The following is a 72089-nucleotide window of genomic DNA, read 5'->3' on the forward strand; positions in this document are numbered from 1 at the left end:
GTTCGCTCAAGAATGAAAGAGATCACTCAAGAACGGAACGGGCGTGACAGAGATGCCATGGACGTTCGCTTCCAAAGGCAGGATGGAACGAGCATATTCGCTCTCGCAAGGAGAAAGGAACGGGCATTCGCTTCTTAAATACGGTGGCAAAGGGAATGGCACAGGCATGGCAAGTTCAAAACGGCCATGGCACAGCAAGATTTATAAATTTGTAAGATTTGTCTGGGAATTTCTTGAAATTTAAGGCTATAGCTCTAAAAGCCACCCAGTATATTCTCTAACAATTCAGTTATACCCACTTGATTAAATGCAATTAAATGCACTTTATGCTCAATTTAATTGCAAATATTCCAATTTTAATGCAACTACCACATTTAGGTAGAAAGTCTTACTAGATTTAGTCAGCTAACGAAGGGAACAGGTCGGGCAGATGTGCCACAACCGTGGCTATAAAGCAAACGGTTGTTCGCTTCTCAGAGCAACTAGAAGAGGATAATTTTTACCTGGTTTTTCCTCCAATTCCTGCTGATTCATGTGTTTTTCCACTGATTTTTTGTGTTTTTTTTCAATAGCAAGCTAGAGCTAGTCTCTAGCTATCTATTGGTGCCTACAATGCATAATTAAAACTTACTAATTAAGATTAAGTTGTAGATTAAACTAACATGCAAACTTGAAGAAAAAAGAACAAAAAATCAAGATTTTGCATGAATATCAAGGGCAATGTGAGAGCACTTACTTGCTTCTCCTATGCTCGATGAAGATTTCAACGCTCCAACCTTCAATGCTTCGAGTAATCACCATCAAAACAGAAACAAACACAAAATCATGCAACCAACTAGTGGATTTGCACTCCAATTTGGCTAATCAAAAGACACTAGCAAATGAATAGAGTGGAGGACCCTAAGCCAAATGCATTCCCCGCCAGTGGCTCCAAAGATGTTCAGGATAACATGCTACCTTGCACACAAGACATAAAAAGAAGAGAAGAAGGATACATGCAAGGGTCGAGTCTGGAGAGTTGCACTTAGCCAACCCTAAGAGGGTTAACTCCTCGATGTGAAGCCGCTAGGGGCTCACTCCACCTCTTCTTGTGTCACCCAAGATGTGTCACCCAAGAAGAGATTCAATGGCTAGGTATTGAGCAAGAAGGAGGGAGCTATGGAGAGCTCAACTTTCACCTCATGCAAAAGCATGCAAAGGGAATTGGTAGATAGCAAAGAGAGAGTAGAGAAGAGGAGAAATGATAGCATTACCATCCCTACTTACATACATCAATGATCAAGCATGCAAGCAAGCCAAACACAAGCTAACATACACCATAAGCTCAAAGAGAGAGAGAGAGAGAGAGAGAGAGAGAGAGAGAGAAGAGGAAAGCTAAAATGAGACTAATGGGATTGTCCCTTTTCATATTTCATAAAATGACTTATATACAAGAGTTCATAGTTACAATGGCTGACCGCCCATTTAAAATTGGGGGCCCAAAACTAGTCTTCTTAGTCTTTCTAGCTCCATGTACAACTATTCCTCATCATGACCGGCATCACATAAGCCGTAAGCTCAATCATCCCATGTCTCTTATACAATAAGCGCATTGCCTGGTTACAAAAGATAGATTACAAAGAGTGTAGCCACACTAAAGGTAATGTTAACTAGAGTGGTTAACAATGTGGCTACCCTCTTTCAGGCCTTATGATTTTGGTTCAAATGCATGGACACATCAAAACAGATAAAGAGTTCGTGTCATGATTAACGATGGGGCTACATATAACTTTTTGAATTATCACTTGGTTACAAATTAAAAATTGCCACAAAGCCCCAGTGATTATAAATACATGGTATCTCTTGCTAATGGGCATGATAAGCATGTATGGGACACGGTGGTTAAGCAAGTACCACTTAGTATTCAGGGACATAAAATGCACTTAGATTTTCAGGTAATGCATATTATGAGAGCTGATGTTATTTTGGGTCGTGAATGGTTGTTTCATTTAGGACCCCCACCAATGATTGCCTTGATGATAATATGATGTTACGATATGATGGTGGTGTGCATTTATGGTGGCATTGGGGTCCAATTTTTATGGGGCGAAATTAGAGGTTGAGGCCTTGGAGATTCTCAACAAGGATGTTGGTTTTGACATTGAAGGGTTAGTCAACATAGAGGCTCGCATGTTGGATGGCAAGGCTTTGAATTGAGGTCCTCACAAGATGTAGAAAGTTTGTTTCTCATTGGTAAGGTTTAGCATTGATAAGTTTGGGAGGAAGAGGCTTCATTGCTTGATGAGACTACCAAGATGGGTAACAATGGGTATGGGCCTTGAGAGGATAGTTAACAGAGAGGTTATTGGGGAGTAGGAGGTAGAGATACGTATCTCCATGGATTCATGTTCACCGATTTGAGAACACTTGAGCCTTGCAAGATAGGGAAAAGGAGAGGAAGAATGCAAGGGTCTTACATGTTTTGCACCTCTAGCCACTCTTGGTAGAGTAACCCTCTCTTGTGGAGAGCTAGGGTCCTCAACCTTACCTACTTTGTTGATCACCAAAAGGAGCTTTACAATTGGGTGGATGGAGATATATATATATATATATATATATGGAAAGCTCAACCTCTACTTCGATGCCACAGTGAGCGAGAATGAGGAAGAAGAGAACATGCATCACCAGTTGCCCACACAATCCCTAAGTATGCATGCCACAACAAAGAAGAAGAAAAAACGTACAAGCAACTTCAATCACAAGAGCAAGAAACTCAAACTAAATTGTGGGAATGGGATTATATCTTTTCTCTCATTAGTCAAATTGTCTAATATACAAGACTCATATGTACAATGTCTGATCTCCCAAGTAATATCTGGGGGCCCATAAGCTAGTCTAGCCTAATTCCCTAGTGTAAGTATACACATTATCAACATTACATAAGTCGTAAAGAAGCTCAATGTAACTTATTCATTGATTAGATACTATATTTAAAAATATATACATAATTTTATACAGTGTATTAAATAATATAATAAAAGAGTTTCACTTTACATGTAGTGTACAGTTATTATTTTCTATGAATAATATTTTGGTAAAAATAAGTTAAATATAATTAATTATAAAAATATCATTTAAATATCATGTATACATATTATGTTTAAATTATTATTATGTAGATATTGTATATAAATGTTAATAAATAATATAATATAAATAGTTTGATATATTATATAATATAATGTATGATATTATAATTTACATAAAGCATTTTGGTGTTGACTTAATCAATATGTAAATTACTAAAGTTAACATATACCTTATTGTGTGTAGATATTATACGAAATATAATATGCATGTATTACTTGTGTATAAATTTTGATGTATACATGAATTGTGTAAAACTTTCTTAATTATATATGTAAATTTTTATTCATAAATATTACACTATGAGTATGAGTTGATATACACACATAATATTAAATCTACATAAATAATTTTGTTATGTATAAATTATTGTGTATTTATTACTATATCCAATCAAACATAAATTTGTATAGTAAGATTGTGTATACTTATTGTCCATAAATATATACCTGCACAATTATACCCTTCTCAATTAAACACAAAAATATAACATTAACTAAAAGTATATCTCTTACCAAATAGTGGTTCTATTATATTTTTAAAATAATATTTTAATAAATATAAAATTTTTAATTATTAAAAAATACTTCAAAGAATTATATATACATATTATGTTGAACTTATCATTGTGTAGATACTTTTTTTTGAAATAAGCTAGAAGTATATTAAGGGAAGAGGGGAGGTTTACAAAACAAGCTTTTTACAAAGAAGCTTAACTTATGCATAAGAGTGTCCAAGCTAGCATTTACAATGATCCTTGCAATTTAACAAGTTCTAGGATGTAATGAATCAGATTATTGTCCCTAATGCTCAAGGCCATGGCCTCTTTTTTTTTAAAGCTCTATCTCCTTTACTGCTTCAAGTGCATTGTTGGTCATTGTTTGGTAAGGTCCAAATCATATTTTCCACTTGAATGACTTCTAGTTTGGCAATCTCCTTCATTAGTTTGATCTTGGACTCCTTCAAAGCACTCCTTATTTGCACAATCACACATTGTTTTAGGCAAAAAATTGCATCACGTTGTACACTTTATAAGACCCACAAGTTCGTGTTGACGCAAACTGTCCATAGGTATACAACCCTAACAATATTCCATAATTTAGAAGACATGGAAATGGTTACTCCTAAACAGCTCTTTCTAGTTAGGTTCCCGAAGGGTGGGAAGGGGCAACTAGAGTAGCCAAGAGTTTGAGAGCCTCTAAGTTGCAAGGGTAGGAAATAAACTGGTGTGGGATGGTTTTAGGTGCTCTCTAGCATCTGGGGGCATATCCCATCTCGAGTTCCAATCCTATGAGCTTTCTCATTAGTCCATAGTGTTTGGTGAAGGATCAACCACAATAAACATGACATCTTAGGAGGGATAACGTTGCTCCATATTTTGCGGAATGTGAATTCCCACTATCTTCTGTCCCAACTTAATTGCCACTTGGTGCTCAATTTTATGTGGAGTGGGGGATCAAGCTTTTTGAAGTGGGGGATAGGCAATAATGAATCCTTCCCCCCCACACTATTGCCCTTATCTTGAAGGTAACTTTGTATTGAATGAAGGCTACAAAATTTCTATCTCATAGAGCTATTCTGGTTTGTACTAGGTTTAGATCTGTATCATCCAGTCTGTACATTTCCTTCAAGGACTCTTGGGCTAGCCAGCTTTTATCCTGGAAGCTCCAAAGGTCCCCCCTAGTTTTCAATTCCCTCTTTTGAAAGTTTGTGGGTAGAGGGAAACATTTCTAGAGGAATACTATTTTGCAAGATCATAGATACCCATATTGAGTCGAAGTGGAATAGTTCCATCTTGAACCTTATGTTAGGGTGGATTCTAAGAAGGCTTTCATATTTTTGCACGTTTTCTAGATGACTTCAATGAGAGGGCTCCCCTTAGGTTTCATTTGTAATCTACTGAAGCATAGGATTACGGTCGGCAGTTTGTTCCATCTAGGATAATTATAGATATCCATATTGAGTCCAAGTGGAATAGTTTCATCTTGAACATTATGTTAGGGTGAATTCTAAGAAGGCTTTCATATTTTTCCAAGCTTTCCATATGACTTTAATGAGAGGGCTCCCCTTAGGTTTCATTTGTAATCTAGTGAAGAATAGGGTCATGGGTCGGCAGTCTGTTCCATCTAGGGTAATCATTAATCGAGAAAAGGGGGATATTCCTATGGAGGAGTTGGGCCCAATCTTCCTCCTTTTAGAAGAAACTTCTGACACCTTTTGAATTCCCATCATGCTAAGTTGAACATTATGTTAGGGTGAATTCTAAGAAGGCTTTCATATTTTTCCAAGCTTTCCATATGACTTTAATGAGAGGGCTCCCCTTAGGTTTCATTTGTAATCTAGTGAAGAATAGGGTCATGGGTCGGCAGTCTGTTCCATCTAGGGTAATCATTAATCGAGAAAAGGGGGATATTCCTATGGAGGAGTTGGGCCCAATCTTCCTCCTTTTAGAAGAAACTTCTGACACCTTTTGAATTCCCATCATGCTATACTAATCTCTTTTCTTTTTATTGCTTCTAACCCCGTGTTCATTAACACCGTTAATTAACCCTTTCCATGCTAATAGAAGCACCATAGTGCCAAGAATATTCCCAGCTTTGAATAAAATTTTCCCACCCAATAATTTTTTCACATATTAAGCCTTAAAAAGTTTTTTTTTTTTTTTTTTTTTTTTTTTTGGGGGCGGGGGGGGGGGGAGTGTAAAGGTGACTCGCTTGTACTTAAGGGCGTTTCGGGCGGTTGCGTTGGTCCTTGGGACGAGCCCCTCTTTCATTTGCAATGGCCGCTCTGCCCCCTCCTCCAGGTATGCTTCAACTCTGCGTTTTCGTGATTTCGTTCTACAAGGGTCTCGATAGCTTGATAGTCTGCGTCAAATTATTATTCACATCGTAACCCAGTTTTTCCTACCTTCCGATCTGCCCTTTGTTTGACTAAATATCGCCCTTTAAACAAAAAAAGGAAGAAATTTGACTGATGCCCCCTTATTAGCTGATCTGAGACAGTCTTTCAAACATCAATGCTGAAAAAATTCACTGCTTCTTTTTAGATTTCCTGTAGCCCATGGGTCTCAAAAGCTCCAATTGAGCTCATAAGAGAGTACCTAGGACTCTTAACTTGGAGCACTGGGGCACGTGATGCACACGTTTGCTCTCCCATTGGGATCTGGCTTCCTTGCACCTTTATATCGGAAAATTGAAGTGATGACACTTGTCACACAACTGACAGATTTGAGGAATCTGTAAGTACATTTCTCTCCTTGTCGTCCAGGACTATCACTTCTTCCATTGGCGGCTCTCGCTCTGCTCTCTCAATTAGAACATCAGACATGGTACTCTGCTCTGGAATCGAACTCCAAGAGATCAGTACCTATCCATTTGTGTGCATCCTGGGCACCTCCGGGCGTGTATTGGGCTGTCAAAGCTGCTCCAATCGGGTCACGGATCTTGTCTAAAGAAGCCGGGTGCAAGGGAGATCCATGTCCATGTGCATGCTTCTCACAGGGCTTGCGACACCTCTTCTTTAAAAGCTCATTTACTTGTGTCCCCTTAACTTGGGCTACCGAGGGCAGCCCATTGGCCATAACTTTGGCCCATAAAGCCCATAAGCATGTGTGACCAGCCCTTAGGGGCAAGGACAGGCTGTCGGCCAGCTCTACCAGGCCTGGGCAGCCAGTTGGCTAGCCCATAAAGGGCCAACACAGTAGGCGGCCAGCACCCAGGCAGCCTGGACAGCAAGGCAGGCCAGCAGCAAGAGCAAGGCGGCTAACACACGGGCAGCCAACGTGTAAAAAGGTGCCTATTAAAGGGGCTACACAAAAACAGGTCGTGGAGATGATTTAAACAGCAGGGCGACTCCTGTTTTAGAACCACCAACCAGCAGTATGGAACTATATAAGCATGGGCTTGTCAATGGGTCAATTCATCTCATTATTCACAAAGTGCTGAAGCCAAAGGGAGCATAACGCAAAGGTGAACCTGAGGCTGAAGGTTTACAGCCAATGGAAGATCTCGAGAAGTTAGTGTTTTTCTCATCATTCAATAAAGCAAATACACTATCCTTGGTGGGGCCCTTGCAGAGGGTATTTGGGACCCAATCGGGTGTACTGTGTCTTTATTGCGATTACCGTGTCTTTATTGCGATTCTCTCTCGGCCCCCCTCTCCCCCCCCTTCTCTCTTGCACTCTTACTTTCACTACATTGCACAATCGTTAGGAACCAAGGTGCTGAATATTCGTTATCTAAAGTATAACCCTATCTGTAAGCTTCAGCCTGTTACAGTGGTATCAGGAAGACAAGATCTGAAAATACTAGAGCAAGTGCACAACATAAAAACGCAGAGAAAAAAGAGAGAGAGAGAGAGAGAGAGAGAGAGAGAGAGAGAGAGAGAGAGAAGCGTATAACTCTGTAGAAAAGACAGTCGACAGGAGCAAAAACTGTCCACGACTTGCTCTACTGCTCTAGAGCAGTTGGCCAACATAGAAGCAGTCGGCCAGGTCAGAGCAGTCAGTTGTAAGAAAATCAAGCAATCGGCCAGCACACAGAGGTAGCCGACATGCACAGGACAACCTCCCACACCTGGAAAAATAGGGAAAAATATGGAGAGGGAAAAAATGAGAAAACACCTAAATCGGGCGGGCACACCCACAACAGAGGCCCTGGTGTAAATATACAGATAAGAGATGACTGCTAACACCCCCTCTCAGCTCCTGGATGTGGAACCAACCCCAGTGAGCTGGAGTGCCGCCGGAGCATAGCCTGAGGTAGAGACTTCGTGAAGAGGTCCGTCGCATTGTCCTCCGTCGAACAATAAAGAAGCAAGATGTCACCAGCCAAAATCTTCTCACAAACAAAGTGATATTGTATCTCTATGTGCTTGGTTCGGGCATGGAAGACCGGGTTCCGAGCAATAGCTATACAGCTTTGGTTATCGCACTGGATGACTGGGGGCTCCTTCTGTGGAAACCCAATCTCGCCAAGCAACCTCCGCAACCACACCACCTCGCAAGTAGCCCGGTACTCTACCTCCGTCGATGACAAGGCAATAGTTGGTTGCCTCTTACTGCTCCATGAAACCGCCCCTGAGCCGAGGGAAAACTGTAGCCTGATGTGGATCTCCTCCCCAATCCGAGTCACTCCAACCGTGGAGTCAGACTCCATCCATCTCCCTCTTGTGTAAAAGAGTCCAAGATCCTTCATACCCTGTAGATACCACAAGATCTGCAATCCTACATCCCAATGAGACTTAAGCAAACATGAGCTCAACAGCCTCATTAGGAAGCTCCCGTCCAATCTAGTATTCATCAACCAAGACAATGAACCATTCTGCTTTCGAGTCAAGGAGGCATCATATTACTCACAAGGATCAACAACTGTTACGGTGGGATGCCAAGCCCTGGAAACCTGCTGAAGACCACTCAAGGCCTTCGAAAACCTGTAAACCACTCCCTCTGAATCCGGAACCACAGCCTGGAGAATGTGCAACATCCATCTCCTCCTGCAAGTAATCAACTGCCACCTGCCTGGCCTTCCAATAGGTCCCCGTGGAAAGAGCTTCCTTAACTACATGAATTTCTTTGTCCTGAATGCTACAAGACATCAAGAACTACCAACATCTGTACTGGAAAGTTCCTGCCAACTGCTGCCTTCATTTGGCAAGCCATCCACCATCTAGTCTGTGAAAGCCAGCACATGCAGTGTATCCACACTTAAGTGGCCATTACCAGACTGCCACTCATCACAAAACTGAGGACCTGGGGGAGAGAGTGCTGAAAGTTTGTAAACTCCATTCTCCACTCTGCCTTCCCATTGCCCAAACTACCTGGCCTGTTGCTTTGTCCTGAAGAGTAACAAAATGCTCATCAAACTCCACCCGTATGCCAGTCTTGCAAATCTAATATGCACTGACAACAGATGAAAACCAAGTGATGGAACATACAACACTTGGGAGGAATGCTTCCCCCATCTGCCACCATCGGGAACTATCTCCAACCTGCTGAAACTGATCCTGTCAAGTGGGAATAGACTCCGTTGGACACCCACACGCGTAATAGCACAACTTAATATCACAATTTGAAATGGACAACTTAATAACAACTGAAATTTGAAATGAAAATGAAATGAAATAGATGGACACCAGCAATGGGTCCAGAACGGGCCGACCCCCCCCCCCCCCCCTCCCCCCCCTCAATATATGATATATTATTGGGAGTATTTAACAAATACAATGCTCCATGGGTTCAAAGAACCAGATGATGTCCATGTACAAATGAATACAGTACCAAACAAGAGGCTCGAAAGCGACCACTTGAGTGGTCCAGTCTCTACGGTCCTGTGCCTTCACTGGACTCTGCGGAGAGCGCCCCACTGGTGTTCCAAAACCACGCATAAACAGGCGCTCCCGTACTAACGCCTGGCTCTCCCGATCTCGGCACCTTTGGACCGTGGTTCTCCAAAAGCTTGGACTACCCGGCATCGAACGGGTGTTAGCCGTAGAGAGAATCCTTTACCAGATTTACAACAAAGTTCTTTACTTAAATTTGAATTCACTTACTTGTAGCTCGCAGATGGAAGACCAATACCCAACCAAGTATGCAGAAAGACTCTTTTTCATTGCTTTATTAATTTGGATGTGAGATACAAGTGGGATGGAATCTCCTTCTTTGCCAACATCAATGAAATGCATGCGGCCTTTATGCATAAAAGAAATCATATTGGTCTTGTACTCTTTGCAGGGCTCAAGCCTATGATGCCATGGCTTGCCCAGCAATACATCACATCCATGTAGTGGTGCAACTAAGAAATGTTCATTATCAAGGTAGCCGTGGATATGTATGCGCAACTTCCCTATCAATGGGGTAACCTGCACCTCTTTACTGACAAAAGCAGCTTCGGCTTCAATCTGAGATCCCATGTTCTCAACCTCAATACCCAAGGCAGCTTCCGTTTGTATAGAGATGAAGTTATCGGTTGCACAGTCATCAAACATGAATAAGCCGGGCTGATCCTTGATTTGACCCCAAGCCTTGCATACCATCCGCTCTTTTGCATCATGATTTGTGTTTCCCTGCACATCAGGAACTGCATGTACATTAGCCTTGGTCTGCTTGTCCTCGTGCTTTGGTTTGCAGTTAGGGTATTGTCGAAACATGTGCTCTTTGCTACCACAAGAAAAACATTTTCCCTCCTTGGCATATTACTCTCATTGCTCCGGGGTCAAGCCGAATTTGTTCTTCTTTGGGCCTTGATCTTTAGATGAGGTATTTTCAGCTCTACCTCCCTTGTGGGTCTCTCGGAAGTTCTTTTTAGGTGGCTGTCCACCTTTTTGCAGATTTGGGATAGCCTTGTCTTTCCCCTTTGAACCGCCTTGATCCTGCTTAATTTTCAGCACCAATTGCTCCGTAGCAAGAGCAGAGGCTGTGAGCTGTTGCAAAGTATGTTTCGGGTTCAATTCAATGCCCGAACGATAAGCTGGTTGCAATCCAGAGCGAAACTTCCTCTTTCTTTCATCCTCAGTGATTTGCATAAAAGGAGTTACCTCAAGCAACACTTTCCAGAACTTGTTGACATACTGTTGCACGCTTTCGTTATCTCTTTGCTCAAGTCTATCCCACTTTTGGGTGAGAGTTTGCTCCGCATTTGGTGGCAAAAACTGAGCATAGAATCTGTCCTTAAAACTCCTTCCAGGTGCAAATGGGGTCCTTGGTGATCTTTTCAGTGATCCACCAATGAGCAGCGGTCCCTTTCAAAAACATACTAGCATGGCGTACTTTAGACTTTTCAGTGAAGTCCTCATCGCTGAAAGCAATGTCAAACTGTGCTACAAATGCGAACACTTTGGAAGCATCATGCTCTCCATGAAAAACATCAAACTTAACAGACTTGTCACGTGCTTTAAATTCCTTGAGCTTTCTGGCATGAGGCTCATGGTCCTCTCTTTTTCTTTTCCCTTTATCCAACGGGGCAGCCCTATCTGCCTGGGCTCCATGGGCCATCATGGAAGTTGCATGAAGCACGGTGGCATGGGCTCCACGAACTTGAGAATCAGATGCATGTGACTTTCCTGCATAAGGCAATGCCTCTCCATGAGACAACTCAGTGGGCAAAGCTCTTCTAGTTGCAGACCTGTCACCCCTACCATGGGATACATGTCTTGAATGCATGTGACCTTCATGTCCTCCATGAACACTAGCATACATATACCTGTCAGGCTTTGTGTCTTGTGGAGAAGATGCATGACGAGAGGTGACTGTCACCTCTTCCTTTTGCATAAATGACCTCAACCTTTGAGATGCGGGATCTCCATGCTTCAAGCGAGGTGGATTTCTGAATTTCAGCTCTCCGTCTTCCCCCTCTTTGATGTCACCTTTGCGGAGGAGGTAAGAAAGTGCCAACTCCCTTGGCTTCTTGCCTACTTCCCGTGCCATGGACTCAAAAGTCTCATCTACCATTGCATTGGCTTTCCTTGCCGCAATGGCACTTTGCACATGGGGATCTTCATGCAAAAATTTTAGCTCTTGCTCTTGTGCCTGCAAAAGCTTTCTCATATGCTCCATTTCAGCCCTCATTGCATCAGGTTCTTCTTCTAGCATGACAGTCTTTCCTCGAGACAGTTGTCCCTTGGATTCACTATCATTTACCCTTTCAAGGGGCTTGTGCCTCCCTCGTAGAGCATCAGAACCACGCGAGGCACTTGATGGGCCCCTCGAATTAGGCACTTCCAAAGGGTTGCCTTGGCTGTCCATTGTGTTAAGTGTGCTAGAAGCGGGGTGTCCAATACACAGGTTCGTTTCCCCACTAAGAAGAGGGAAACAACCGTGCTCTGATACCAATGAAACCGATCCCGTCAAGTGGGAATAGACTCCGTTGGACACCCACACGCGTAATAGCACAACTTAATATCACAATTTGAAATGGACAACTTAATAACAATTGAAATTTGAAATGAAAATGAAATGAAATAGATGGACACCAGCACTGGGGCCGGAACGGGCCGCCCCCCCCCCCCCCCCCCCCCCCAATATATGATATATTATTGGGAGTATTTAACAAATACAATGCTCCATGGGTTCAAAGAACCAGATGATGTCCATGTACAAATGAATACAGTACCAAACAAGAGGCTCGAAGTAGATATTCGAAGGAGAGCGACCACTTGAGTGGTCCAGTCTCTACGGTCCGGTGCCTTCACTGGACTTCGCGGAGAGCGCCCCACTGGTGTTCCAGGACTATGCATAAACATGCGCTCCTGTACTAACGCCTGGCTCTCCCGATCTTGGCACCTTTGGACCGTGGTTCTCCAAAAGCTTGGACTACCCGGCACCGAACGGGTGTTAGCCGTAGAGAGAATCCTTTATTAGATTTACAACAAAGTTCTTTACTTAAATCTGAATTCACTTACTTGTAGCTCGCAGATGGAAGACCAATACCCGGAAGTGTGTGTGCAGCTACCAGTGGTGGACACCAAGACACAGCAGCCTGTCGAGGAGGATGAGGGGTAGCTGCCTTTGGAGAAGGTGTAGCCACCTGAAGAAGGGAGATGTCACCTGACTGCAGCAAGTGCAGCCACCTTGTAGAAGGCACAACCGCCTGTATGGAGAAGGGATCGCCTGTATGGGAGGAGGAGCAGCCCGCTGGAAATGGACACACAGCCGCCGGCTGTGGAGGCAGCGCGGGCTGTATGGAGGTGACACACAGCCTGTATGGTTGCCAGGCTACAGTGGAGAAGGAAGGGCAGCCTGTAGTGCACGGCTTACTGGAGAGGACACACAGTGGACAGCCGCCTGCTGAAGCTGGAGCGCTGCCTGCAGGAGATGGACAGCTGCTTGTAGAATCGCCTGGCTGCAGTGGAGAAGGGGCCGTCAGCCTGTGGTGCAGCCGCCCGATGGATAGGTGACGCCTGGCTGCAGCGTGCACCACCTGTAGTGCAGAGAGAACAACCCCCCCCCCCCCCCCCCTCTCTGGAGGTGAGCACACAGCCGCCTGCAAGTGGCAGTGCAGGCTGCTAGTGACGGTACACACAGCCGCCTGTGGAGAAAACAGCGCAACCTGCTGGAGGAGGGCGTGCGCAGTTGGCTGGAGAACAGGCGCACGTTTCATGTCCCTTGGGGTGGTCGTGGTACCTCCTTTGTAGAGGATGGAGAGAAGTAAACAACCTCAGCTGGCCGGCTCCCCACGTTTGCATGGGGGCGGCCAGCTTCATGGCCCCACACCAGAGTCACATGGGGACGGGGACGGGGACGGGGAAGTGCCGTCCCGGGGACGGGGTCGGGAACGGCAAAAAAAAACCTCTTTTTTAAAAGCAATTTAGGAGTTGTATGCATGACATACATATAGAAACACACTTTGAACAAAATTTTACACCGAATAGACAAAAAAACAAGAGTCATTTTGAGCAAAATGCGCTAATAAAACATCGATGGCACACTGATTATGTGATTGATAGTCTGATAGATACAAAGAGATAAGTACATGCCTCATGGGCAGTGAGGGTTACAAAAAAGAGTGGGTACAAAATAGAGATACTAGATAGATCATAGATGATAGATCACAATAGATCATGGCCATTGGCAGTGGGCACAAAAAAGGTGAGAGATGGCTCAAGGCTCAAGAGTCAAGCCTCAAGCTCCTGAAGTGCTAGGCTCGCGGGAGGCTTGGAAGTCGAAGTCGTCGATGCCATTTGAAGCCTCCTCCTCCCCCTCAAGCTGTAGCTCCTCCTCTACCTCCTCAAGATGCTCCTGAGCTGCAGGATCCTGCTGTGCCATCTCCCATTCGGTGAAGGGATCCGCCTTCCCTGTTGCTGTCGCACATAGCATGCGCAAGTTAGCGCTCACAAAAACCAAATCACTTGCCCTTTGCACTTCAAGGCGGTTCCTCTTCTTAGAGGCAATGTGACTGTAAACGCTCCAAAGTTGCTCCAAGCAACTAGAGCTCACAGCCTGGCTAAGGATGCGAATAGCCAGGCGCTGCAACTCCGGCCCATCTGATCCGTAATCCTCCCACCAAAGAGGAGACCCAATCTTGAGGCGGTCAAGCTGTGCATCTAAACATCCAAAAGATCCCTGCCGCGTCCTGTACTGCTTTGATCTTCCGCCTGATGGTAGCGTCGGGCTCTAAGCGCTCCAAAATGATCCGCCATCCCTTGCTTACTTCCTTGTCGGCCTCTTGCTTTCTGCCCTGGAACTCTGGATCAACCACAAAGGCAGCCGCATGAAAGAGGGGAGTAGTAGGAGTTCCACCTGGACTCACATAATGAGTGGATCTCCTCAAACTCGGCCCTGTCTGGCACAAGCTGCTCGAGTGACTCGATCATGCGATCCATGGCCTCATAGACCTTGCCAATACATGGTTCACGGCCGTCAATGACTCGTAGAAGGTGAACAATAGGCTTGACCAAGGCGTCGAGTGTCTTCACCTTCTCCCACCAAGCGGCATCGTCGGCGCGATCTCGGCATGTTCTCCCTGTTTTGCCGATTTTGACTCCGGCATGGCAGAAAATTCATCACTAAGGAAAAGCCCTCTTAGGGCTCCGCCACATGTAGACAAGCGGCCTAGCATGAGGAAGTTGTATGCAAACCTTGTCTCAGAATACTTGAGGAGGGAAAGAGTGCTCCTTTTAGAGAACTCATGTCGCAGCCTTTGGTGGTTGAGGACAAAGGATACAAGCTGGTTAGCCTCCTCAATGGTGGGTGCAATCCATGGCAAGGCACCTATGTCTTTGAGGAGGTTGTTGAGACAATGGGCCATGCAAAAAGAAACTGTGATGGATGGATACATTGACTCAATAATGGTCCCGGCTGCCCTATTTGACGCCTCTCCATCGCCCACCATGCCGACCACAAGCTCCGGCCCAACGACCTCGATCGTGGACGCCCATTCCGCGGCAAGCACATCCACGGCCTTCCCAATGCCACTCGCATCATGTGACTCGATGAAGTACACTTTGCCCCTTGAGTAGGCCACCACTCCATGGATGGAGCGCTTGCGCGTGTCACTCCATCCGTCTACAATGAGAGAGACTCCGTTAGTCTCCCACGTTGCCTTTGTATCCGCCGCCGCGTGCTCAACGGCCAACTTCTCCCTATCAAGCAAAGTGGTGCGAATCTTTTCCGATGAAGGTGGCACATAAGAGGGGCCATATTCCCCGATCTTTGTGGCCATCTCACGGAAGGAAGGAGACCTATTTCAAGTAAGGAAAACCATGTAGCATGTTAGCTTTTTTTGTCATATAAAAGCTAACATGCTACATGGTTTTCCTTACTTGAAATAGGTCTTCCGTGAAATAGGTCTTCCGTGAGATGGCCACAAAGATCGGGGAATATGGCCCCTCTTATGTGCCACCTTCATCGGAAAAGATTCACACCACTTTGCTTGATAGGGAGAAGTTGGCCGTTGAGCACGCGGCGGCGGATACAAAGGCAACGTGGGAGACTAACGGAGTCTCTCTCATTGTAGACGGATGGAGTGACACGCGCAAGCGCTCCATCCATGGAGTGGTGGCCTACTCAAGGGGCAAAGTGTACTTCATCGAGTCACATGATGCGAGTGGCATTGGGAAGGCCGTGGATGTGCTTGCCGCGGAATGGGCGTCCACGATCGAGGTCATTGGGCTGGAGCTTGTGGTCGGCATGGTGGCGATGGAGAGGCGTCAAATAGGGCAGAAGCTACTGTATTGGAGTACAGCTCGACTATCCTTGGCTGGGAGGGTGGTGGTGGCAAATCAGGTGCTGTTAGCGACCATGTGGTACATTACGTCTTGTTGGATTTTCTCGAGTTCTTGCATCAGCCAGGTACAGAGGCTGATCAGGAACTTTCTGTGGTCTGGGCGGGACGGTCAGCCAGCTCGGGCAAAGGTTGCATGGGCAGTTATTACACTGCCGCTGGCTCAGGGCGGTTTGGGCATTATAGATCCAGTCGATCAGAGTAGAGCCTTATTGGGGAAGCTTATTGTTCGGGGGTTGCTTCCAAGCGCTGAGCCTTGGAAAGTGCTCCTCTTGCAGCGACTGCAGGCTCGGGCGCCCCCTGCAGGGGGTTCTTGGGCACAAGAGATTCGCTGGATCTTCATAGAGATGAGGAGGACAGGCCTCAGTAGAGGATGGGAGGACAGATTTGCTTTGAGTATCCTGAGAGCTTGGGAGCTGCTGAGACCGGGGCTCTCTCAGCGGCCTCCTTCTTGTGTTGAGGAGCGGGCCAGGCAGCCGCTCATCTGGAGCCCAGCGGTTCGTACGGAGCAGGGTCATATGCTGGGTTCTCGGCCTCGTCCAGCCTGGGGACCTTTAGCGGCAGGCCCAGCTCGTAGTTTTGGAGACTGGCAGGCTTTCTGCAGTCTACCAGAGGAGACCCAGGTGGAGAGGCTGCGTCACTTCAGAGGGGGGTTGATTATGAGGGATGATATTCAGGAGGCACTTACAGGGGAGTGGTTCACACCCCTCGAGCCAGTGGCCCCACGGTGGATGGGAGCCTTTACACAGTTGGAGATCCTGATTGCTGTCAGAGCCAGCACTGAGGATGGCAGATGCCTCTATTATGAGATTCAGGATGAGGGCAGACTCCAGAGAGTGGAGGTGGAGTCGCCTTTGGTTGCAGAGTGCACCTTTCAGAGGATTCGGGTAGTGGCTGCCGCTTCTCGGAAGTGGCATATTGACCCCGACCCTGCTGATGTGCTCCCGGATTGGCGCATATGGGCATATGCAGCGCGCCCCTTGGCCCGGCTACAGTGGGACCCCGGGGAGTACGAGTGGCATGATCCTTATGCATCCCTTGAGGCCACAGAGATCACTTTTTTCCAGTATACTGTTCAGCTGGGATGACATATTTTGACGGCGAGGAGGACGGTTTCTCCAGCGGCAGCGGGGCATTGGCGACAGCAGGGACTTTCACAGGAGTTCCTGGAGGATTTCTGGGCTCGGCTCTGGGCTAGTCGACAGGCCCGCAGGATCTCGGCTTTTCAGTGGCTGGTCGCCCACAGGGGCTCAGCAGTTGGCACTTGGCTTGTTTACAGCGGTCTTCCGGCGGCCTGCGTCCGATGCGGCCACCCTATGGAGACACAGAGACATTGCCTTTGGGACTGCCCTCAGGCACAGCAGATTTGGCTGCGGATGCTGCGTATTCTGGCCCCCCTCTCTCCAGAGGGTATGTTTACGTGGGGTGCCGCTGCTTGGTCGACTTCGTCAGGGCCTGCTATGGGCTATGAGATGGAGCAGGGCAGTCAGGCCATCAGATTTATTAGGGGCCAGCCTCGCCTGGTTCCGGCACCGGATTTCTCGTCCGCCAGCTGGACACAGGAGAGGGATTTACGATGGGAGCTCCTCAGCAGCCTCACCATCTGGTTCACCTGGAGGGCCCGGTGCTTTACGCCCTTTGAGGGGAGATTAGAGCCACCAGCAGAGACTGTTCGGGGGATTTGGCAGGAGTTGATCCACACCCTACGAGGACAGTACGACCGCATCCGGGGAGACTCGGATGAGGCGATCTTACGGCGCCAGGCCTTTCACACCACTTGGCGCTGCGGCCCGTTCTACACCCTACACACGGGATCCCCCCGTTGGCACTACAGGCCACCTGTTTGGCTCTCCCCCCCCCCTATTGTATGATTTAGCCGCTCAGTTCTTTATACTGATGCTTGTATTTTGCAGCACCTAGGGAGAGTCTCCCGGGCTGCCATGATGTATTCACTGCTCTTCTCTCTCTTAGGAGCAGGAGAGATCTTTTGTAGCCCTACGGGCGTTTTTACATAACTAATGAAAGGATCTTTTCTCGGAAAAAAAAAAAAAAAGCCTCAAACTTAAGCCTCAAGGGCAAGAGAGAGAGAGAGGGCCAAACAAGCCTCAAAGAGCCAACAAGAAATGAGAAGCGCAACGGCCAAAAACGGCAGGCGTCTCTCTGCCGTCCCCTCACAGGTCCGTCCCTCACCGGCGTCCCCGTCCTTGCGCCGTCCCCGTCGCCGTCCCCTGTGAGAAACGTGCCATGGGGGACGTCCGTCCGTCCCCGTTGGTCCGTCCCGAATCGGCGTCCCCGCGTTCCAAGCTGCCGTCCCCTCCGTCCCCTGTGACTATGGTGTGTGGAGTGCGTGTGTTCTCGCATATGTTGATACAGAGTTCTACACCCACTATTGGGCATTGATGACGTTAGTGGGGATGTTCCGATGTTGTAGTATCTGTTAGAAGTCATCTCCTGTCTATTTGTATACACCAGGGCCTCTGTTGTGGGTGTGCCCGCCCGTATATCATTTTTCCACACTCCCCGTATTTTTTCCCTATTTTTCCCATTTTTTTCTAGTGGCTGGAGGGCTGCCAGTTGATGCCAGGAGCACTCTGAAGCTGGCCGACTGCATCTGTATCAGTCGTGGGCTGCCTGAGTGCTGGCCGACTTGTTCTGTCCAGGCGTGGGGCATCAGATGCTGGCCGACTGCTATATTCAGCAGTCGTGGGAGTTTTGCTCAGTCGTGGGCCCTTTCTAGTGCTGGCCGACTGCCCTCATGGGCTTGTATATATTGCTCCCCATCCTCCTCCACTTCCTCATTCAGTATCTTCGGGATCTTGTGTATAGAGAAGAGTTTACACACATCTTTATGGTATCAGAGCCCTAGGCTCTAGGAGATCTTGGGCGTTTTTTCTGAGCAAGAGGGGGAGCAACAGGTTGCTGATCGGTGGACTGTTTCGGGCTGAACGGGAAGTGAAGGTGCAAGAGGAAGGCGGGCAAAGGGGCTGGACAGCCACTTGCATATTTTCTGATTTTCAGATTTTTCCCACCCACCCACCCTTCAAGGTTACTCTCCGAGATGGCGGATTTACTCGAGATGGCTGAGAAGCACGTGAAGATTCCGACTCTTCCCATGTTCCCAGTGGATCGGCAGTTGGACGGGTCCAATTATGGCATCTGGAAGGTCATGATGGAGTCAGTTTTGGAGTCATATGATCTTGCTGATTTTATTATCAAAGGGGTGCCAAGGCCGGAAGCTGAGGAAGGGGAGTTATTATCGACGAGGAAGGACCGAGAGGCACAGGCACAAATGTGGGACCGTGTCAACGCCAGGGTCCGGTCGTTTATATTCCTCAATTGCACACCACAGGTGATCAACCATGTGAAGCACATGACGCTGGCGAGAGGCATATGGGAGCACTTGGCTTCTTTGTACAACAGGGTGTCACCCGTGAAGCGGATATCCTTGGAAGTGCAGATGCGGGTTATGAACCCTGCAAAGTCTTCGACAATGCGGGAACACATTAACAAGCTGCAGGCCCTTCAGCAGGAAGTCCTTCAAGCTGGGAAAGAGATATCGTCCGAAGATATGGCCATCACGTTACTTTCCCACTTGCCTGGTTAGTATTCCGCTTTCTATTCCTCGTTGATCACTAGTGGCAGGCTCAGCACCATTACTTGGGAGGAGCTTGTGCCAATGGTACTGGACCAGGAGGAACGTTTCACGAACCCTCCTCAGGGTGGAGGTTCGGAGGCCTTTACTGGCCAACGGTCGAAAGGCCGTAACACGGGCAAGGGGAAGGCTTCGTCGGAGAAGTCTTCTGAGAAGATGTCCGTTAGTGACCGCGAGAAGCTAAAGGCAGAGAGGACCTGTAATGATTGTGGCGAGAAAGGCCACTACTGGAGGCAGTGTCCCAAGCGGAAGACCGAGAAGGGTGAAGACTCCTCAGCAATCATGAAGACTCCGGCTTTTGTGCACCTGGAGGTGATGGACACCGACGCTTCATTTTCTTCAGGCAGGGAGGAGATTGGAGGACTCTCCGCAACGGATACTCGGGAGTGGATTCTCGATAGTGGTGCTTCCAGGCACATGACTCCTTCCCGTTCCGGTTTACAGGATCTCTGCAGGCTTTCTGGTCATATTCTTACTGGGGATACGTCCACTATCCCAGTTCACAGTGAGGGCAGGATGGAGATAGTTCCCGATGGCAGAGGGGGGAAGCATTCCTCCCAGGTGTTGTATGTTCCGGCACTTGGTTTTCATCTGTTGTCAATGCATCAGGTTTGCAAGACTGGCGTACGGGTGGAGTTTGATGAGCATTTTGTTGCTCTCCGGGACAAAGCAACATGCCAAGTGGTTTGGGAAGGTGGAGTGGAGAATGGAGTTTACAGGCTTTCAGCATTCTCTCTCCCAGGTCCTCAGGATTGTGATGAGTGGCAGTCTGGTAATGGCTACTCAAGTGTGGATACGCTGCAGGTGCGGGCTTTCCGAGACCAGGTGGTGGATAGCTTACCAGTAGATGGCAGCAGTTGGCAGGAACTTTCCAGTACTGATGTTGGTAGTTCTTGTGTTCGTGAGTCAGAGGAAGCTGAACAAGTCACTTATGCTCTAATGTCTCGTAGTGTTCGGGACATAGAACCTCCAGTAGATGAGGATGTTCTTTCCACGGGGACCTTTCGGAAAGCCAGGCAGGTGGCAGGTGCTAACTTGCAGAAGGAGGTGGTTTCTCCAGGCTTTGTGGTTCCGGATTCCAAGGGGGTAGGTGACAAGTTTCATCAGGTTTCCAGGACTTGTTTGTGCACCGTAACAGGTGTTGATCCTTGTGAGCAGTGTGATGTCTCTGTGACTCAGAAGCTGTATGGTTCATTGATCTGGTTGATGGACACCAGATTGGACGGGAGCTTCCTGATGAGGCGGTTGAGCTCACGGTTGCAGATGTCTCTTTGGGAGGCAGGATTGCGTTTCCTGTGGTTTCTGCGACATGCGAAGGATCAGAGACTCTTTTACACAGGAGGGGGATTGTTGGATGGAGTCCGACTCCACGGTTGGAGTGACTCGGTTTGGGGAGGAGATCCGGACACGAGGAGATCTACTTATGGCCTAGGAGTAGTTTTACGGAGCAGGAGGAGGTTACATTGCAGGTTTGGGCTTCCACTGGAGGAACCCATGGTCATCCAGAGGCACTTTGTTCGTGAACAGATCGTTGCTGATGACATCTTGCTGGAGTTCTGTTCGACGGAGGACAGTACGGTGGACCTCTTCACGAAGTCGCTCTCTCAGGATTTGCTCAGGCGGCACCCCAGCTCCCAGTGGTTGGTCACACAGCCAGGAGCTGAGAGGGGGTGTTAGAAGTCATCTCCTGTCTATTTGTATACACCAGGGCCTCTGTTGTGGGTGTGCCCGCCCGTATATCATTTTTCCACACTCCCCGTATTTTTTCCCTATTTTTCCCATTTTTTTCTAGTGGCTGGAGGGCTGCCAGTTGATGCCAGGAGCACTCTGAAGCTGGCCGACTGCATCTGTATCAGTCGTGGGCTGTCTGAGTGCTGGCCGACTTGTTTTGTCCAGGCGTGGGGCATCAGATGCTGGCCGACTGCTATATTCAGCAGTCGTGGGAGTTTTGCTCAGTCGTGGGCCCTTTCCAGTGCTGGCCGACTGCCCTCATGGGCTTGTATATATTGCTCCCCATCCTCCTCTACTTCCTCATTCAGTATCTTCGGGATCTTGTGTATAGAGAAGAGTTTACACACATCTCTCTGTGTTTCTTGTGCTGATTATTTTCTGCAGTCTACTTGCTCTTGTCTACCCAAGTTTGGATATCATTTCCACTGCATATTCTGACAGTATCTAGTCCATACTATGCATAATAGAGTTGATAGTTATATAGTCTTGTGGGTTGACTACCATGAGTATATAACATGCATGTTCCTAAAAGGTGAATTTGGGCGTGTTCCTGGATTCATCTAGGTATATATATATATAGAAATATGTTGAATAATATGTACTAAGATATGCTAATGTAGGGACTCATAAATCGCCAATACGAGCATGAAAATGGTGATGTAGACCATCTGGAGATGATATAATCCAACATCTCCTCTTTAGCGCTAGAAAGGGCGGTCCAATACCAACACGTTGAAGTAACACCTCTAGACAACTGCAACTTAGTTTCAAAGTTTTCAAATAATGCCCTCTAGAAATGCGAGGTAAACTTGGAATCTCTATCTAATGTAATGGTGCTAGTAGGCAAACCACAAATTGGGTACCAATGCTTGAGAAACAGACGGGCTACGTCCTCGGTTGTGGCCGTATGCTTGCATGGGATGAGCATGCAGAATTTACTAAAGCAATTCACAATGGTGAAACACTGAGTGTTACGGGATTTGGTGGATGCTGGTAGAGGCCCTACAAAGTCCATAGATATGTTGATGAAAGGTCCGTCGGGGATAGGCAAAGGTTGAAGTAAACCAGCCTTCTCTGTATGTGGAACCTTTACTTTTTGACAAATATTACAGGCTTGAACATGTGAATAGACATCACGTCTCATCTTTGGCCAATAAAAGGACCGTTCTAATTTCTCGAGGGTACTGTTGATACCCCTATGTTCTCCAACTAAGGAGTCATGGGCATCATGGAGAAGAGCGGAACGCTTTTCCCGAATGACGGAGGCGGTTCTTGAAGAACAACCAACCGTTCTGGATGAAACAATGGCTGGGCTCAGAATTGAGGGCCAAATTGTACCGAGTAACAAACTTAGGGGAGTCGACATATTGGTCTTTCATACTATCTAAGTCCTTCCCCGTGATTTCGAGAATGGTAGATTCTTGGACTGCCTGGGTAATACTAGCCTTTCGACTAAGAGCATATGCTACTGGGTTATACTTACCAGGGATATATTCAATCATTCCTCCAAGCTGTTGGAAGAGTTGACTCCACCTGGCCTGTCGATCACTCCACTGGGCACTGGGCATAGTTTGAAGCCACTTAAGTGCTTGGTAGTCTGTTTTCACTGTGAAAACCTGTCCATAAAGAAAAGGCTTTCAATGTTTGAGTGATGTGATCACACCCAAAAGCTCTTTGTCATATATTGAATAATTCTTTTCGGCGACATCCAACTTTCTACTGTAATATGCCACGGGTCTATTGTCCTGCTGGAGAACTGCACCTATGGCTACATTGCTTGCATCGGTAATGACCTCGAAAGGTTCATCCCAAGGTGCTAACTCTAATACAGGCGCTTCTGAGGCGGCTTTCTGGAGTGCACGGAATGCATCAAGCGCCTTGTAACTGAGACTTTCTGCTTGCGAGTCTTCACCCTTGAGCAAGTCGGTAAGAGGAGCTGCAAGGTTTGAAAATTGATGGACATGGGTATTATAGGCCTGACAAAGACCTACGAATGAGCGGATTTCTTGGGCGGTCTTAGGAATGTCCCAATCTAAGATTTCTTGAACCTTTGATGGATCTTGATGGGGAGAAACCTGTCAATTAGGGTTTAGAGTTCATTCATGGGAGACATACACAGAGAAGCAAGGGAGAGAGAGAGTGAGAGAGTTGTGGGGATAAGTCAACTCATGAAAAACATGAGTGTGTGACTCCCCTATCACACATGTATATTGCACTAGTACACATAGTGCACTTAGTACATTAAAAGTACTAAGTGTACTATGTACTATAACTTATGGGCTTGTACACACTATAAGGGTGGGCATAACGCCTTTACCCCAACAACCTCCCACTTAAAGGCAAAGTGCCCTTAAGTAAAGGAAAAGAAAAAATCAGCATGTACATAATAATATACAAGGCCATATCAAGGCTGAAAGTGGCCTCATCCAATGCCCATCAAGTGTCTGCAATGAGCAAACCGCTCCGGAGGCAAACTCTTCGTCAACAGATCAGCCGGGTTGTCATCCGTGTGAATCTTAACAAGCTGAATTTGCTTGTTCTCTATCACCTCTCTGATGAAGTGATACTTCACATCCACATGCTTCGTCTTTGCATGAAAGACAGGGTTCTTTGCCAACTGAATGGCACTCTGACTGTCACAATGCAACAATGGAATATCCCCTGTATAGCCCAAATCAACCACTAACCGAGATAGCCATAATGCCTCCTTGCAAGCCTCTGTGGCTGCAATATACTCGGCCTCTGTAGTAGATAAGGCTGTGCACTTCTGCATCCTGGATATCCATGACACAGCACCTCCTGTGAATGTAAATACATAACCGGTAGTAGACTTCCGGTTATCTGGATGACCGGCATAATCCGAATCCGTGTAACCATGCACTAATGCATCCTGTTTGCCAAAGCAAATGCACAAATCCTGTGTGCCCTTCAGGTATCTCATGACACCTTTCACTGCTTCCCAATGCTTCTTGCCAGGGTTGGCCATGTATCTAGAAACCACTCCCACTGCAAATGCAATGTCCGGCCTAGTAGCAACCATGGCATACATGAGACTGCCACAAGCTGAAGCATACGGAATCTTGGCCATATCAGCCCTGTCACTATCTGACTGTGGGCTGTCCATAGCACTGAGTTTCACATATGGAGGCAAAGGAGTACTAGCTTTCTACTATCATGTTGTCTGTGTCAGACTCATTACTTTTCAGCATTCGTGAAGAGAAGACAGCTTGGGGAATGTGGCAGAGATTGCAGGACTTGTATGCCCAACAAAGTGCCTCAAGCAAAGTGTATTGGTTGAAGAAACTCATAGGCCTTCAGATGAAGGAAGGGGCTTCTATGACAGCCCATCTCAATGAGTTTAATGGTATTGTTCTGTGCGCTGCTGGGAGTACAGGCAACAACCTGGTATTGTTCGCATCACTCGCCCTGACAAAGCTCTGATACCAGTTGATGGGGAGAAACCTGTCAATTAGGGTTTAGAGTTCATTCATGGGAGACATACACAGAGAAGCAAGGGAGAGAGAGAGTGAGAGAGTTGTGGGGATAAGTCAACTCATGAAAAACATGAGTGTGTGACTCCCCTATCACACATGTATATTGCACTAGTACACATAGTGCACTTAGTACATTAAAAGTACTAAGTGTACTATGTACTATAACTTATGGGCTTGTACACACTATAAGGGTGGGCATAACGCCTTTACCCCAACAGATCTAGTCTAATCCCATCGGAACCGATGATATAGCCCAAATACTGAACTTCCTTAACACCAAAGACAGACTTTTTGGCGTTTATATAGAGCTGATTATCTCGCAAAAGTTGAAAGACTTTCTCCACATCTTTCTCATGCTGCTCCGCAGTGATTGAGAAGACTAGTATATCATCAAGGAATATGAAAACACACTTTCCAATGTGGACTACGAAAATCCTAGACATCATCTTATTGAAGGTTGCAGGTGCATTTGTAAGCCCAAAAGGCATGACTACGAACTCGTAGTGACCACGCTCTGTCCGGAAAGCTGTTTTTGGAATGTCAGCTCTGATACCAATGTAACATGCAGCGGAAGTCTTCGTATTGGAGGATCTTGTCACACATGCTCACATCGTCTTCTGTATCCTGAGTTTCGCGAGTTTAGCAATCCACTTTAATACTTTAAACTTTAGAGAGAGATGAGAACTGTACACCGTATGGGGTCTTGAATTACCCACTGAAGGGCCCCCTATCCTGTTACTGAGATAGTATTTGCTTTATTATCTTTAAAGAGACTGACGGTGTGACTGGCGATAAGCCAAACACGAGACCTCTGAAGACCAAGTGTTGGGCTGAACCGTACACTGCTGTAGACACACCAAAGATGTCCAATCTCGGGCCTATGTACTCTTCCCAATGGTATGAGGGAGGGATGCAAAGCTAGGTCTGGGAGAGGGGCTGTTTGGGACTGTTCTAGACTGTATATGAATGCTGTAAATGAATGAGAATGCTGCGTTTTACCTTCACCAAGAGGTTGGAGCAAAATGATGAATGAATGAATGCTGAAAACTGCATGGATGCAGAAAACGCAAGGATAACTGATGGCTGAATGCTGAGAACTGATGCGTTTGCTGATGGAGGGCTGAAAGCACAAGCGTTGATGCTCCTCTTGCTGAAGGATGATTGGCTTCTCCAAAACGCATGGATGTGAGGTGGATGCAAGGCTGAATGGTATGCGCCTGAATGCTCCTTGACTGAATTATGAGATGAATGAGGGAATGGGTCAAGCCCTTCTATTTATACTAGCTATATAGCCAGTCGGTTGGCACTAGATGCTGGCCGACTGCTCTATAAACATTAAATGCTTAATGATGATGTATAAATGCTGAAAATGATGGAAAAAATACCCAAAAAATCCTAGATAAATCTTGGATAATTCCTAGATGCTATATGAGGCTCCTGCAATGGTCTAGATGCTATGCATGAATGATGTGCAATATGCAGGATGCTTTCTGATGCAAACCCGAAGGTTTCTACTGACTGTATATGCATGAATGCGTCTCTTTAAGTGGCTTAAGGGACTTATACTGACTGACTGACTATGGTTGAGAATGACTTACGTAGCTCGTGCCTGACTTATCTTGGACTGAGGATTACAATGGGGTCACGACATACGACAAATATCATCCTACTGGGTTCTAATAATGTACAGATGTTGCACTGCTGATGATGAGCCAGTTTGTCACCAAGCACTACGGTGCAGAGTGCATGCGGGAGATCGTCCCTAAGCATAATGTCCTGATGTCTGGACAGGAGGTCTGCTAACTGTGGGGCTGAAGATGAAATGGATGCTACCAATGAGGTAGAGGCTGTTTGAGCACGAACATAAAGTAGTGCTCCTTTTGCTCCCTTGCGGATAGCTCATATAGCCTAGAGATGTGAAATCAATGGGATGCCAAGAATGCTTCTATCCCCACGAATCATGACAGGCTCAGGAAAACCTTTACAAATAGTAAAAGTGTCATGCTCCCAATCGGGAATAGGCTCATACTGACGGAACCACTGAATTCCTAAGATCATGTCACACCCCAACACAGGCGAGACGATGAAATCTCATTGAAATGAGGCCTTTTGAACTTCAAAGGCCAATTGCTTTGCCTTTTGGGAAATGTGGGTGCGAAGACCAAGTGTAAACTCGTCCACATCCAGATGATATGGGACTAATGTGCAGTTCAATTTATTAGCCAACTGGGGAGAGATGGCGTCTTCAGAACTACCCATATCGAAAAGAACTACAAACTGGCGGTCCTTGGCAGAGCCATAAGCTCGGATGAGGCTCTTATGTGCAGCATCGCTCTCACCCTCCTGCTTAGCATCAAATACCACTGATGGCATAGGATGCATAGAAGGTAAAAGTTGAACCGCATTGGTGGTAGTAGGCGGGGGGCTGGAGGAGCTGGGGAGGCTGTGGCAATTGTGGCAAAAGGAGCTTTGGCAGCTTGTTCTGCTTACCATTTGTGGCAATTCTTCTTACCATGCCCTATGATGTGACATAAAAAATATCTATTTTCTGACTGATACTTCTTTTGCTCCTCTGGAGGAAGATAACCTCCAGTAATGTCTGCTTTAGCCTTTTCATCGGGGGTTTTCTTGGGCTTAGATTCTTTATCTTTCTTACCCCCTGAACTATAGCTATTACTACCGTCCTTCTTAGCATCTTTAGAAGATCCGTTACCTTTCCCTGGCTATGTAGTAGATTGTTGCTGCTGGGGTTTGGTACTGGATTGAGATGACTGCTTGGGCTTGCCTCCGTTCATCTTCATTTCTTCATTCTAAGCGAGAGTCAAAGCCCGGTCATATGTACTGGGTTCAAAGTTACGAATAGTGAACTGAATGTTAGGAGCCAATCCACGAATGAATTGCTCCATCTTGGCCTGCGTAGATAGCCCTAACTGTTGTGCTAAAGTAATAACCTTGCCGGAAAATTGAACCACTGGGGATCCGTTATGTCTGAGTCCATAGAACTCATATGCCAGACCGGTCATGTACTGGGGCGGGATAATTTGGTCTTCAGGTCATGGACAAAGGTATCCCAGCTGAAAGCTGTGACACGTGTGGTCTGGTCTATATAGAGATTAGACCAATGTTGCCACCAAGTGACTGCCATCACCAGTGAGTTGGGAGCTGCTACGTGGACTCTATCTTGAGGTTCTGTGATCCTAGCTAATGGAAAACAGAAAACGCAAGGATTACTGATGGCTGAATGCTGAGAACTGATGCGTGTCATGTGCATGAAAGATGCCATGGACATTCTCAGATGCTGGTCTAGAAGAGGCAGCCAGATAAAGAGTATGAGAACCAGATAGAACCAGGATTATGGAGCACAGAGTGGAGATTAGCTAGTGTGGACTTGGAGAAGGACAAGGATGCAGTGTCGGCTGCATGACAGAGTTGTCGGCTGAGCCAGATAAGAATCCAGGAGTTGTTGGCTGAGGCGGCTGCAGGCGCATCTGTATTTTATGGATTTTATGATTATTGTGTCGAGTAGGCTGGCCGACTGCTGGTCGGCCAGCACTCCAAGAAGTCCAAGAGACTATAAAAGGCCAAGGTGCTCATTGTGTTAGATCATTCAACTCATTAGGAGTTGGGTCCTAGTTAGGGACTGTTTTAGTGATGTTCACCTTTTCAAGAAGGCAGCCAAGGACTGTAGTTTGTAGGTACCTTTTTGTACCATCAGCAATATATTGAATTTCCAGCATCAGCAGTCAGCCAGCACTCCAAGAAGTCCAAGAGACTATAAAAGGCCAAGGTGCTCATTGTTTAGATCATTCAACTCATTAGGAGTTGGGTCCTAGTTAGGGACTGTTTTGGTTTTCAAGAAGGCAGCTATGGACTGTAGTTTGTAGGTACCTTTTTGTACCATCAGCAATATACTGAATTTCCAGCATCTCTCTCTCTCTCTCTCTCTCTCTCTACTCTCTCTTCATGTTTGCGTTTCGCATCAGATTGTTTCCAGTGGTGTTTAGGGCCGAAAGAAGACCCCCAGAGCTTCCGCGTGTTACATTGGTATCAAAGCATCAGGCTCAGCAAAGCTAAACACTGATTGAGTCCCATATGATGGTGTACAGGTCCAAGGTACATGAAAGTACACGGATACGAAGCCCAAGGCAAGGAGCACAGAATCAGGAAGAGCTCCCAGGAGGTTTGTTGGTGGTGTTTCACAAAGCTAGAGGGGATGGCAGTCTTGTGAGCCAGATAGGTTCTCGGGCAACGGTCCCAAGGGAGGATTATCCTCCAAGGGGTGATGTGAGAGTGCCAGACTCATTTCTCAGGAATGAAGACCAAGACAGTGTTCGGAGTCAGAGCAGGAATGGATTGGGGACCAGATGGAACAGATGCATAGATCTTATTCTGAGATAGAGTGGTTTTGGAGACCGGGCCGGGTTTTCAGAGAAAAGGGTTTGGCAGGGATGGATGGATGACAGAGGGACTTCGGGAAAAGATTGGGATGATGACAGTCATTCAAGAACAGGTTGGAACCCCGTCATCAAGTTTAGCAAAGGGGGATGTCATGTGCATGAAAGATGCCATGGACATTCTCAGATGCTGGTCTAGAAGAGGCAACTAGATAAAGAGTATGAGAACTAGATAGAACCAGGATTATGGAGCACAGAGTGTAGATTAGCTAGTGTGGACTTGGAGAAGGACTAGGATGCACTGTCGGCTGCATGACAGAGCTGTCGGCTGAGCTAGATAAGACTCCAGGAGCTGTCGGCTAAGGCGGCTGCAAGTGCATCTGTATTTTATGGATTTTATGATTATTGTGTCCAGTAGGTTGGCCGATTGCTGGTCGGCTTGCACTCCAAGAAGTCCAAGAGACTATAAAAGGCCAAGGTGCTCATTGTGTTAGATCATTCAACTCATTAGAAGTTGGGTCCTAGTTAGGGACTGTTTTGGTGATGTTCACCTTTTCAAGAAGGCAGCTATATAGCCAGTCGGTTGGCACTAGATGCTGGCCGATTGCTCCATAAACATTAAATGCTTAATGATGATGTATAAATGCTGAAAATGATGGGAAAAATACTAGAAAAATCCTAGATAAATCCTGGATAATTCCTAGATGCTATTTGAGGTTCGTGCAATGGTCTAGATGCTATGCATGAATGATGTGCAATATGCAGGATGCTTTCAGATGCAAACCCTAAGGTTTCTACTGACTGTATATGCATGAATGCGTCTCTTTAAGTGGGTTAAGGACTTACACTGACTGCCTGACTATGGCTAAGAATGACCTACGTAGCTTGTGCCTGACTTATCCTGGATTGAGGATTACAATGGGGTCACGGCGTACCACAAATATCATCCTACTGGGTTCTAATAATGTACAGATGTTGCAGTGCTGATGATGAGCTAGTTTGTCACCATGCACTATAGTGCAGAGTGCATGTGAGAGGTTATAAATTGCATATTCTTATAAGGTGAATTTGGGCATGTTCTTGGATTCATCTAGGTATATAATATATGCAGCGAGTTGGGGTTTCACTAGCTAGAAGGAGTAACTAAAATTGACACTCCCAGAAGCATAAATTTAAGGTTCACATTTTGAGTTTTGCAATGTTTGCAGCACTAATATATTGAGGGGTTTTCTATGCAATGATGCAGGAAGTGAGAAGCCAAAAAGGGTAAAGCAGTTAATGTTTACAAGAACAGGGGATATTGTAAATCACTTCTCCACTAGTGGGGCTGCTGTATGTGTTGCAACAGCGATGACTCACCCGCTAGGTTTGTAAAGAAACATTCTTTTTTCCTTTTTCCTTTTATCATTTGGCAAATTCTTTCCAGTTTTTACCCTGTTGACTCCTTTTCTGTTTGACATAGTTGATTGAATACAGATGTTGTAAAAGTGAGGTTGCAGTTGGAGCATGTCGGTCGACGAGCCTCATCAAGTGGCATGGTATTTGTATTATTCCAAGGCCCATTACCTTAGGGATTTATACAAATCTAGTGCTTTATCTTTTTCATCCCTTTTCAAATTTCTCTTCAAACTTGTACATGGTTGACATACATATGTATGTGTGTGATTATACATACATACATGTATGTATGTATGGATGTATGGCATACATACATACATACATACATACATGTACGTACAAACACACACACACACACACACATATACATACATCTACATCTACATCTACATATATATATATATATATATATATATATACACACACACACACACACACACACACACATATACATATACATCTCTCTCTCTCTCTCTCTCTCTCTCTCTATATATATATATATATATATATATATATACACGCACATATGAATATACACATTTACATATACATATACATGTGCATACATGTAACACGCGGAAGCTCTGGGGGTCTTCTTTCAGCCCTAAACACCACTGAGAACATGCTGATGCAAAAACACAGACAGAAGGGAGAGTAGAGAGAGAGAAATGCTGGAAATTCAGTATATTCATATGGTACAAAAAGATACCTAATTTACAGCATAGGCTGCCTTGCATAAAAGGTGGTAAACACCAAAATCTGTCCTACTCTAAGGACCCAACTCATATGGAGTTGAATGATTAAAATGATGAGCAAACTTGCTATTTATAGGCTCTTTGGAACATTGGGATGTTGGCTGACTGCTGGGCCAGCCGACTGGCTTCTTTTTATCCATAATTCAGTGCCGTCTGGTCCTCCTGCAGCAGCCGACAGCAGTTCTCTGCTCCCGACAGCCTCCAACGCAGCGGACAATCTCTTGTCTCAGCTCTGGTACAGCCGCCGACAGGGATCCAAGTCCTTCTCCAAGTCCACACTACTGCCAAAATAGCACTGTGTGCTCCAACTTCTGGTTCTTGTACTCTTTTTCTGGTTGCCTCTTCTGGACCAGCATCTAAGAATGTCCATGGCATTTTATGCACATGACATCCCCCTCTGCTAAACTTGATGACGGGATTCTAACGTGTTCTTGGATGATTGTCATCATCCCACTCTATTTCCGGAGTCCCTTTGTCATCCATCCAACTGTGGCAACCCTTTTCACGGAAAACCCGGCCCGGTCTCCAAAACCCTCTAACTGTGAATAATATCTATGCATCTGTTCCCTCCAGTCCCCAATCCATTCCTGCCTTGATTCTGAACACTGTCTTGGTCTTCATTCCTGAGAAATGAGTTTGGCACTCTCACATCATGTCATGTGCACAGTGTGTATCTACCGTGTGCTATACGCATGCAAGACTAGTTCCAAGCTTCCCCAAGCCTCGAAACTAGTCTTGCATGCGTATAGCATACGGTAGATACACACTGTGCACATGACAGACTAGTTTCGAGGCTTGGGGAAGCTTGGAACTAGTCTTGCATGCGTATAGCACACGGTAGATACACACTGTGCACATGACACATCACCCCTTGGAGGATTATCCTACTTTGGGGTCGTTGCCCGAGAACCTATCTGGCTCACAGGACTGCCATCCCTTCTGGCTTTGTGGAACACCACCAACAAACCTCCTGGGAGCTCTTCCTGTTCCCGTGTTCCTTGCCTTGGGCCTTGTATCCGTGTACTTTCCTATACCTTGGACCTTTACACCATCATATGGGACTGAATCAATGTTTAGCTTTGCTGAGCCTGATGCTCTGATACCAATGTAACACGCGGAAGCTCTGGGGGTCTTCTTTCAGCCCTAAACACCACTGAGAACATGCTGATGCAAAACGCAGACAGAAGGGAGAGTAGAGAGAGGAAATTTAGTATATTCATATGGTACAAAAAGATACCTACTCTACAGCCATAGGCTACCTTGCATAAAAGGTGGTAAACACCAAAATCTGTCCTACTCTAAGGACCCAACTCATATGGAGTTGAATGATTACAATGATGAGCAAACTTGCTATTTATAGGCTCTTTGGAACATTGGGATGCTGGCCGACTGCTGCTGGTAGGCCAGCCGACTGGCTTCTTTTTATCCATAATTCAGCGCCTTTTGGTTCTCATGCAGCCGACAGCAGTTCTCTGCTCCTGACAGCCTCCAACGCAGCCGATAGTCTCTTGTCTCAGCTCTGGTACAGCCGACAGGGATCCAAGTCCTTCTCCAAGTCCACACTACTGCCAAAACAGCATTGTGTGGTCCAACTTCTGGTTCTTATACACTTTTTCTGGTTGCCTCTTCTGGACCAGCACCTGAGAATATTCGTCCATGGCATTTTATGCACATGACATCCCCCTCTGCTAAACTTGATGACGGGATTCTAACGTGTTCTTGGATGATTGTCATCATCCCACTCTATTCCCGGAGTCCCTTTGTCATCCATCCAACTGTGGCAACCCTTTTCACTGAAAGCCCGGCCCGGTCTCCAAAACCACTCTGACTGTGAATAATATCTATGCATCTGTTCCCTCCAGTCCCCAATCCATTCCTGCCCTGATTTTGAACATTGTCTTGGTCTTCATTCTTGAGAAATGAGTCTGGCACTCTCACATCACCCCTTGGAGGATAATCCTCCCTTGGGACCGTTGCCCGAGAACGTATCTGGCTCACAGGACTGCCATCCCCTCTGGCTTTGTGGAACACCACCAACAAACCTCCTGGGAGCTCTTCCTGTTCCTGTGTTCCTTGCCTTGGGCCTCGTATCCGTGTACTTTCCTATACCTTGGACCTTTACACCATCATATGGGACTCAATCAATGTTTAGCTTTGCTGAGCCTGATACTCTGATACCAATGTAACACGCGGAAGCTCTGGGGGTCTTCTTTCAGCCCTAAACACCATTGAGAACACGGTGATGCAAAAACGCAGATAGAAGGGAGAGTAGAGAGAGAGAAATGCTGGAAATTCAGTATATTCATATGGTACAAAAAGATACCTAATCTACAGCCATAGGCTGCCTTGCATAAAAGGTGGTAAACACCAAAATCTGTCCTACTCTAAGGACCCAACTCATATGGAGTTGAATGATTATAATGATGAGCAAACTTGCTATTTATAGGCTCTTTGGAACATTGGGATGCTGGCCGACTGCTTCTTTTTATCCATAATTCAGCGCCGTCTGGTCCTCATGCAGCCGACAGCAGTTCTTTGCTCCCGTCAGCCTCCAACGCAACCGACAGTCTCTTGTCTCAGCTCTTGTACAGCCGACAGGGATCCAAGTCCTTCTCCAAGTCCACACTACTGCCAAAACAGCACTGTGTGCTCCAACTTCTGGTTCTTATCCTCTTTTTCTGGTTGCCTCTTCTGGACCAGCATTTGAGAATGTCCATGGCATTTTATGCACATGACATCCCCCTCTGCTAAACTTGATGACGGGATTCTAACGTGTTCTTGGATGATTGTCATCATCCCACTCTATTTCCGGAGTCCCTTTGTCATCCATCCAGCTTTGGCAACCCTTTTCACTGAAAACCCGGCCGGGTCTCCAAAATCACTCTGACTGTGAATAATATCTATGCATCTGTTCCCTCCAGTCCCCAATCCATTCCTGCCCTGACTCTGAACACTGTCTTGGTCTTCATTCCTGAGAAATGAGTCTGGCACTCTCACATCACCCCTTGGAGGATAATCCTCCCTTGGGACCGTTGCCCGAGAACCTATCTGGCTCACAGGATTGCCATCCCCTCTGGCTTTGTGGAACACCACCAACAAACCTCCTAGGAGCTCTTCCCGTTCCTGTGTTCCTTGCCTTGGGCTTCGTATCCGTGTACTTTCGTGTACCATGGACCTTAACACCATCATATGGGACTGAATCAATGTTTTGCTTTTCTGAGCCTGATGCTCTGATACCAATGTAACACGCGGAAGCTCTGGGGGTCTTCTTTCAGCCCTAAACACCACTGAGAACATGCTGATGCAAAAACGCAGATAGAAGGGAGAGTAGAGAGAGAGAGAGAAATGCTGAAAATTTAGTATATTCATATGGTACAAAAAGATACCTAATCTACAGCCATAGGTTGCCTTGCATAAAAGGTGGTAAACACCAAAATCTGTTCTACTCTAAGGACCCAACTCATATGGAGTTGAATGATTACAATGATGAGCAAACTTGCTATTTATAGGCTCTTTCGAACATTGGGATGCTGGCTGACTGCTGGTCGGCCAGCCGACTGGCTTCTTTTTATCCATAATTCAGTGCCGTCTGGTCCTCATGCAGCCGACAGCAGTTCTCTGCTCCCGACAGCCTCCAGCGCAGCCGACAGTCTCTTGTCTCAGCTCTGGTACAGCCGACAGGGATCCAAGTCCTTCTCCAAGTCCACACTATTGCCAAAACAGCACTGTGTGCTCCAACTTCTGGTTCTTATACTCTTTTTCTGGTTGCCTCTTCTGGACCAGCATTTGAGAATGTCCATGGCATTTTATGCACATGACAATACATAAACATATACATGAACATGCACACATACATACATGTACACACACACACACACACACACACACACACACACACATATCTACATGTCTCTCTCTCTCTCTCTCTCTCTCTCTCTCTCTCTCTCTACACACACACACACCACACACACACACACACACATATTTGTACATACATATATGTATGTATATGAATATACACATTTACATATACATATACGTCTGCATACATATACATGTATATGTATACACAAACATCTACATCTACATATACATATACATATATGTATATACATATGTATATATGCATGCATACATACATACATACATACATACATGTACATATATATGAATATACGTGTATACGAATATACATCTACATCTACATCTGTATCTATATGTGTGTGTGTGTGTGTGTGTGAACGTATATATATATATATATATATATATATATACATACACACACAAATATGTGTATATATGTATATATGTATATATGTCTACACATATACATATATACACGCACACACACGCACACACACACACACACACACACATACGTGTCCCACTACACCGCGGGTTTTAGAGTTTTTTCCACCCAGACACTGATATCCTTTTGATTCTCCTTCTATTCTTATAAACCCTCAAAATTCATGTCATAATGATCACATGTTTGTACAATCAACCATTAACTTTCAGCCGCTCCCCTCCCTCAGCCCGCCTTGCTGATGTGGTGTTTCCGTTTCTGCCGTCCCGTATTGAGATTCCAGTTTCCCTCAACTATAATGTATGTATATACATGCATACATACATAGATATATATGTGTGTACACACACACATACATACACATGCACGCGTTGATGGCACAGAAGCGGTAAAGCTGTTTACGCCCTTACAGGGTGCCACACTTCCACACACGCATATAAACACACCATAACACCAGACCCAAGAGCATGAACAAGTTTTATATTTTAGAACAGATCCTTATCTTTACAGAATTGTATATCTCAAACACCAGCCCCACTGCTAATCAACAGAAAGCAACAACTCTGGCCTGAGTCTCCAGAAGAGGATAATTCACCAGAGAAACCACTCTCTCCCCCCTTTGCTCAAACATTCCTAGACCCAGTCACTGCAGCCACCAAAAAAATAAATAAAAAAGATGTCTCTCCTCTGCGGCTCTCTTTCTGTCTTCCTGTGCATAGCCCTCCTTTTACATCTTGGCGGCCAGCTTCATACCCTTCTTTTGGCTACCAACCGCCACCTGCACTCTACTAGTGGAAGCAGCCTTTTGTTGTTGACGTGCTAGCCACTGCCACCTTCTAGGCGGTTCTCCCTCAGTCGCCACCAGCCTCAGTTCTCTAAGCAAAAAACCCAAAGCAACCTCTTGTCCTCACCAGCCACCAGCTGTGTCCAATACGAAGCAAGGCACTCACTATTGCTCACAACAGCCAGCGCAAAACAATCCTTACCCAGGCTCCCTCTCCTCGTCTTCTCTATTTGCCACTGCCAGCCACCAGAAAACCGAGAGCAACTCCCTCTTTGTCGCCAGCAGCTGCACAAACACCTGCTTGCCCGGTTCTACTAAACTCTTTCGATTGCTTCAGCCACTGCCGGCGTCAAAACCAACTAAAGCAATTCCATTGTTCTACCCTCGCCAGCGCCACACGGCCTCTTACTGTCGTCCCAGCCTTCTCGTCGTTGCCAGCAGCTGTGCCAGTTGCCACCTCCCTCTCCCTTTGCTTACGTCAGTGAGACTGCGTGCTACCAGCTCCCGTCAGCGCCAGCGTCACTCTGCGCCTCACACCAGTAGACGTGCTACCTTGCTCCCTTTGCTTTACTGCCAACTCCCTTTTGCAGCAAAACAGCGTACCCTCCTGCTCTTTCACGACCCGCCTCCCTTGCAGAGCCGCCCACCTCTCTCTTCCTTTTTTTTTTTGCTCTTAAAAAAAAAAAAACTCCTCCTCCTGTCGCGCCTCTCGAAACTTCTCCCCTTCGCTACCTTTTCTCTTCGGTATGGGCTGGCGGAAGCGTTGGCTGCAACACATGCAGCCAAGTGGCTATTCAAAAAGATGGCCACTTAATATTTATTTTTATTTTATTAAGCCCAAAAAGGTGGCCTCATTGTTCAGAGTGCCCTCTCTACCATTCCCTCATATGCTTCATCAATATACATGGTGCCAACACTTCTCCAATATGAACACAAGAGCTGCATCCGCTATTTTATCAATACTGATGGCTGTGCTTTCACTTCCCTTGCTCAACAAATTTTATCTCAAATAAAATTCAAAGCTGACCCAGACTAATTACATATTTCCTGACACACTCAATACTCTGCATAGTATGTACACATTACCAACTCCTATTTTGTCCACACATATTTAGCAACCCCCTACTTCTGCTGAGACATTCATGTCTAGCAGCTGTACAAACAGGGATGAAATACTCAGATTTTCCTCTGTATCTTTCACAACCTCCTGACATGCATCACAAGCTTCCTGATCTTCTTCTTTCACGGCTAACATCAATCGAGCAAAATATTTCTTCAATCGTAAACTATTCACTCTCCTTTTATGCTTCTTTCCATTCAAATCAGCAAGCTGATAACTCCCATTATTAAATTTTCTCTCAACTTTATACGGACCTTCCCACTTTGTCTGGAATGCAGTATGAAAAGTACTATCCAGCTTGCTATTATACTTGAGAACCAGATCACCCTCTTCAATTTCTTTCTGCTCCACCTTCTCATTCTCTCTCTCTTGTCTTTTCAATTGCATAGCTACATAATGATCAAATGCTAGCTCTCTGTCCAACTGGACTATTTGCAAGGCCAGTAATCTTTCTCTGTAACAATTAATAGGCTCATGCCCTTCTTCAACGAGGAACTTCAAAGCTGGAATTTCCACATCAATAGGCATGAGTGCTTCTTTCCCATAAACTAAATGAAAGGGTGAGAATTGTGTACCAGATTTTACTGCAACCCTGTATGCCCATAATACACGATTCATCTCTATATCCCAATTCTTGATATGGCCTTCTGTCATTTTGGTTATCATCAGCTTAAATTCACCATTGAATCTTTCATTCAAGCCATTGCATTGAGGGTGATAAGGAGTGGAGTACTTGTGGTTGATATTCAATCTTCTGCATAAATGGTCAACTACCTCTCCTCGAAATTCAGGACCATTATCTGATAATATCTCCAGAGGAATACCAAATCTGCAGCATATATGTTCATACACAAAATCAGCCACCTCTTTACTATCTACTCTCTTCACTGCCTTCACTTCTGCCCATTTTGATAGGTAGTCCACCGCAGTAAGTACATAACACTTTCCTCTGGCCGTCCTGGGAAGTGGTCCAACTGCATCCACTCCCCATCTTTCAAAAATGTCATATACCAGCATGATATTTCTTGGCTCCATTTTTAAGATTCTCTTCCCCATTCTCTGGCACTCATGGCAAGACCTGCACCAGTGCTGAATATCCTTCTGGATGGAAGGCCATACATAACTCTCCAGTAATACCTTCTGCAAGGTGATCTTAAATGCATAAGGACCCCCACATGCTCCCTCATGATTTGAAGATAGAATATAATAAATTTCTTCCCTCCAGGGAATTCTTCTTAATACCTGATCAGCTCCTTGCATGTATAATTCATCTCCAATCATGACATAATGCTTACTTTTCCTGATAAAATGATACTTTTGGCCTTTTTTGAGCTCTTCAGGCAAGCGACCTGAGAGTAAGTAATCTACCACTCTGGACAGGTATTCCCTCCCTCTGTATAATGGCTCTTCAATTTTTGCAATTACTGGATCCTGATTAATTGCCTCCTGAGCTAACTCATGTGCCATATGATTTTCCTGCCGCCGCACATGTTGAATACTCCATGCTGTAAATTGATGTAGCAGCCTTCTAACATCAGCCAGACATTCTTTTAATCTCGGATGCTTTGCTCGCCAGCTACCCAAGACCTGCTTTACTACTAATAGAGAATCTCCCTTTATGATTAGCTTTTGAATTTTCTGTTTTAAAGCAGCCTGCAGCCCTTGAAACAATGCTGTGTATTCAGCTTCATTGTTACTTTCAGCTTCCAGATGTATTCCATTCTTTAGAATTAGCCCGCCTTCTGAATCTTGGATTATATACCCCCCGGTGGCCTGTTGTGTACTCCTCTTATACGAACCATCAAAGAATAAAACATGAGCTCCAGGAATGATAATTTGTTCCTCTTTTTCTATCTTTGAATCTACTTCCTTCACCAAGATCGGGCCGTCCTTATATGTTAGAAGATCTGCCAAAGTTGCCTTGCAAGTATCTTCAATCAAAAATGAGAAATCATATTCTTGAAGCTCCACTAACCATCGCATCATACCTTTTGAGAGTGAAGTACCATTCACCAGGTGAGGGAGTAAAGTATAGTTTGTCAGTACCACAAATGGTCTCATCAGGAGATATGACCTGAATTTCCTGCAAGCATACACCAGACTTGACAAAACCAATTCAGCCTCAGTGTATTTCCTCTCTGCTTCTGTCTTCACTCTACTTGCATAATACACAGGCTTCATATATCTGGATTCATCTCCTCTCTGCATTAAGATTGCTCCAACTACATCCGGACCAAAAGATGGATTCACATAAAAGACCTGAGAGAAATCCGGAACTTTTACACTAGAAATACTTCCCAATACTTCTTTCACTTTCTCAAACACTTCCTCGCATTCTTCATTCCATTGCAATGGTTCTTTCCTCATAGCCTGCTGAAGAGGGTAAAGCGATTGAGACATTAAAGGAACAAATCTTGCCATATATTTTACCTTCTGGACAAAAGTCTGCAGCAGCTGCCTGGATGTTGATGGTGCAGATAATAAGACAAGAGCTTTTATCTTCTCTGGATTAGGTTCAATTCCATTTTGAGATATCATATGCCCCAACAGCTTCACCTTTGAATATCCTAAATGACACTTCGTTGGATTCAGCTGTCCACCTGCATCATCCATTTTAGAAAATACTTGCTCCAATTTATTACCATGCTCCTTTTGAGAACTATATACACATATATCATCCAATTTATTACCATGCTCCTTTTGAGAACTATATACACATATATCATCCAAAAAAGCTCTCACAAAATGATCTGTAAGAGGTGCAAGTACTCTGTCAGTGTTTCTCTGATACCACGAGGGTGCATTTTTCAACCCAAATGGTACTACTCGGTAACAGAAGCAACCCCACGGTGTAATGATAGCGGTTTTAGCCTGGTCTTCCTCAGCAATTGAGATCTGAAAATACCCAGAGAAACCATCACATACACTATATCTCTCATATCCAGCTATCCTGTCCAAAATATCATCAATGAAGGGCAGAGGATAGTGATTGCTTTTTGTTGCAGCATTGAGAGGCTTGTAATCAATACAGACTCTCCACCCACCTGTATGCTTTGAAGTAAAGACCACTGGATTTGCCCAATCTGAGTGATCTACTGGATAAATTAACCCTGCTTTTAACAACTTACTCAACTCCTCTCTTAATACAAGCAATAGCTCTCTATTTATCCTCCTCAGTTTCTGAAACACTGGCCTCACACCCTCTTTCAATACTATAGGCATTGGTTCACATTTGAATCCTCGGATCTCTTCATATGAAGTAATGAACAAATGAGGGAATTTATGTAGTACCTTCATATACTCTTCTTTCTCCACTGGCTGCAATCTAGGATTCAGCATGCCTTGTAACAGCTTCTCTTTCTCGGTACTGGGTGATGGAGGCTGCATCAGACTGTCCATATCTTCAAGTCTGCTCTCTTCTTCCTTCTTTAACTCCTCTTCAGCTTGCATCACATACTCATTTTCTTCCTTCATTATAAATGATACCTGGCTCTCATTATCAGAAGTAGAACTCTCTTCTTCAGTTTCACTATCTGTATACTCATCAGCACTTGTTTATTCAGGCTCACTCTTCATTTCCCGCTTACTACTCATATTGAACTTCCTGGCTCTTCCTCTCTTATTATGTATTGTTATAGTTCCCCTTCTCCAATTTTGGATGGCACCCACCTGTCTGAGCCAAGGGCTGCCCAAAATCAGTGGATAAGCTCCCAAACCAGCCGGCATAATATGGCAATTTATGTTGCAAACCACACCAAAAGCAGTCACTGGCACTTCTGTACATATACCCAGACACTTCACTTTTGCATGATTTGCCAAACGGAGTCTAAAATCGGAACTAGCATTCAGCTTTAACCCCAATCTCTCCATACAGGACTGAGTGATTACACTGATTTGTGCACCGCCATCAACATATGCTTCTCCAACACTCACACTTCCACACCAAGCATCAACTGATGGACAAATATCAGGAAGGTCTTTCACAGACATCAGCTCCATTTCGCCTTGTGTGGGCTCCTGCTCATTTACTTTCCTCGGATTTGCCAACTTCTTCCACTCTCTCTTAAGCTTCGGACACAATCCAAGCAATTGGGCAAAAGTTATATTGGTTACCCTTCCCTTTAAATCTCCCATCAATGTATACTCCTCCTGACCTTGACCAATATGCAAATCTGAAGTTTTATAATGTCTTCTTGGCTTCCTCTTCTTCTTCTCTGGTTGAGGGCTTATATCAAATTGGACATGTTTACCTTTCTTAGAAGATGGTTCAGGTTCTGCCATTGTACTTCTCGTCCTTTTTGCCACAGGCATAATCTCTGGAATGGCCTCTACTCCTATCAGGCTGAGAGCCGGTCCCTTTCCTTTATCCTCCCATTTAACTCCACTGGTAGAGGGTTGATTTGGATCTTTTACTTCAACACTATGATCCCCCGATCTATCATTAGTCCTCTGCATCACAGGATACATTCCACCACCTGCTCTGGGCGGTTTGTCACATTGAGGGCTGATATGTCCCCGCTCCCCACAGTTCCAGCATTGGACATTGCTTAAATAATAGCCCCGTCCTCTTCCTGTTCCTCCTATATTCCCTTCACCTGTTGACATATTGTCTCTTCTATTATTTGGTGCACCTCGACTTCTTCCCTTTCCACCTGCTTCCATCCAATTCAAACTTAGAGACTTCATGAGCTCCACTGCATCATGTATGTCCCTCTTCAAAGTGTCCTGTTCAGGAACCACAGCAGCTTCCCTTTCAGGATGTATACTCTCAATCTCTGGCATCTTCACAAACTTCTTTGGCTCTTCCTGTATTCCCATCTGCCTCAGACGCTTCAGCTTCCACTCCTTCTCTCGAGCTACTCTGACAGCCTCCTCAAAGCTATCCAGGTTCTTCAGCTCCACCTTCAGACGGAGGGTTGGCTCTAGACCAGCCACAAACCGGTCTCTCTTTATCATCTGTGGGGGTACTTCAGGAATCAAAGCCTCACACCATAGACTCCACAGTCTACCGAACTCTATTAGATACTGATCCACATCCTAACCGTCCTTCTGCTGAATGTTACACAACTCCTTCCATACTTCATTTGGACTCCTCATTCGAGCAAACTGTGCCAAAAATGCAGCTCTGGCTACACGGTACTCAGGATCCTGTTGATGAACATTCCAGTGTGTAGTCACAAACATCTGTAGCCATGTTTTTGCATCACCCTGCAAGCAATAAGTCAAAATCTGAGAGAGGATCTCCGGGGTTGCCCTGTCTTTCATTAAAGCTGTAAACTCCATCTTTTCTAGAAACCTGATTGCACTCTCCTGTGGCAATCCCCAATACTCTGGAAAATCTTGAGCCATCTTCCCAACCTTCTTCACACAAACCTTTGTCCTTTTTCACAAACCAGAGGAAATCTGTTCCTCTGTGGAGGCACCAAAAAGTGATGGCACAGAAGCGGTAAAGCTGTTTACGCCCTTATAGGGTGCCACACTTCCACACACGCATATAAACACACCAGAACACCAGACCCAAGAGCATGAACAAGTTTTATATTTTAGAACAGATCCTTATCTTTACAGAATTGTATATCTCAAACACCAGCCCCACTGCTAATCAACAGAAAGCAACAACTCTGGCGTGAGTCTCCAGAAGAGGATAATTCACCAGAGAAACCACTCTCTCCCCCCTTTGCTCAAACATTCCTAGACCTAGTCACTGCAGCCACCAAAAAAATAAATAAAAAAGATGTCTCTCCTCTGCGGCTCTCTTTCTGTCTTCCTGTGCATAGCCCTCCTTTTACATCTTGGCGGCCAGCTTCATACCCTTCTTTTGGCTACCAACCGCCACCTGCACTCTACCAGTGGAAGCAGCCTTTTGTTGCTGACGTGCTAGCCACTGCCACCTTCTAGGCGGTTCTCCCTCAGTCGCCACCAGCCTCAGTTCTCTAAGCAAAAAACCCAAAGCAACCTCTTGTCCTCACCAGCCACCAGCTGTGTCCAATACGAAGCAAGGCACTCACTGTTGCTCACAACAGCCAGCGCAAAACAATCCTTACCCAGGCTCCCTCTCCTCGTCTTCTCTATTTGCCACTGCCAGCCACCAGAAAACCGAGAGCAACTCCCTCTTTGTCGCCAGCAACTGCACAAACACCTGCTTGCCCGGTTCTACCTTCAGCCACTGCCGGCGTCAAAACCAACTAAAGCAATTCCATTGTTCTGCCCTCGCCAGCGCCACACGGCCTCTTACTGTCGTCCCAACCTTCTCGTCGTCGCCAGCAGCTGCGCCAGTCGCCACCTCCCTCTCCCTTTGCTTACGGTAGTGAGACTGCGTGCTGCCAGCTCCCGTCAGCGCCAGCTTCACTCTGCGCCTCACACCAGTAGACGTGCTACCTTGCTCCCTTTGCTTTACTGCCAACTCCCTTTTTTGCAGCAAAACAGCGTACCCTCCTGCTCTTTCACGACCCGCCTCCCTTGCAGAGCCGCCCACCTCTCTCTTCCTTTTTTTTTTGCTCTTTTTTTTAAAAGAAACTACTCCTCCTGCCGCGCCTCTCGAAACTTCTCCCCTTGGCTACCTTTTCTCTTCGGTATGGGCTGGCGGAAGCGTTGGCTGCAACACATGCAGCCAAGTGGCTATTCAAAAAGATGGCCACTTAATATTTATTTTTATTTTATTAAGCCCAAAAAGGTGGCCTCATTGTTCAGAGTGCCCTCTCTACCATTCCCTCATATGCTTCATCAATATACATGGTGCCAACACTTCTCCAATATGAACACAAGAGCTGCATCCGCTATTTTATCAATACTGATGGCTGTGCTTTCACTTCCCTTGCTCAACAAATTTTATCTCAAATAAAATTCAAAGCTGACCCAGACTAATTACATATTTCCTGACACACTCAATACTCTGCACAGTATGTACACATTACCAACTCCTATTTTGTCCACACAGCGTACACACACATATACATACATACATACACGTGGTATTGAAGTTCAAGGATTGCTTAGACAGTTGGGTTGTTTTGAAAAAAATTGCTGAATGTGGTGAAAATTAGCTTTTTTCAAAAAAATTGGAGTAACAAATAATGAATTTGTGGGTAATTTCCAACTCATTTTGGCAAGTTTGCAGAGTCAGAAGCTAATGTATATGGTGCATAATGAAGGCCCTCAATCTTTGTACAAGGGCATTGTGCCTTCTCTTTTAAGGTCTGCACTATATGGTGGGCTACGACTGGGCCTATATGAGCCTTGCAAGGGAGCATTTGATTGGGTCCTTGATTGCACAAATATTTTCACCAAGATAGCAGCAGGAGTTATTTCTGGTGCAATCGCCACAGCGACAACCAATCCTATGGAAGTTATGAAGGTTTATTACATCTTCTATTTCTCCTCTAAACGATAACACTATGGAAACCATACTTAGAAATGGTTATATGAGTTGCTTCTGATTGACAACTCATTTTGGCAGGTACGCATGCAGGTTTCACGTCGACCTTCTGATAACTCTCTGGTAAGGGAGCTCAGGAATGTGCTAGCTACTGAAGGTTTGGCTGGACTGTGGAGGGGCATTGGCCCCTCTATGGCAAGGGCATCAGCTTTAACTGCTTCTCAGTTAGTAACATATGATGAGTCCAAGCAGGTTTGATTCTAACATACTTGATAGGATGTGCTGGTGGTTGGCTTCTTGGATAGTCATAGGAGGTTTTGGCCAGTGTCCGCCCGTCTTTCTTTACTTGGAATATGAGGGCTGCAGATTAGTCATTACTTTGTTTGACCAGTGTCGACCCATCTTTCTTACTTGGAATATGAAGGCTGCAGATTAGTCATTACTTTGATTTTTGTTGCATAGAAGGTCTGCAGATCCACCATTACTTTTCTATCATGAGAGCATTTGAGGGTAAGGGTTTTGTTTATGGGATTTCAAGACCTTTGTATCTTGAAATCATGAAATAGAATCATCTATCTATTTATATGCAAATGTGCTCTCTGGATAAATTAGGAGGAGTTCCTTGATACCGAAAGCCAAACTCGTCCATTTGTATTGGTTTCTGGCTGACTTTTACTATGTGCACGTGACTTGATGCTAGCGCAAAGTGAGTTTCTTTAGCTAGGCAGTTGACGTACACTGAACAATAGCTTTTGTTCTTATGGAATAAAAAAATCTGTTTCTTTTGGTCCCCAGTGTGGTGTAGTTTATTTTCTCTACTGTGTCATTGTGTTTATTGATCTATCGTATTTCACCGTTTGTGTTGTTTAAGTAAAAAAATGTGATCTCTAACGGGACATGGCCTGTAACGTCAGGTTAAGTAGAGGGAGGAGCTTCATCCGATTCCAAGGACCTCGGTGAAGGATCCTAAGGGGAATGGAAATGGTGAAGAACTGGTGAGTCCTGCATGCCTGGCTTTAGAAAGGGAGGAGAGTTGCCTTGATTGAAAAACTGGGGGGAGAAGGGATTACATGTACCTAGCGCTAGAGGCTCCACCTGGCAGGGGCTTTGCCTTAGGTGCAGTTTGGAGGCGCAAGTTTGAGATTTAGCATGTTGCTTTTATGGAGGTTGGACAAGGAGTTTTGCTCTTGGAATTGGGCAACATAGAGATGACTGCTCAAAATATGGCAGGGAAGTATTGCAAGTTTCATAATGCAAGGCAGATGAGACACGTGTGGATATTTGCACGAGGTGCATGTCTCATGTGATAAAAGTGATGATATGGCATCACACCATGCTGCTTCTAAGAAAGGCATGAAAGGTGCACATATTTGTTCTTGAGGGCCTTCTTTATCTGCACCGGTTTAGGCAAGCAGTTTGCTGTGGTTGACTGTATCACATTTGTGTTGTTGTGGCCAACCACCTATGTCAAATATCAAGGCAAGCTTTGATACACTTAGCAAAATATGCTGATCAAGGAAGACTAATGACGTTGGTGGAGCTGTCACTACAAGGCGACATGGACCCACATAATTTATCAGATTTATTTGATTCCATGCATTTTAATCTGTTTCAATACTTGCAAGCTTGCAGCTTATACCTATGCATGGGGTTTCTGAGGTCCCAGCAACCAAAAAATGCATTAAACAGTTAGTGGGGTTTTTCTTTATGCACATTCCAAGAGTGTGCTGAGCACATAGCAGCAAGAGTTCCAGGTTCCACACATGTAGCCGATCTCGGTTGTACAGACAGCAGCGGCTCTGCACGTGTGACCGAAGTCTGTACAGACATGTCCTTGATAGTTCCGTTAGGCTGCTGGCATCATGGCCCCCTAGGACGGGGCTCTTGCAGCTGAGAACATCATGTTGCATCTTGTTTGACTGATCAAGTTGCACAAGCGTTTATTGGAAAAATTTTGATGGCAAGGATTTGTTGACAGTGAAAAAGAAATGTAGACTTTACAGCAAAGCCCTGCAGTATTATGTACAGGCTCAGTGGAATGTTCCTTGTCAGGGATGATCACCGGGACTTTGAGAGCCGGTATTCTAGTTTTTTTTTTCGGTTAAAGATCTTGCTCTTCAGTTGACAATGTTGTGCCTCTCTCTCGCTTAATCCACTGGGAGCGGGCCATTACTCACAAGTGAAGGACTGGGTGTCCATCGGCTGAGGTGAGTGGGAACCGTACTCGAGCTCAAGAGTCCAATTACTTATACTGGTGTCTGACTTTGAGTTAGAAGGCAGCACATCTTCGGCCCTTAGTACAGAGTAGTTAACACTCACCACAGCACAAAATCCATCATTCACTAGCATTCTTGTACGCATTAATGCGTCTTGAGATTTATTGCATGTTTCAGTTCATCAATTCTAACGTTAAAAAGGGTTTAAGAAAGAGTCAAGATACTCGTGTTCACACATAAATACAGCTTGCATTTGTTTGAAAAAATATATCTTATGAATTCTACATATTGTTGTTGCCTTCTGCAGATGATTAAGCATTGGATTGCATTGGAGGAAGGATTTTGGCTTCATATAAGGTTTTTTTGTTCAACCTGTTATTACTAATTATTTTTTGGGATTATTATGGGGCCGTTTTTGACTAGTAATTTAAAGTTGTAAGAGGATTATATGTTCAAAAAATGGGAAACATTTAACTATTATATGTTTGAAAAATGGAAAACATTAACTATTTTGAATTCCTGTTTATTGTGAATCCAGCCATTTAAATGTTTTTTCTGCATGCTTCAGCTAATAAGAGGAATCTCCTATTATGTTTAACTGAACGTACGAAAGTCACCACCTCATCAATCAGCAGTATACTCTGCTTGGGAGATTTTTGGGGAGCCTGAGAGACTTTTAGGGCTAGATGTACAGAGTCTACTGAAGGCACTCAGATATGTTGTGTAGTATGTACATTCTCTTTCCTCTATCTGGTCTGTTACTTTGATTTTCATGGGATCTAGGGCAGGTCCAGTCACCTTGGCACAGATTCCTAAGTCTCCCTTCACATCACTCACAAGTATACTCTGCTTGGAAGATTTTTGGGGAGCCTGAGAGACTTTTAGGGCTAGATGTACAGAGTCTACTGAGGGCACTCAGAAATGTTGTGTACATTATCTGTCCTCTATCTGGTCTGTTACTTTGCTTTGCTCCTCATGCAGGTCCAGTCAGCAGAGGTTAGACGGACTGCTACTCAGATTGTATGGCGTCATCATATTCTTTTTTTTGAAAAAAGATCCTTCAATTAGTTAAAGAAAAAACAGCCACAAAGGGCTAAGTACAACCATGACGGGCTAGATACAAACTCGCCTCATATAAGGGCGGGAACCAAGTAATCAAAGGGGAAGAGATGCTTCTCCTCCGGCTGGCCGCTCTGTGAGGAGAAGGCTATCTCATAGAGGAGGAGGGGAGGGGAACAACCACATAGGTGGTTTGTAATGCCAAATGGGGTCATCGCCTCTATCTGTGATGAAAGGACTAGGCCTCCAAAGTCTCAAGAAGGCTTCCCGCCACTTTGGCATGCAGTCAGAACCTCCGTGCAGCTTCCCCCAGACTGTGGAGGGTGTGAATGATATCAAGCCATATGCTCCTGATGGTCTCAGCCGGCGGAGTGAGTATCTAGTCTATACTATGCATGATGGAGTTGATGGTTTATTTTCTTGTGGATGACTACCATGAGGTCATAAATTGCACTTTCTTATAAGGTGAATTTGGGCATGTTCCCGGATTCATCTAGGTATATCTTTATGTTGTATTAGCGGAGATGCAAATTTCACATTGTGGAGTTTTCGTCCAAGTTGCAGGCAGTTGATATTGTGTTAATTCTTTCTGTCTTTAGTGGTGCATATGCCCTGTCAACTACCTTTTTGTTGTAATAATTCTGTCTATTTGTCATGATCCTTAGTGCTAGGCTTCATTATGGCTGTGTCTGCCCTGTATCTCCGGAGCTGACAGAAACTTAGTACACAGATCTTTGTATAAATGTATGCCCTTTTGTGCGTGCGTGTGTGTGTGTGTGTGTGTATGCTTGCGTGCGTGCGTGCGAGGAGTGTGTGTGTGTGGCAGCATATATTAATACCAAGTTCTACACCCACTAGGCACTGATGACGTTAGTGGGGATGTCGTAGTATCTAGTCTATACTATGCATGATGGAGTTGATGGTTTATTTTCTTGTGGATGACTACCATGAGGATTCATCTAGGTATATATATATACATCCTATTGATGTGTGAATCTGTGAAAGAATCTATGCAGCGCAAGCCTTGCGGCAGGTGTTGTCGGAACCACAGTGACAGCTCCGATTGACACAGTGAAGACTCGCATGATGATACAGAGAGAAACATCAAATGACATGTACAAGAGCGCGTTCGATTGTGCGCACAAGGTGCTTGAAAAATTATGTCTTACACTGGAGATGCTTTTTATTGAATTTCAAGGATGTTTCTATTGTGCTTTACTCTGGTTCAGTATGTAGCTGCTGGATGGATCCGCTAGCTTTAGGTTATAATGTTATCAATAATATGTCATTTTATTGTCGGTGATCGCATTTCTATCAATCAGGTTGATTGACCACAGTAAATGTTTTTCAGATCTGGAGATCTGAAGGATTCTGTGGACTCTATAAAGGGTAAGTCTCATGAGCACATGCAGTTTCTTTTATTCAAGTGTATGGGCCTATGTATGTTTTATGGGGTGGTGGAGGGGTGTGTGTTGGGGGGGTGGTGGCGTGTAACCAGCGCTTGATGTGTGAGTGGGTCTGGTGCATTCTGTGGACTCTATAAAGAGTAAGTCTCATGAGCGATGCAATTCTTTTATTCAAGTGTATGGGCCCATGTATGTTTTATGGGGTGTGTTGGGGGGTGTGGGGGTGGGGGTGTGCAGCACTTGATGTGTGAGTGGGTCTGGTACACTAGTATTGTGGAAGGTCTACGAACTTCCAGGGTATATAATAGAACATGATTGTAGGAGATGGATTTCTAGTAAGGTTAAACACATATAATAGATCCCTTTACTAACAGTTGCATTATGATTGGTGTTGACAAGCAGTTGGTCTGCAACGTTTGCAAGGCTTGGTCCACAGACAGCAATCACTTTTCTAGTGTATGAAAAGCTCCGACAATTTGTGGGCATTAGTGCTTTATGATGGGGACCAAATCTCACTTGTTTGGACTAACAGCTATGCATTCCGAGCAGCTTGATTGAGAGTAGCAATAATTGCTTGGCTTTCTGAAGCTACCATTGATGTCATCGTATTGTTGAGGGTAGGAACACAAGACTATAACATTGATATGAAGGGCAAGAAAAATCTGTTCATTATGGGTCAGTTATGCCCAAGGATCAAGCTCACTGGTCAAAACAGTGTTCTCAATGCTATATACATGGGCATAATGCCCAAAAAAGTCATAATCTCAGTAGTTTTGGGCCTGTCTTACTAAAGGTTGGTTTTATTGGTATTTCAAAAAGTTGGCTATGGTTATTAAGAGGTGATTACCAAGGTGCTTAAGAGGTGATTAGAGAAAAATTATGGTTGTATGCCTCCAAGCTCCACAAAAATTTGGTGGGTTCTTATGCAGTACTAAATGTTTTACTTACGATATTTTACATGTGATAGCAGCAGCCAATGCATCATGTTTTAATACGTGATAGAAGCAGCCAATGCATCATGGGAGTTATCTTGTTTTTGTTCTCCAATTTATGTCCATGGATGATCTCCAAAATAACTTGAAATGCCCACCGATGCATCATGGAGTAGCCCGGTTACTCCATCTTTAGGGGCTGCAAACAGAGTCCTTAATGATGAGCTTGTGAGCATATCTAGTCAACGTATGAACATCTTTGAAATTCCTTGATGGTTAAAGCCGGAATGGTTTGTATCCTTCTTGTCAACAAGCCCGGATGGCTTTTGGCAATCTTATGCTTGCTTCTTTACCTATGATTGATGGGTCAGCGCATTCCCTTAGCTGGGATTCCATCATTATTGGTCATGATATTTTCAGACAGTCACTAGACTAATGTGTCCCTTCTACATGTATACCACCCCTTAATACTGTTTTTCCACCCAGAAAGTTGCTGCAAATTCCTCTCTTCCAATTTCCCCAACCGCACCTGCCGTCTCTGATTAAAGCATCTAGACTATCACCAGTGCCATTAAACACTTGGGTAAGCACTACTCAAAGCACAAAGAAGTACTGGGTTCTTCTATTGAAGCCAAAAATCCTTTGTTCCACTATGTGAGTTCTTGTACAAGGCAACGCTCCTCCCTTGACTCGAAAAGGGCTTGTAGAAGAAGATTCTACCCTCCCACAACTTTGCACTGCATGAATAAGCCACTCGTTAATCGGGCCGTGAAGTTGCAGAGGATCGATCAATCGGGTCGTGCGTTACTGATACAAATTAAGTACGTTTCCCACAACCCAATTTAATCGGGCCTTGAAGTTGCGGAGGATTGAGCTCGTCGTAGAAAGGCCTGTTAAAATACTATCAGAATTGCCAATCATGCTGACACACTGCCATGCCTATCATAGCTCAGTTAACATGGAAAAGACGTATTAAGATAGTGTCAAAGCTTTAATGGAGTGACCAAACTTGGTTGGGAAAAAAAAAACAAAATACTACGACACCTCTTTACATAGCTTCAACAAGGCCCAGTTCCCTATATGTTTTAGCCACAATGCTTTGCGTAGAGTTACCTCTCCATGTGAGGCCGCGGGAAAGGTACCTAATATGTATCAATAATGCATGACCCAATTGACTCAACCACGTAACCGACTCTCTGTTTTGGCCAATAAATGCTGAAAAGGAATGGGGCTCGAGGGGCTCTAAAAAGGAATGGGGATGGGGTTCTTGAGGAGCTCTAGTTGTAGATCTTCTATTGCTGCCATCACTCAAATAGCTAGTGGAAGTAATGGAAATCTCAAGGAAAAAGTAACCCTTTCATTTGTTCTATTTTACCACAGAGTACTCTCCTTACGTGGGTTACTTTTTGATAGAGAGACGAAGTGCCTTCTTACTTAAAGAACAGATTCTCTGACTAGGAGACACCATGTAGACTCGGTTGTCGATGGTCTATAGTACCCTTCAAAGCACACAATCTGCATTTCAAGAATTTGTGAGTGTTTCGGGCTAATCACCTTTCCTTTGATCTTGATGGCACACTAAATTGATGCTCTTCAAAGGGAATAATACACTCGGATGAATGATGTTATGTTGGAATGCATGATGATTAACTATCCAATCTCAAGAACAAGAGCTAAAGATATGCTACAAACTTGAGACCATATTAATTGTTTTGTTGGTATTAGTGGTGTGGGTGTATAATTTATGATTTGAGGAACTATAGGAGAGGTGGGTTTGAACCTGCAAGGAGAAATAGGATGTAGATGCCTTTGTTTCGCGCTCTAAATGCGTATTTAAAAAGAAGAAGAAAGAACAACACTGCTGAGCTACATCAATGGCTTTTTCTTTAGTTGAATTCCTCTCATACTTCCATTAATTACATGGTGCATAGTAGACAACTCCCAAACAAAGTGTGAAGCAATACTTTGGCATTGAGTTCTTGTACTTGCTTGAATGTGTCTTAATAGCTTATCAAGGCTATATCGAGCTTGTAGATGCTACCTTTTTTCCAAGTGCTTTATTTTCCATCTTTTAGAATCAAAATTCAAGGATTGGTATCCTTGAAATGGCATCAATATGATGATACCATGCCATAAGGGCCTCCTTTGTACACTTTATCATGCAAACTTGGAACTTCTGAACCTAGTGGTTACTACACGTACCCACTGAATTCTACTTAAGACCTTATTCAACAAAGAAAATCATGCCTCTTTCCTTTGCTTGTTGCTAAGGTGAATTCCATTGTAGCCAAGTAGCTATTTGGGCGGCATATTTTCTCGACAGTCCTGACCTCGAGGTGAGTGTGAATTAGAGTGAGTGATTATACTACTATGTGGTGAACTCTACTGATTTTTGGAGCTTGATAAATGATCGCATTGAGGGACATTAGTGGGGAGACAATCCCCAAGAACAAAGTTTGATGGTGGTGGAGACAATGTTTATATTTGGTGTGGGGTACAAAAGGCTTAACAAGGTAAAAGTGGCCTCTAAAGTTGATTGGCGTTCTTGGGACTAACATATTAATGGAAGCTCACATCAACTAGGCCAAGGTAATGTCTAATGCTCAAGGCTAAGGCTTGTTCCCTTGAGGGCTAGGTTTATGTCTATAAGGAAGGGAAGACTCCCACGTTGAGTTTTTTACCTCATATGGGGTTGTTCTTTGAGAAGCCCACACTAAAGGAAGAAATATGCACCAAATTGGGAACTCTTGCTTGCACGAGGTAGAAGAAGTACGAATACAAGGATCACAGTTGGGTGAAACTGTTCTTGATAGAATGACCATGTCTTGTGGATAAGCGAGGATTAGAGCCGATTTTCACTCTTAGTTGTTCTTGGTAGAACAACTCTCTTATGGAGAAGCTAGGGTCCTCAACCTTGCCTCCTTTGGTGTCACCATAAATGAGCTATGCGCTTCGGTAGTGATCAAAGAGGGAGGGATCTACGAAAAGCTCTATCTCAAGAAGGAGATTGAGAAGGGGAGAGAAAAGAGAGCAAGCATCATCACTCATACACTCTCACACACACAATCCACTAGGAAGCAAGCATGCATCAAAGAGAGAAGGCAAACATACAAGAAAGCATCATCATAATAATATAGAGCTAGATTGAATTATGATAATGGGATTCTGTCTTCTCATTAGTCAAATGACTTGTATACAAGCCTCATATTTACAATGTCTGACCACCCAAGTAATGTCTGGGGCCCAAAATCTAGAATAAGCTAATTTCCTAGGCTATCTATATGCTACTGCCATTATACAAGTCATAAGCTTGGTATTTCAATGATCATTTGGCATTACACAATCCCAAAATCCATTATTTGAAGCCCTTAGCACAGTTACAAAATGATGTGACCCAAAAGGTGATGCCACATGTCTGGAGTAACTAGTGTGGTTAACATAACCCATACCTAACCATGATTTGGTTGTGGAAATTGATGGTGTGCTTCAAGGATGCCATAGTTGTCGTGCCATGTCATCAAACTAACATGTGATGGTGGGGGTTGTCAGAGTTTGTGGCAAGATGGGGAGAACATCTTGTAGGATGCCCGAAATCTTGTGTCAAACATATCTTCAAAGTTGATGATGTGGTGGGCATTGGTAGTATCCGAAGATTTGCCGTAAAGTAGGGCCCTTGTGACATTGAAAGCGAGCATGTGGGTGGATAGGATGCGTATGTGCGATTCAATCATGCAAACCATTATACATGATGGTAGTATTTGAAGATTTGTTGCAAAGTAGGGCCCTTGTTAGACATTGAAAGCGAGCAGTATACACGTTGGTTGTATCCGAAGATTTGCTACAAAGTAGGGCCCTTGTTTAGTGGAAGACTCTACACGTGCTAACTCTTGCAGACATCTTAGCAAGAAAGGAATATGAGAGTGATAAGGAGATGGTTTCTTCCCCATGGATGCTTCATGAGGTTTCTTATGATTTGGATCCTCTTGAGCATGCATGCGTTTTCTATTTTGATAGGGTTATCAAAGAGATCTTGCCAAAGGTAGTGGAGGTATGGTGCTACTTTTGATAGTGATGGCCATGAGGTCTCTTTTTCCTTCTCTATTTTGGAAGATTCTCATACCAACAATGAGGCTAAATGCTATGCTTTTATTCATGCATTAAGGAAGTGCAAGTACCTTGGGATCACACGACTCAACATCAAAGGTGATTCACTTCTTATGATATGTCAACTTCAAGGTATATGGAAAGTACACAATGATCATACGAGTTCTTTATGATGAAGTCTTTACTTTGCTTGGTGCATTCCTCACCATAAACCAGTTGGAAAGCCTGTCTATATTAGAGTGCATATATAAGTGACCATTCTTACATGACCACTAATCAGTTGAAGTTCCCAAAATTGCATGAACCATCAATACACAAAACTAGTCCAAAATATAGGCAGAGAAAACATTGTAACTACACAAAACTGAACTACACAAAACATTCTAACAATCCCATGTCCTGCAGACTCCAAAAAGGTATAAACATTCGATGAAAAAAACCACATTCAATAACGCTCTTTTGAGGTGCGACATTTGATCGCCTGCCTCCCTCCAAGTACTTGAAACAACTCGATTTTTGTGAGAGATTCTTGGCGAATAAACTCATGAGTAGTCGCATCCAATCCAAACCAAGGACGTGCAAGTAAACAAAGTACATGTGCTTGCATGGAATGTATGTAGAGCGGTTACTCTCTCTTTTCTGAAAATCTTCACATGTGCATCTTGGAAAGTTGATCGTCACACGGAGTAGGTCACTCCTAACGCTCTAGATCCATCAGTGCTTACGTAGAAGATATGAGACTCATTGCATATACATTAATGGCCTCACGGATAACCTGTCCGTCCAAATGTCAACCCTTATCAACATTCTCATTAAATTCTTTTGTTAACCTCGTCCTCCATCTCTCAATTTTTTCATCACGAAACCATGGACGAAAAGCACTAGCCACCGTACCATTTGCAACCGTATTATTCCGTATGCTTTGCGAAACAACAATCCTTTTTGCAAAAGGAATCCATTTCTTTCAAGCATTTGCACCTCATGAAAATCCAAATTGGTACCTTCTTCCATAGGCCAGACCCTGGGCATCGTTCTCCTGGTGCACCTACTACATGGTCCTCGTTAACATCCCAAGAGTGTGTCGGAGACGAATTACAGAAGCACACATACCCTCCAACAACTCCACCAAGGTACTTTCTACGACCCCAAAAACATGGAGCTGCTGGAACTCCACTGTTTTTGTCTAACCCCACATCAATAATTTGAGAGCCACATCTGCCATTCTATCTTCGCAATCGCCCAAAACAAGTTACTTTGCTACTAGTAGTAGTTTTGTGAATTGACCACATTGTTTTGGGCATTTTAGTCTTCACACATGTACTTGTCTCCACACTCTTTGCATTCCGCGTGCTACCCTCTAGATGGTCTATTATCATAGTCACATGCTCTGGACGATGATTGTCTTCATCCAAGATCTAGCTTGGATCCACACACAGTGGACGCTTTTGGCACGCACTTTGTTGACCTCTCTTGCCACGCTGCATCTCAGGAGAGTCAATACCCATCTCTTGCATAGTTGTGTGAGCCAAAATCATAAATATGTTTTTGGTTCTGTGCCGCCAGAGTGCATACCTTTCAAGCAAGCATTATGCTTCACACTTTGCAAAACAACCAATGCCATGTCTGCACCTGTGGCCTCGAACAAGGTAATCTAAATTTATTACCTATTGATGCTCTCATGCTTGCACGCTTTGTCTTAGCAAGGTTTGTCCTTGGAACAAAAACTCTCAAGTCCTCCTGATGTGAGTAACAAACCAAGAGCCCCAATGAAAAGCCTTAATATCCCACCAAGCTAGCCATGTCTCCAATGCAGGAATCTCTCCCTGCACAGCATGGCCGGAAAACCAAAACTTTCTAATCTCATTTTTACAAGCCGTGCAGGTGGCTGTCTTTGAAGGAACATTTCTCCATTTTCTACACAGAGACTTGTATTCCTTAATGAAAGATGGGCACATACACTTATGATGCGAGTTCCTCACCATACTTTGTTCCCAATGAAAAACACAACTTATCTCTTTCTTAGGTAATATTTTCTTTGCCCCTTCAAAATAAATGGTGTGAACAGCAATCTAATTAGCATTTGCTTCATCTACTATGAATCCATGAAACTCAGGTTTATGAAAACTGTTTGTTGAACCATTGTATTCAACATCTTCCAAAATTATTTTTGTGTATGCCGATCCTAAACTCTAAATTTGCACGTAGCTAGGGTGACTAGTTCACAGATGAATGGATCGTATACTTGGGCAGACATTGTGGGCCATCTAGACACCCTGAGAATATGGTTGAAATGGACGCACATATGTTGCAAACTACCACTAGTCTCATCTTGTTGACCAAGTCTAATCCACTACTAGGACCCTTTGTAGACATCTAAAAAACATGGGGTTGATGTTTGTCCCTTAACTGGCCCAGAAAGAGCACACTTTGAATAAAAGGGTATCGACACTTGTTCTTAAAAGTACTGCTCAAGACCGATAGTTGAAATAATTTTATCCTGCTTGGCATATTTCAAACATCTCTCAATGCGTTTCTTATTGGACAAAGGGAGTAACATACTCCAACGTTTGTGCAAACTCATCATCCCCCCAATATCTGAGTAACCATGTGCATCATCCTTCATTAGCATGCCAAATATAACATCTTGGGTCACTGCTGTTTGCAACTGCTTTGTTGTAGTGAAAGGATTAAGGGCGACCCTACTATTTACCTTCTCTTCCAAATATTTCCCAATGCATATATACTTATGCCTTCGTTGTAAGGATGCGCATGATTACCCATATGTATAGCACATCTACTTGTATTCTGATGATCTCTTGGTAGACAGTAATAGATAATAGCTGGGTTTGTTTTCACACATTCAGGCATTTAATCACAATGTTTACAGGAAATATTACCGAAATCTAAACCAGCCATTCTCTCTAGTAGACAACTTCTTTTCAATCGGCCTTTCCATTGTGTCTCATTATGCAAGTGCATCCTAGCGTAATGAGGACAATCTACATTCACATATCGCAAATGGCTAGATTAGATAAATCAAACATCACCGTCAAAACAACCAGAACTGCATGTTATGCACTCAACCCATGAGTGACCATCCTGCCTCTGTTCCATACCATGCATTATAGAAGAATTTCCACATGGCGATAGTTCATAAGCAACATATTCATCATATGATGCCAGCAACTTATCCACTCTATGTATATTGATGGCACTATGTAATGCAACATGCAAACTGCTATTGAGAGGAAGTGCCCTAATAGTATCTAACACACTCAAAACATTATCTGTTGGAGCATTATTTTTATCCATGTCAATAAAAAGCTTATAAAATTAATATATATCTCCATCAAGCTCAAAACCCATTTCACCTGTATTCAGCCGAACGGGGTCCGGTTTCAAATACTCAGAGCTAAGAGAAAGGGGCTTCAGTACAATTGGAATTCCGGCCAGATCAAAATAATCACAGACTCTAGATAATTTTAGCTCAAAAAATCTCTCATTAGAGACTAGGCATAGTTTTTGTCCTGGACTGGAGCCTTGATTTTTGAACTAGGTCGAGTCTCTCCTTGTATCACCACTAATAGAAAATAATGGTTTTTAATAAAATATCCATTTTTTTCCAAATAGTTGATTTTAAAAAATCTATACATATTCTATTATTTATGAACACCTAGTGGTGCCTTCAAAGTAGTCACCATTAATGATTATGACGGCTTTGAAGACACTTTATATTTGCTTATTGGGACTTTTTCTTTGTCATTTAACACTGAAGGGAGTAGAGTCAGCTACTAGTTGCCTAGCTATTACATTGTCTTACTCTTCATGGCCCCGTTGAAGCGTTGGGTCATGTCTTGGGAGACGTGACTTATCTCATAATGTGTCCAACCATATCAAAGATCTCCCTCTCCCCTGTTCCACCATTTGACCAACTAAGGCCAAGCTTTTTGTGATAGAAGGCACGTACAATACATCAGGCATAGATTTTGTTTGACCATTGTGCATAACCAATGGTACACTTCCAACATGTGTAATGACATGCTGGGTATCACCACCTGTCTCCACATAGCCTTTCACATCCATAGGCTTCATATGCTCAAACCATTCTCCATGACAAGTCATATGGTTTGATGCTCCAGAATCCATATACCATGTATCATCATTCTTAGCATTTATCATCATCGATCCCACAACATGTTTCATGGCAAACAAGTGATTTGTAGTGCCATCATTACTGCTTGATGCATAGTTTCCACCACCATGTTGTGCATAATTGCCACCATAATGACCACCACGTTTGGCTCTACCCCCTCTCAAATCATTCTGTTTGCGGAAACAATCTCTCACCATATGACCATATTTCCCACAATAATGGCATTCCACATCTTGCATAGATGTCTGTTGGCCTTGCCAACGTCCTCTACCACCACGGGGGTTACCACTGCCTCTTTGAGGGGTATAACCACGACCACCTCGAGCACCATATGTGGGCTGAAAATTCTGTTGTGATGACCTATCCTGCCATCCACGACCATTACCACCACGACCACGTGATGCAAATCTCCCCCTACCTCTAAAACCTCTTTGCGAGTAGAAAGCCTGATTTCTGCCATTATCATCATGGCTAGTAGATGCATCCAGAAAGGAATCACTGAGTTTGATTTCCTCAACAAGCAAGAGGGAAACCAACTCATCAAAGTCTGGTAGACCTGTACTCCGAACCGAGATGGATGTATCAAAAGATTTATATTCCTTGCCAAGACCACGCAAGGTAATATCCATCAGGCATGGGGGCATTTATTGTTGCCAATGCATCTGCAAACTTCTTTATTTCTTGCACATAATCATGGATGCTCCTTTTATTCCGCTTCACATTATGTATCTGCTGTCACAACTGAGACTTGCGAGCACTCGTGTCTGTATCAAACATCTTTACCAAAGTATCCCATGCATCTTTGGGATTCTCAGCATCCTATATGTGTATGAGCATAGCATCAGAAATACATATAGACAGATAATGCAGCACTTTGAATGCTCTTTCTGACCATTGCTTATGAGCAATAACCTGTTGCTGTGTAGGTTGTCGGGGTAGCTCAGGCTCTGGCTCAGCACCTGTAATGAGATTTCAAAATTCTTTTCCTTTTCAAGAAACTTTTTATCCTGTACTTCCATGCCTGGAAGTTCTTCCTATCTAGCTTTTCACCAACAATTTGTACTGGATTATCCGACATGTTTGCTCAATGCAATACACCTTCCGCACACTTCAAATCTGTAAATGATCCTTCCTCAGCTCAACCACACTCCAATGAATGTTCCAGATACTCCAAAGTAGCCAACAATCTTCAAATTTGATGTAGAAAATCAACTTGTATGCATCTAAAATGAACTGGCTCATGCAGTCCGAGATACCCTGCTTTGATGCACTTTCCACGGCTCCAAATCACAATGTAGTGGTGCAATCAAGTATGGACAACTTGTATTGACACCTAGACAACCTCAATGTTGAATATCAACACCATATGACATGTGTACATATCAATTTTTGAAAACCCCTTTCTCTGTTTTGGGAAAAACAGAAAAGCTAGAAAAACCAGTAATAAAATGGCTCTAATTTCTTCAATATTTGTCCAAATTGAGCAACCAGGCATTCATTAGCTTAGCAATAGTGTCCATCAACTCCATGTAAGAGGAATTTGTCCAATTGTTTAAGACCAAGGATTAATTGCTCAATTAAAATTGCTCTGTTTCTCTGCAACCAGTGGATAGCCTGTTTAATCAGCTCATTCCCAGCTCAATTAAGCATAATTGATCAAACCAACCATGTAGCCCTCTTCTCCAATGTGTATAGCAACCAATTGCTAAAGCAATTGGGGAAGTTATCAACCAACCAAGTATTAATCGAACTCCTCGCTTCAAAATGATCAATTTTCTGCCCTGTTTCTCTGTTGGAGCTGCGCCGCCTGCTCTACAGGGATTTGTGGATGATTATAATACTAATTGATGATGTATTCAAGTCCCCAACACACTTGGGTATGTGTGCAACCAGTCAATGCTTGAATTTTTGCCAAAAAAAACACGCTCCAAATGCATCAAATCTTCACCTCCTTTTCTCTGTTTTGTGAGAGCTCAAAAACCAGAATTTTTCACACATTTAAATGCATTCAAATTGCTCCAAAATCACAGTAGGGCTTGCATAGGAGTTGCCAATACATCTCTCATTGTCAGATACATGTGTCTTTTGCTAGATTTACATGTATTTCCACCATACATCAGTGTTTCCAAACTTTAATGGAAAGCTTCCAAAAACCAAAAATTTGCTTTGCTTTGAGTTGCTCTAAATTGCTTTGTTTTTGCCTCTATCACCTGCAATCCGCTCAAGGATGTTTAGAAGACCTTACCCGGTAGGCCAAGCTCTTAGATCTGATAGTAGTTGGTGTGCTCCAAGCTTCACAGCTTCAATGGCAAGCTTCACAGCTTCTTCTCCCTCTTCTCTCACTCACTCATAAACCCTAATAAACAGCACAAGGCTCTGATACCATGTTGAAAGAACGGTAGAGGGGGAGGAGACACACACACAGGAGAAAACCCTAATGTATATTGCAAACCCTAACCATAGAGGGAAGCCATCTCCACTCTCACAAAGCATAATGCCATAATCCATAATACACACAACACTATGAGTTGTGTCCACACACATCTAACCCTAGCTAATGTCCACACACTATGACCAGCTGGACACGTGGTCATTTATGTCTCACACATGTTCCTACCTAACATGCCAGCACATAGCATAGCTGGCTCACACTGACATCGAGCTTGAATCTCAATAGTTGGAACATGAGTTGTACCATCTTTTCTTGGGATAGGACAGCAAGGAGGCATGGCAAATTTTCCAAACACCCAGATCCCAGACACCTATTACATCACCAGAGACCTGGCATGCTTATGCTACCTCGCTCCCAGATACCCGGACAACCACCTCTCCTCCAACCATACAGTAAACCTTGGGAAGACCAAGGTAATGGTGTTTAACACCTCTCACCAATGGGTCGACTAGTTCCCTGAGTTCACCTATGGTGGGGAGACAATATAGAGAGTAAGGAGATATGTCTACCTGAGGGTCACTTTTGCTAGACCGAACTTTACCATGAGGAGAGAAGCGGAGGACATATTGACTAGAGGATATGCTACACTCGGAGCCCTAGAGAGAAAGTGTGCACACATCTAGTTTCATGAGCCTCGGATGAAGCTCTCATTATTTGACACATTGGTTACACTAGCGCTTTTTGGAGGAGTGGATTTATAGTAGAGCAGCCAACCTCGAGTGGAGGGGAGTTTTATGATGGGTGAGAGATGGAGAGACCACTAGTGATGATGATCTCCTACATTATTAGGAGTAAATCATCAGTACCACATGAGATAGTCTGGGCAAAGATGGGAGTCCCAACGATCGTAGCGGAGGCCCTCTTCTAAACGATCAGTTTCATACATAGGATATGGAGCCTCTCCAGCCACCACAAGTACTCTAGACTCACACTAGAGTCATCCAGATAGCTTGCATCACAAGGCAACACGGAGTGTTGGTATGCCTGGACTAGCACATGGTTATAGCTACATGGTATGCATATGGACCACCTTCCACCTTTACAGTACAGCCTAGACTCCCCCTTCCTAGAGTTGAGCCGAAGTGAGATCAATAAGATCATCAGGATGGATATAATTCAGCTACACATATCACTCACGTGGATCACACTGGCTAGGGATGAAGATGGCTTTCTACCGAGAGCATCTTATCCACTTATCCCTTGATGGTTTTGTTGTTCGCATGAGGTACATGGACATTCACCTTTCTCATGCAGTCAGATGTGCTATTGGCAAGATCTGCACATCAACACATCAGCTGAGGATAGAGACCGATCGATATGGAGCCATCTCCCTTCCCCCTGAGGATCAGATTTGCCAGCTCTGTCAGCTGGAGCCAAACATAGAGTAGCACTACATATGTTGGTGCCCAGTGTACTATGAGATCCGAGGGCACTTTCATTGCCTCTTCCAAGATGGATTTGGGCCATTGTCCACAGTTATGGATTACTCAGACCAGCACTTCCTTGGGCTTTTTCTCCTCAAGCTGCGCAAACACCAGCAGACCACATCCTACACTCCACAAACAAGGGGGACATGTCCAAGACACAGCCCAGCACACCCTTACCGACTTCTTCAGAGTAGCACAGCGAGTAGCATGGCGTCCATGACCCGTTGGGTTATGGCCTCAGCCGAGACATTGTCGGCGGATAGGGGCGATATTGGCACGACATCGTGAAGCACAATCTCGGCACTTCAGCTTTTTTATGTTGGATCAACCTATGTGAGACATTATGCGATGAGTTTATCTCAGCTACTTCCCATAGCCTACCATTTTTCTAGTTCCACACTTTTATCAGATATGCCTTTTTTTGGCAATTGTATTAGGCCACTAGTTCTCTTTGGCCACTAGTTCTCTTTGGCCACATGTTATAGCTAGTTGTTTTTCAGTTTATGCTTTTCATTTTTCATGAGTTTTGGATGTATTGGTACTTTAGTCTCATAGGCCACTTTGGCCTCTTGTAGACATTAATATATATTTCTTTCTTCTTTCTCACTCATTTCACTTTTTGCTTATCCATCTCTTTAATAAAAAAACTAGTTTTTCTTTGGCCACTTTAATATTAACTATTTAAACTCCTTTCTAAAATTTGCATATTAGTGCTAAAAAAACCCCCATCTCCAATAAATGGCCTTTTTTCCCATCTTTTGAAGGGCTTCGTCCCCTACATACCCTTGAATTACCTCTCCTCATTTCAGCGCCTCCATATGTACTTCTCAAACAATAACATCCTCTCCATCCTTGGTATTGCCTTTACCTTTAAAGAGGATGACAAAAATGGACTTTATCACAAGGAGTTTGTGCTGTCCAACTCAATGGTGATGATAGTGTGTTGAGAGGGGCAAAACTTCACGATGGGGGCTTGGATTACATGTAAGCATCAACTATTAGACTAGAGAGAGTGCTTGAGAATAGAATTTCCTTCATTAGTTAAAAGTCATCTTACCTCATCCTTGTGCTTATTTACATTACATCTCATTTGTTGAGGATTAAAATGAGATGAATTTTATTTCTTATATATTTTCTATTCCAATTCTATGGAAGAAAAACAATTATGGTGCTTAATTGGGGACATTTGAAGCTCTTTATGTGTGCACGAGTGTGTTCACTAGTGAGTTGAAATATCCTTACAAGTCCTTAAACACCCTTCTTCATTATGGGATCTTCGTTTATTCCTCCATGTTTAGATCACCACCAAATGGAGGTAGGTTTGGTAGTACCACGAGCCTTGCAAGCTTCTTAATAAGTTAAGGGCACTAGCCCACTCTAGATTGATTGAGTGGGAATGATTTGAAAAGGAAGAAAGGCAAGTATAGGGGGACAATAGGAATCTTCTATCTTAATATTTGTAACAAGAAATGGCCTTCTTCGGATTTAAGTAGGATAAATGCTATGCGAATGAATATGGTGCAAGATATTGATCCTTCTAATATGAATTTCTAAAGGGGTTGTAGATTCATAGGTTTGAGTTGGTATGTTCTAGTACTTTTTTTTTTGGGATTTCTTACTTTTTCTAAAACTAGAAGATCTCCTCCTTTGTTCATTGGCAAGGATTTGAGAGGTGTCCAATCGGACAAATTATTACGAGATCAACAAACTCTTAGAGTGAGTTTCAATAGAAAGAAGATCAAAATAAATGTTTTTTGAATTTGTCACTTTTACATTAAGGTATCTCGTTTCAAAAGTCAATTCAATTGCACATGTACTCAATTATGAGTGTTGGATGTTCAAGAGTCAATGAGATGAATATTCTTGGAGCCTAACATTACACAATGCATCTATGAGCTGCAATTACACAAGGTGGTACATAGAAAAGAATGCATCTATGAACTATAATTTTTCTCAAGGTGGTACACAGAAAAGAAAATGCCATTTATGAAGTCACCAAGAGTAAGGGAGGATCCTTCACGAGAGAGAGATAGAATGAAGCATGGACTTTAATTAAATGAGAGACAGAAGTGGAAGACAACTTTGAACCCGCCATGCAATAATTAAAATGACTTTAGCAGGTTGTCTACCTCAAGCACTTTCATGCGTGTGTGAGAGAATGAGAGAGATGGTTGGTTGGCAAAACGTTTTCATAAAAATCACCATCCAAAACCTTAATCAATAGTCTCACCTAACATTTTTTTTCTATGATTAATTTATTAATGAATGTTACACTCATAGTGGGCCCTTATTAGAGGCTCAATTTAAAATGAAGTCTTTGGATCTTGTTCTAGAAACACATTTTTACTTTGAATGCGACCAGCAGTCTAAAGTCCCACATTTTCTTGCATTTGTCTCAACTTCAAAATCATAGTGTGAAGAGAACTATTGGTAAGCTATTAGCCATAATGTTCACAGTCTTTGTTTGGTTCTGTTATGTAGTTGTAAGGTGGTCTGTGTTTATTAGACCTTTTTTTTGTATTTTAACTTTAATATGTTCCAAAATGTTATTTTTCTCATTAATTAATTATTTCGGCCTTGTAAACCATAGGAGGAATGTTTTTTAAAAGGTGCATTAAGGCGCACGCTGGTAGTCTTGGAAAGGTTTTTCAAAGGCATGCTGGCCATGTGGACTGCAACTATATTTCCATCTGGCTTTCTAATCTAATCACGATCTACTTGAAGTGATGCTGTCAATCCCTGCAGGAGGACTCATAGTAGCTGAGCAAGTGGCAATGGCGGATGAGCATGTGTGTAGGCGAGGGGTCTCCGAGAAGGGGGGGTCTTGTTGTTAGCCCAAGCTCTTGGGGGAGGGGGTTGTAGGGCGTAAACGATGCCCTTAGTAGCGAGATCCACACAAACACACATCACTTAGGGGTTGGAGATACAATCTAGGGATGGCGGAGGGAGTAAGCTTGTTAATAGGGCTCAGCAAGGGAGGGAGGAAGACAAGGAGGAGACAGAGGGAGTGGAAATGGAGGAGATGAGGAGGAGGAGACTGAGAAGGCAGCTAAGCACATGGCTAGGATGAGGAGCAGGAAACGGAGGTGGTGGTTGTCGAGGATGTGCTGCTATAGTAAAGGTGGTGGATGTCGACGAGCAAATGGCGAGGATGTGCCGCTACAGTAAAGGTGGTGGTTGTCGAGCAAATGGCGAGGATGTGCTGCTACAGTAAAGGTGGGACTAAGATTCACCTTTATTGCATTAAATAATGTTAGTGGCATTATTTAATGCAATACAAACATTTTTCTTCAATATGCAATACAAACGTTTTTTTCAATAGTAGTCATCAAGCCATGTCAATTATGTATTTTCTTGATCTTCTAATGTAATATCACTCTAAACTTAAGTGCACGTAAATTTATTTGGTTTAATGTTTGCTAAAGAGAGTGTATTTTTGGAAGTGCTAATATGCAATATAAGTGGTTGAGAGAAAAGTATTAAGAATGGGTTCATAACTGTCCATGGACGAGACACTCTTGTAGAGGCCTCATCCAACCTCTTGTTCATGGGCAAAGACACATATTTTAATTACTAAAAGTCCATTGTGGTTTACCAACTAACATTAGGCACTTCAAAGAAAAACCATATTATAAAGCATACATATATACTTGCAAAATCAATGAAACAAACCTCGCTTTTTAGCAATTATACACAATTGTCATATGATTTTCAACCAGATTGTTGTCTCTTATTCCTAGTCTAAGCCATCCATTTTGTATTTCGAACTAGCCCGATGATAAGTTAAGACACATTTCTTATCATTAGAGCATAGGAATGTCACCATTCAAAGCACCCTATGGGCTCGAGCCTATGGGCAAGAATGCTTGTCTCCTCTAAATAGGATCAAACCTTGGCTTCCCAAGGATGTATGGAGTCTACTCTCAGACAAAGGACAATAAGCAAGCGAGCGAGCGAGCGAGAGAGAGAGAGAGAGAGAGAGAGAGAGAGAGAGAGAGAGAGAGAGAGAGAGAGAGAGAGAGAGAGAGAGAGAGAGAGAGAGAGGGGGCACCCACGGTGTGAAATGAGGTTTTTCTAGGCACCCAATGCCAACCTAAAAAGGAAGGGGTTAGTGGCTGTATTCGGCTATAGTAGTAGAGTGGGATCTCCCACAAACTACATATGACACATGTCTTTTCTAGGTCTATGGTAAGCATATACGGATAAGGTAAGTGTTGTAGTAGAGTGGGATCTCCCACAAACTGCATATGACACTGGTCTTTTCTAGGTCTATGGTAAGCCTATACTTGCTTAGAAATTAGCACTTGGATGGGATCTCTTTTTGGGGTATATTGGACACAAGCAAAAACATGACATTTTAAGAACCTTGCAAGAAAATTTGATTGAATACATTGAAATAAGAACACCAATTATGCATCAAAGCATGCATAGGTGGTACCACTTTTCTCCTTTTTGGAAGGCTTTCACAAGTAGTTCTTTAGGGTGTAAAAGAGGCATTTTGAAAGGAGCAAAAATGTTTAGGAGTTCAAAAAACTTCATGATTGATTAAATGTTGTGGTGGTGGTGGGACACGCACCACTCCACACTCCAAGCTGTCTTGTGCCACTCCACTCTCACTCTGTCTCGTGTTTTCCTCCAGTTGAACTCTTCTTCTTCTTCTTCTTCTTCTCTCTCTCTCTCTCTCTCTCTCTCTCTCTCTCTCTCTCTCTCTCTCTCTCTCTCTCTCTCTCTCTCTCTCTCTCCCCGTGTAGAGATGGCTACCCCCCCATTTGGTAGTAGAGGCACTCACTCGATCTGAAATCTCCTTTATACATAGCACTTGGGCTCTCCCTAGAGATAGATATGCTCGCTTAGCCCTGGAGTCTTCACGACAGTTGGCATCACAAGGAGATGGATCATGTTGGTATGCACAGATGACAACTTGGTTCCAATTGCATGGCTTTAGTATGGACAGGCTACCTCCATTTCAGTACTCCTTGGATGCACCCTCCCTCTCTCTCACACGGACAGAGATTACCAGACTTATCAGGCAGGACTTGACTTAGCTGGACACTAGGAGGACATGGATACAGCCAACACACGAGCTTGGTACAAAGATGGCTTTCTATAGAGATCGTCTTCTCCAGCTCACGGAGGATGGGTTTGTGATTAGACCCAGCTACATGGATACTCATCTTTCTCATGGGGTACAGTGTGCTATTGGTGAGATGCACACATCCTCACACCAGCTAGAGATTGAGACTGGCAGATTCAGAGGAGTACCAAGTTGAGTCAACTGTGCTAGATGGAGCTAGAGACAGAGTTACATTACATATGTCACTGTCTAGTATATTATGAGATGTGAGGCCGTTTTCATTGCCTGTTTAGAGAGGGTTTCGGACCACTTTCTAGAGTCATGAGATACCAAGATCAAAGATGCCTCGGATTATACTTGGTGGATCTGCGTAGACATAGAGAGGGTCTCTTTGAGAGGGAGGGGATCAGAGAGGGAGAGACACCTACAGAGGTAGATTACAGACTTCTTTCGACCAGAGATTGAGCAGTCAGGCCAGCAGGCATTGCAGCTAGCCCCAGAGTATAGCCGCACCACCAGAGGTGATTGATCGGGCTATAGAGCTGGGGCGATCCAGGCGCCCCAAGATGAGAGGCCTATCCCAACACTGACGGAGACTAAGACAGAGGATCAAGACCATACTAGCACGGCACGGGAGACGTCCAGTCAGAGTACTCACCATGGAGGACATTGAGGATATCTGCCATCGACCGATGAGAGACATCTTTGGATAGTGATGTATATGATGCTTACCTTTGTTGCTGGAGTTTTCCTTCCTAGATGTTATCCATTAGGAGCTCCTAGTACCTTACTTTTCCTTATAGTTGTTGTTTTAGTTTAGTTAGTTGTTTAGTTGTTTTAGCTTTTCTTACACAGACATTGTATCAGATCCACCAATTGTTGTAACCTTTTTGGTCTCATAGGTCATTTTGGCCTTTTGAGGACGTTAATATATCATTTCATTTTCAATAATATATCATTTCTCTCTCTCTCTCTCTCTCTCTCTCTCTCTCTATATATATATATATATATATGTGGCCTGCTGAGGAAGCTTGAAGAAGAGAGATATCCTTCCCCCTCGGTAGTGATGGCGGTTGTAGCTGCTGATGTGGAGAGGCCTATCACCATTCCCATCCCTATACCTTGAGATCCTTCTAGTCCCTTGCGCCCTTCTCTACCCATGGTGACAGATAAAAGGTCCTTACTCGAATAACCTCAGTAAGACTCTACAGTTGTACTGACCTGACCAAAAGAGCATGGGTGGCATCCTCAAGAGGTAACTCTCTCTCTCTCTCTCTCTCTCTCTCTCTCTCATACAAAGTCATGAGAGAACTAGTAGGCTACTAGGTCTAACCATGTAACATGCCTCTTTTCCCTTAATTATTTCTGTAGAATGAAAACTCCTCCGAGAAAGTGTGTCAACAAAAACCTTCCACAGCCCCCTGATGACGTTGGAATAGGAAAGTCATCATCCAAAGCTCCTTCCCAAGGTAAGGTTTCCCTATTAATATTATTTTAAATGGCTTATTCTTTCATGGTTTCTACATGATTATAATTGAGGCAACCATTCCTGATTCTTCATCATGTTCTATGGTTTTCTATGCACGGAGTGGTAAGCGATCCTCTAACTTTGAATATCCTCGCCTCACACGATTTTTCTATATAGCCAAGGAGTTGAACGCTGAGTATGGACTCAGCTTGACAGGAAAGCTTCCAATACATCAATGACAAGAATATTCCAGAGAGTCAGTGGTGGTTGATGGTCTTTAATGCCAGTCACCAAAAGGGCAGTAAGATTTTCTTGAGCATGGTTCACCCAAAGTTTTTGCATGAGTGTGGGCTGCTTTACCAAAAGTTATACCAAGGGATTCCTCCAAACAATGAAATCACAACAAATTTTGCAAAGTGCTTCGCATTTGAAAAATGTGAAGTAGCCAAAAATGATCCAAAGGACCACAAAATTACATGGGCCCTTTTTGGCGAGAATATGTTGAAGACTGTGTAGGCCCAAATGGGTGGCCTAAATAGGAAGCTGAACAATTGGAGGAAAGTCAATGGGCCATTGAGAACTTATTCCAATGGTAGGATCTCAATGTCAGAGCACAAACCTTCTCCATTCATGGGAAGTGAAAGAGAAGAACCTCAAAGCAACTTCTGTGAAACATATAGGACTGGCAGAGGCAATGCTTGCCAAGGTGAAATTCAAGTTGGCTAAAAAGGAAGAAGCATCAAGGATAACAAAAGTAGAGTATGAAAGTAAGAGAGATGCTCTGCTTTGGTTGGAAGGTGCTTCGAGTATAGCTGCAACGTTCATGTAATAGCTGGAAAGTTTGAAAAAATAGATGGCTATAATACAATCAGCCCGGCTCCTGACCTGGTGGAATTTGAAAAGCTAGAAGTGCAAATCCAACTGTGTCATAAGGGTCTGAGCTTTTGCAGGGTTGACCTATAGAGCCTCTTGCCAATGAAAGAAAATATGGAGTCATTATAAGTAACAACACTAGGATTTCAGTCCCTCTTGAAAGTGATTTAAAAAAAACCCTAGAAATAGGCCATGCCGGTGTAGCCTCTTTTTGGGCGTTCTTTAATATATGTTTGGGTATGATTAGGGCACATGTGGGGCATATGTTTTTTATGTTTGGGTCTCTCAAGAGCTGTGGCCAAGGCCGAAATGCATCAAGCAATGACACTGTAAGCTCATGTGAAGTAAAGGAGAAGATGTTCTATCCCACCCACAAGAACTATCTATAACATACTTCATCTTGTCCCAAGTGTAGCACAGACATCTACACATCTTGCTCCTCCTAAAGGTTTTCTTCAAAATTTTTCATCCTCTTGCTTAACATTATCATGATGCATGCTTGATGCACTTGATGCCATTCTTTCTCTTGAATTAGAGATATAAAAAGAGCTATGAAATTCCTTTTGAATTCATTGCCCAAGGGCTCACCTTTAATAAGGGGGAGGTGGGGGGGGGAACGACTTATGAATTTGGGATATATAACCATGTGTGAGTAGACATGTAGGTATACATATTTATATTATGAATTTCAAGCCCCCTATATAAGTTTACATACATAGATTACATTAAAAAACTATTTGTTTAATCCCCTCCCACATGTTTACAGCATGTAGTATGTGGCTTCCCTCTCCTTATATTCAGTGGTGGTGGCCATGTTAGAAACACACTTGGATCGAAAGACTAATCCTCAACATGTAGTCTATCATGGCCATAATGACACTTCTACGTCACCCCTTGAACTCCTCTTGTAAGATCATCATGTCCATTGACCATTTAATGTTGACATCTACAGTCTTAGTCCCTATGTTAGAGGGAGAAAGTGCTCATGGAATACCAATTTCATTTGACATTTGTAGTCTTCTTGAGGCCTTGCCCATAAATCATCACCATTTTAAAACCCATGCAAGAAAATTTCCTCTTTGCTAAGCATAAAATAGTTGGACTCTGATTTGATTTTGTAGAGGAGCCTATTTGGAGAGCCCTAAAAATGCACCACTACCATATATAAGGAAGGGTCACCCAATAGGCTGGAGATTATCACTACTACGAGACAGTTTGCACCACTTTTGTAATATTGCATCTGAGCTAGAGCAGATCTGTTACATTATTGGCCCTCTATGGTCTATTGGGGACACCCATCCGACCATTGTGCCATGCTTGCAATTAGTATCATGAGTGATGTCATATTAAATACTACATTGTAAGTGTGATTGGCATATGCTTTGCGGGTCTATGCTATGTATGTTGTGATTGGGTGATGCCATGTGTACGCATGCTAGTGTTGTTAATATTGGTGTTTGATTGCCTCACCTAACATGTTGATTTGTTGAGTATAGGTGATGAGTACGAGGATGCCAAATGAGGCGTCATACTTGTGCGAGGGTCACCGAACGAGGTGTCGCACAGGCATGAGTGTGCAAGGGTCGCCGAACGAGGTGTCGCGCCGGTTTTGTCATGTGCATGGGAGTTTACATCGTCTCGACATTTATGACTTATACTTCACTATTTTTGGTTGGCCACGGGCCATTTATTTGTACTCGAATATTTATGCACCCTGATATGCACGGGTGTATTGCGTGTGAGCTAGAGCTTCACTATTATTTTTGGTACACACTAGATGTGTGTGAACATCCTCTAGAAGGAATGATTATTTTTGTAAAAGAGCCCTATTTTTGGCTAAAGCTTCACGATTGGCTCAAGGGCTATTTTTGGAATACATGATTAAATACTCATGTAGTGCAAGGAGCCAGCATGCATGAGGGGGAGATTTAACCCAATCCTTGTTGATTGATGGTGATGTTTATTTTGCGCACAGTTTTCAAGTCTATGGTTTATCTTCCATGTTTATTTCCATGTCTATGTTTAATATGCTTGAATCTATTATTGTTTGGAACAAATTCTCTGCGGCCAAGCA

At 44.0% G+C, this 72089-nt stretch overlaps 1 protein-coding gene across 4 annotated transcripts; it reads left to right on the forward strand.

Moving 5' to 3' along the window:
• Window positions 1–5810: 5810 nt before the first annotated feature.
• LOC147609268 (Mitochondrial substrate carrier family protein) lies at window positions 5811–50350 on the forward strand. 4 transcript variants are annotated; one of them, XM_086787453.1, is made up of 9 exons: window positions 5811–5929; window positions 30360–30479; window positions 30590–30651; window positions 44594–44830; window positions 44933–45103; window positions 47375–47424; window positions 49143–49272; window positions 49478–49515; window positions 49935–50350. In XM_086787453.1, exons 1-9 carry the CDS (start codon window positions 5905–5907, stop codon window positions 50029–50031), a joined length of 930 nt encoding a protein of 309 aa, XP_086643579.1. In that variant the 5' UTR covers window positions 5811–5904; the 3' UTR covers window positions 50032–50350. The 4 variants fall into 4 exon arrangements, with proteins under 4 accessions (XP_086643579.1, XP_086643581.1, XP_086643580.1 ...); XM_086787455.1 differs by having other exon boundaries at window positions 5858–5929; window positions 44587–44830; XM_086787454.1 differs by having other exon boundaries at window positions 5880–5929; window positions 30576–30651; window positions 44587–44830.
• The last annotated feature ends 21739 nt before the right edge of the window (window positions 50351–72089 follow it).

The sequence above is a fragment of the Cibotium barometz genome, chromosome 51 (assembly GCF_041138505.1).
Source record: "Cibotium barometz isolate CiBa-2024 chromosome 51, ASM4113850v1, whole genome shotgun sequence".
NCBI classification, from domain to species: Eukaryota; Viridiplantae; Streptophyta; class Polypodiopsida; order Cyatheales; family Cibotiaceae; genus Cibotium; species Cibotium barometz.

Coding starts and splice junctions, on each gene's coding strand:
- LOC147609268 (XM_086787452.1), top strand. CDS start 25,877: ATGATTGGCTTCTCCAAAACGCATGGATGTGAGGTGGATGCAAGGCTG. Junction 47,425..49,142: donor GGATTTTGGCTTCATATAAG/GTTTTTTTGTTC, acceptor GAATCTATGCAG/CGCAAGCCTTGCGGCAGGTG. Junction 49,516..49,934: donor TTCTGTGGACTCTATAAAGG/GTAAGTCTCATG, acceptor GTTGACAAGCAG/TTGGTCTGCAACGTTTGCAA.